The sequence below is a fragment of the Eublepharis macularius genome, chromosome 1 (assembly GCF_028583425.1).
Source record: "Eublepharis macularius isolate TG4126 chromosome 1, MPM_Emac_v1.0, whole genome shotgun sequence".
Lineage (NCBI taxonomy): Eukaryota > Metazoa > Chordata > Lepidosauria > Squamata > Eublepharidae > Eublepharis > Eublepharis macularius.
The window spans coordinates 131,666,677-131,738,765 of NC_072790.1; the positions used below are offsets into that span (position 1 = coordinate 131,666,677).

The 72,089-nt window shown below is 42.0% G+C and overlaps 1 protein-coding gene across 1 annotated transcript; it reads right to left on the minus strand.

Annotated features, from left to right (window-relative positions):
- Positions 1-1,565: 1,565 nt before the first annotated feature.
- IPCEF1 (interaction protein for cytohesin exchange factors 1) lies at positions 1,566-42,441 on the minus strand. The gene is made up of 11 exons (XM_054975255.1): positions 42,375-42,441; positions 42,230-42,279; positions 37,422-37,458; positions 36,658-36,827; positions 29,866-29,939; positions 29,052-29,123; positions 26,358-26,416; positions 20,305-20,396; positions 10,493-10,868; positions 2,559-2,749; positions 1,566-2,317 (listed from the first exon to the last, which is right to left on the minus strand). The coding sequence occupies exons 2-11, from the start codon at positions 42,251-42,253 to the stop codon at positions 2,114-2,116; spliced, it is 1,299 nt and encodes a 432-aa protein (XP_054831230.1). The 5' UTR covers positions 42,254-42,279; positions 42,375-42,441; the 3' UTR covers positions 1,566-2,113.
- Between the last annotated feature and the right edge of the window lie 29,648 nt (positions 42,442-72,089).

Sequence of the window (72,089 nt, forward strand, 5' to 3'; positions counted from 1 at the left end):
AAGACGCTATTTTAAATTGTCCAAAATCAAAAGGTAAAATAAAGCTATGTTCTGTATTCAGCCTTGCATTAGTACTTCACAATACACTAAAATACTATTGTTATACTATATTTCTGATCTCTTTATAAGAATGCCCTCCTGAAGCAGGGAGGTACATATACAATATAACACTCACTAGAGTAGTGGTCTCCCTTACTCATGGGCACAGTTGGCCAAATGGTTGGCCATCATTGTTCTATGGTAGCAGGAAATCCCAAGGGCAAAGTCCTGCAGTCAACTTTTCTCCACTGGAAACAATGACCCTATCCAGCTACCTTTCGAGGACAAAATGGAGTTTGCTACAAAATGTAACAAACATAATGTTCCAACGATGTAAGGCCAAACTTACTGTCAGTCTGTTTTTCATTAGTAAGATCAAGAATAACTAAAGAATGACATGGGGAGTTTTGTTTTGAAGAAGAACTTGCAAACTTCCAAGAAACGGCTTAGAACTAAACAAATAAAAGAGAAATGTATGCTACATACAAATGCTCCCCACAGTCCAGAAAATCTACTTCCTTTCTATTCTTAGAAAAATCACCTGTAAGTTAAAAGAACATGTATTATAATGGTAATGGCCCCTTGTATTGAAATCTTTCAAACAAATGCAGAGATCTTGCAGGATACTTTCTGGGACTAGGAGCTAAAACATAGGAACATTATTATTGTTATTACTACAACTACCACTTCTACCACCACCACCACCATGACTGCTACTATTGGTGGTGGAGAGTGCCCTCAAGTCATAGTTGACTTATGGCAACCCCAGTAGCATTTTTCATGGCAGAAGACTAACAACGGTGGTTTGCCATTGCCTACCTCTGTAGCTCTGGTATTCATTAGAAGTCTCCCATCCAATTACTAACTAAGGTTGACCCTACTTAGCTTCTGAGATCTCATGAGATCACGCTCACCTGGGCTATCCAGGTCAGGGGACTACTACTATTACTACTATTTTATTAGAAAATTTTTGGCAGCACCAAAAGTCTTCACTTTGAAAAATGTTCATTTTAATGTTTATTTAAAATATTTATTTAAAATATCATTGATATTTCCATGAGGCCAAATATTGGTTGTGCTGATCCACATTGTTTTACTTACTGACTTTTTATGATGTTATTATCTGTGAGGGATTATGCAAATTAGAGTAGGCTTGATTTTTAATGTTTTAATAGTTTAATAATTTCATTCATTGGGACAAAACTAACCCTTCATAAAAACAGGCAAAACAGCTGTTGAACAAAAGCATGGACTTTCTAGATTAGAACACATCACACAGATACCCCCTGCTCACAAATGTAAGATCAATTTATATGTTTTGCAGAGACATTTCTGCAGGATATATTTTCGAAGAGATTGTTTGAGTCACTGAGTACCTTGGTCCATAAAACAAAAAATGTATAAAGTGTGAGCAAAGGCAAGGAATTTATTTTGTTTTGTCATGAAAAAAAACTCAGATATAATCTTTTCCATGGGACACAAAGGCATATCTTTGCTTTAGCCATTCATAAATAAGGATAGTTTATTATCTCACAATATGTTCACCAAACAGCATATAAAAGATACAGGCACTGCCATTAATATTATTATCCTTTCTGTACTTCAGACAGTTGATCATAGTGAAGAGTAGCATTTTTTATTGGAAGAAATCTTTAAAAGTCAAGCTTTTAAAGCATTTCAAAAACATTTTGCTTCAGTATTTATTTACAATATATACATAATCTTTAAAATATAAATGTCCATGTGCTGAACGTACTTAATTATTTCTTGCTATGAAGTTTGGTCATTTTTAAAAATGGAAATGCAGTTTCCCTTCATTGGATAAATGTTCTCCTCAGAACTTCACCATGACTAGTTATCACAATGCAACCATTTGGATGACAGCGCTCTGAATACTGAGTAAATAAAGAATACTGAGAGAGGAAAGGATGTTCTGGATTAGGGGCTGAATTTTCCATAGTAGGGAACCAATCAACTCTTAGAAAAACAACAAAACTTGAAACTGTAGCAGCTCAAAATTTATCACAGGTGAAGAGAAATAGTAGCAGAAGGAGTAACACACTGTCCGCTCTTCTCAGATAGTACTTTCCATGAAAGAAGGTTGCAGCATCTCCTCTGGCTCCTTGATATTTTCCTCAGACACATTTAGGATATCCTGCTGCTGATAGATATCTTGGACCAGCATAGAGTTTGTGTCCTTCCACTCCCTGTACTTCCTCGCTGTCAACTTTCTGTCCTCTAGCAACTGGTTAATCATAGCCAAGTCATGTTCTTTGCACTAGCAGATAAAAAACAAACATTAATGGAACGGGAAACATTAACCAATAAAGGAGTCTCATTTCTGAAATTGTCCTAATTACTTTTTTAGCTTGGAAAATTCAAGTATTAGGAAAATACCCATGTGTTAGTTAGGAACAAACAATTTTCAGGGATGGCTTTACATCCCATGCGTCTCAGCAAGTTAAATAGGATAATTCCTCCTTTCTCTGGTTGAGTTTAACACTTCCATTCAATCTTACCTTTAATGTACTATTCAGAGCTCGAATTCTGTGCAGTTTCTCATTAACTGATGGGTTTTTGCTCCTTTTGATAAAGGATTTTCTCAGCTCTCTTTTAGTTGAAGGTCGGCGGTCCCCAATAGGAGACAAACTGGCTTGCTCTAAAGATTTGTAAAGTTTCTCCATTTCATCTATGGGGCATTTTCCTTGTTCTATAAGAAAAATATAAACAAAAGTGCATATAAACAAAACAAGGTGCAGAAGGTTCTGGAATAAAATGATGTTGATTAAAATGCCATTCATCTCAGTAGTCAGATGGAGATTACAATAGCATGAGAAGAAAAATGAAAAAAAATCCTTAGCCACACTTATTTTCTGTCCCAAGAGTTGCTGTATATGTTACATGGAGATTGCTGAGACAGTTCCAAATGGAACACAGCACTGAGTGGTCAAAACTTTCGAGTTGCAGCCTCCCCATATTGACTCCTCTGGCCCCTGGCCAGATACCATGCAAAGGCTTTTTTCGATACCATGCAAAGGCTTTTTGTCAGGCATGTGTCTGTAGTAGTAGGTGTTTCCTCAGTTGTATAGCTGTACTCCTATCCCTTGATTTATTTACTGCTTATTTCCTTTGCCCATATTACACTGATTTTTCCATCACTATATTTTCCTTTGCTCTTGGTTGGTTGGTTGGTTTGGATTGCGCGGCTTATGACAAGTTTAAGTGCTGGCTACAATGCTTTTTATGTATAACTTATACTGATATTGTTTCATCTTCTATGGAAGCCACCTCCAGAGTATTTTGATAAGTGGCAGGGTATATGCATTTTAAATAAGTAAATACGGATTGGTGTTATCAAGGTGGAAGAGCCCATACCAACACTATGCATTCCTGGGGGCTGCTGGTATGCAGATTCTCTGTACAAAAAGACTGAGCTATATGCCAAGCAATTTTTTTGTGTCAATGCTATTGTGCCATACCATCACCATGAGGAAATGTTTCTTGAGGATACCACAATTCACATCCTGTACTTAACTACACTGCAGCTAAGTAGCTGCCACCTTTAAAGAAAAAGGGAACACAGAGCAATAACTAAAGAACAAATATTAGACTCTAGACATAATGTACTGTAAACAAAAACATGTAGGCAGCCAGTCTGTTAGAATAAAAATAGCCTTCTAATATCTTCAATTAGGACTAACTAAAAGGTTATATTCACTGCTTTGTGAGCATTTACTTAGTCTTAATAGTGGCATAATGTTACCATAATCAGAACATATGGTGGATTCTTTCAGTTCTTGAAACTGCCTCCTAGGGAACGTCAGAATAACTTTACTGCACCAGACCATGGGTGCATCTAGTCTAACATCCTCTTTGCCACAGTGGCCAATGAGATGCCCCAGAAAGCGTGGCTCACATCAGGACACAGAGGCCCAAAGTTCCCCCCGTTGCTTCCCCAGTAGCAGGCATGCAGAGATACACAGCCCCTGCACGTGGCGGTCCCCTTAAAGCCACTGACTGATCTTTCTTCCATGAATTTTCCTTTTGAAACCAGGGAATCCTCAGACATCTATCACAGAAATGACCACAACTGCCAACGTGAACAGGCATTGCTAATCTTTCTCCATGTAGCAGTATACCCTAGTACCTGTTAGCATAACATCCCTTTTGTTAGTATATACACAGTGGTTTTGAAATTCCTATTTTTTAAACTCTTCCTAGTTTTAAGTAATTATCCTTATATTCTTTCCCCTATATATTGTTTTTTGCCATTTCAGTACCAAAGCTTTTACTCTGTGGAGTGCTGCAAATATTTGTATTTGAATACTTCCCAACATGTGTGTGCTATTCAGTTTGACAATGTTCTGCAAACATAAACACCCCATCGATTGTATTTGGATGGGAGCTAAATATAGTTGTATCTTTCTTTGACACAACTGAGAAGAAAATGCCTTATTCTGTAGCAAGAGGGCTACAGCAATGAGCAGCCCTCCTGAGACCAGTAACGGCAAATCCTGTTGCTCTAGCATTTCCATGCCAATCACTGCATCATAACAGAAGTTTCCATTATACCAAAGTTCTTCGTATTTACTACAGTCTTTTCATACATTACATTTTTGAATTGTACACCTACCTATGTAAAGTATGAATATGACAAACAGATGTGTCAGCATATACTGTGGCCTTGGATATCAGAATTAAACCTATATTTGAAAGCTCTATAGCTCCTTTGAGCATCTGTAAATATTCAAAAATTAGAGGAAGTGACTCCTCAGGTACCTAGACCATGCTGTTCAGCGTTTTCCAGAGTGCACCCAAAAGCCTTGCTCTACCATGTAGCCACTCTGACTTTCCTGGGGAGTCGCCCTGTGTGCCCTGAAGAAGGATCAGCAAGGACTGGCATCTGACTGCAACCAATTCAATTATTCTCTCAGATCCAGGTTTCTCGCGTGTTTATGTGCTTCTTTAGACCTTCCACAAATGAACAAGGAATGAAGAATTTATGGCCTTGAGTTCAAAGAAAGTGCGACAGAATGTAGACATCATTTCCTGGTCTGACAGGAGAGCTGTGGGTCGCTCTGAACTGACCCACAGCTCTCAATTAATCAAAAATAGCCCATTTCAAGGCAATTTTTAATTAATTGGGCTTCAGAGCAATCTGCAGCTCCTCCACAACACCAGAAAATGATGTCATTTTCCAGTGAGATGGGGAGATCAGGAGCACACACATGCTGCTCCCCTCCTCATGCCTCCCCCCCACCAGGTATGTGGTGCTGGAGGTGTGGCAGGTGGGGGAGGGAGACCGGCAAGCCTAATATATATAATTAGCAGGCTCTCCATCCTACTCAGGAAAAGGCCTGTTTAAATGGGATTAATTTACTGGATGTTCCCCTGGACGCCTGAAATAAATTCACATTTAAAATAGGGTTAATTCCCAAATAACAAGGCTTCTAGGCTTTATCATGTTTCTAGTGAGACAATCTGGAGTGCAATGGGACCTTGAGTCACATCTAGGGTTGCCAGCCTCCAGGTAGTGGCTGGAGATCTCCCAGAATTACAACTGGTCTCCAGGCCATAGAGATCAGTTCACCTGGAGAAAATGGCTACTTTGGGGGGTAGACTCTGAAATTATGCCATGCCAAGGTCTTTTCCCTCCCCAAACCGCACTTCACTCCCCAGATCTCCAGGAATTTCCCAACTTGGAGCTGGCAACCCTAGTCGCATCCTTTCTCAAACTTTTTGAAAGTGAGGGGCCATCAGGAAAAGCTTGCAATAAATATAGTAGCTCTTCTTGAGACCTGGTTACTGCTATGAACATGCACAATCCAAATGAACCAAGGAGCATGGGAATTATATTTCCCAAATGGCCACTGGTTATTTATTTATTTATTTATTTATTTATTTATTTATTTATTTATTTATTTATTTATTTATTTATTTATTTTATCGTATTTATATTCCGCCCTCCCCGCAAGCAGGCTCAGGGTGGATAACAGCATTAAAACGTTTAAAACATTTCATATAAAACATTTAAAAGCATTGTACAAAAATATTTTTAAAATAGCAGCACTCTTTTTCTTGATGGCGGCAATACCGTTAATTACAAATAGTGCAACAGTGCAGTTGATCAAAGCAGCAGCTTAAGAACAGTGGTGGCCAGCTCTCATAGGAAGGGGAGTAGATGTTGTATCCTCCAGCCAGTGGAGGCCCAGCCTCAGCCATAAGCCTGGCGGAACAACTCTGTCTTACAGGCCCGGCAGAAAGATAGTAGATCCTGCCAGGCCCTGGTCTCGGTAGGCAGAGCATTCCACCAAGTAGGAGCCAGGACTGAGAAAGCTCTGGCTCTAGTCGAGGCCAGGCAGGCCTCCTTGGAGCCAGGGACTGATAACAATTTCTTTTCTCCTGATTGGAGGGTCCTCTGGGAAATATACAGGGAGAGACGGTCCCTCAGGTACGCTGGCCCCACTCCGTGCAGGGCCTTATAGGTCAATACCAAAACCTTGAACCTTACAGCCTAGATACCCTAGAAGCACACACAAAAGCATTCAGAAATGCTGGGGAGCATGGGAAATGGAATTCCCTAGATGCTGTTATATGTGTTTGCAGTATCTAGGCCAGGAGCCACAAAGATAAACATTTGGTGGGCTGGCCAGGGTGAGGCAGGATCTGTCACATTTCTGTGCTTCATATTCCATCTACATTAGCACCTGAAAAGGAGAACAGACACTCCTCTTTATAGATAAGCATCTGGGGAATGCATAATTAGGGTTGCCTGCACTGCCTTAGCAATTACCAGGAGATTTTGAAGGCAGTGCCTGGCAAGAGTGGTGTTTGAGGAGGATATAACATTACTTCTGGATGATGTGACATCATCCCAAAGTGAGTGACATCATCTCACTGCCCCGAGACTGCTCCTGCACTTCGCAGCGGGCCAATTTGGCTCCCAAACAGGAATAATTGAGCCATTTGGGGACCAAATTGGCCTGCTGTGAAGTGCAGGAGCACTCCCATGCCTATGCTATGATATCACTTCATCTAGTCCAACCCCCTGCACAAGGCAGGAAATTCACAACTATCCCCCCTCCCCACACCCCCAGTGACCCCTGCTCCACCATGCCCAGAATATGGCAAAACACCATCCCTAGTCAAACTGCCCTGGGGAAAATTGCTACCTGACTCCCCCAAATAAACTAAATTGGAAAAGAAGGGTCATAAATTAACAGAAATAGAAGGAAAGATACCTATGGCACCATGTAAAATAACTTTGTGGCTCATGTTTGTTTTGGCCACAGCCTACTTTAAAGGAGTCAGAGGCATGGGTTGGAATATCAACAGGCTCTGCTTCTTTCATCACAAAATAATGATTAAAAAGCTCTGAAATTATCTCCCCTATGCAGCTCTTCAAGGTACAGGAGTCCTGAACTTATTTGCATGCAATCATTTTATTTCATCAGATTCCAGAGCTTTGTCACACCCCCAAATGCTCATCATTCTAATTTACTCTTGCCTCCTTTCAGTGACCTTCTTTCATTCAATGCCCTTGCCACTCCCATGACAAAGAGAAAGGATTATGGATAAACACATTAGCTAGATGTGTAGATTTGCCAAGGACAGTTAAGGTTACTATCATATATTACACAATGGAAATGTCTAGCCAAAAGGCTTCTGTCAAGCAAACATGAAAAATTCTGATTAAGAATTCCTCCAGTCATTCCCCACTCAGTACATATTTCTCTACTGACTGAGTTAATGAAAAATACAGAAAAAATAATTACAGGATCAGATAAATTGCCTTTCCTTTGGCCAATAAACTCCAACAGGTCCATAAATGCCACAGGAAGGAGGATGTTATTGCTGTTGTCAGGGGGAGGGGGACACACAATCATAATATAAATAAAGTCCCATTCATGTTTCATTTTCTACAACTTCCCTTTTTTTGCCTTCTGTTATAATCAGGCGTGTAGCTCCAACATCTGCCAAAGGAAATAAAAATGACAGTGGTGGGCTGTTGTTTATCTCTAACCACCCTAGAACTTGCATGAGAAGCCCCTGGGCTGAGAGCACGTACTCAAGCCCTTGTTTATAGTCTGAGGCTCAAACAACACATTACATGGAATTCTGTCCCTCTGGACATGACATCATCATGCTGGGGCCGGGAACCATAAAAAAAAGGTAAGTGCCAGGGCCCCCATCCTATTTTTTGGGGGGGGGGAAGCCATCTGGCAACGCAATATGATGGGGAGGGGTTATTTCTTTTATGCATAATGCTAGGGAAAGTGGAAGACAGTATGAAAAGAGGAAGACTTATAACGAGATGGCTTGACTCAATAAAAGAAGCCACGTCCTCCAGTTTGCAGAATCTGAGCAAGTCTGTTAATGATAGGATGTTTTGGAGGTCTTTCTTTTATAAGGTTGCCATAGGTCAGAGGTGACTTGACAGCACATAACACACACACAACATTTATGCATTCTATTTTAATGCTATTTTGGTGCCATTTAAGTTATATGCAACTGGCACAAAAAAAATGGGAAATGTGTTAATTTGGCACAAGGAAACAGAAATTAGTGCAATAAATTAAAAAAGGGCTTGTCTCTCACAAGGAAGAACAAAATAAAAATGGAGATATTCCATTCAAACTATCAAGGGAGCGACAGTGTGGTGCAGAAGTTAATATGTTGGACTAGAATCTGGGCAACCCAGGTTTGAATCCCCACTCTGCCACAGAAGCTTGCTGGGTGAACTTGGGCCTGTTCCATTCTTAGCCTAATCTACATCACATAGCTGCTGTGATAATAAAATGGAGGAGAAGAGAATAATATAAGGTACTTTGGGTCCCCGCTGAAAAGAAAAAGGGGGAGTATAAATAAACTAAATAAATAAAGCTTGCAAAATTAATCCTTAATCAAGTAACTTTGAAAGAGATCGCTTCAATAAAGGGTTACACAAAATTTCTAAAAATATCAATCATTCTAATTTAGCTATTTTTAGGCAACCAGTATAAAATTCTTATCACAACTGTAGTACTTCCCCAAATAGTTTCAGCAAAATGTCTAATTTTCTACTTCCACAAAATTAAGAGAACCGAATCTACTTATCATTCATTATAACATAAAAATATCATATAGAGGTTAAGCATATGAACTGATGCAATCATGTTGACAAAGACTATTTACTAGTATTAATTTGTATGGATGTGCCATGTGAAAACATCATTCAAATGCTCTTAAAACATCATTGCAGAATGTTCATATGCAGAAGAAATAATATCTGACCTGGCACAACCATACTGATAATTCCCATTTCCCAGTAGAGAACACATCAAGTGTGTTGTATGGCATTGGACCACTCATCTATCTAGCACAATTTTGTCTACTGTGGCTGGCAATAGGGATCCGATTCTCCCGGTGGGGGATTCCCCTGCTCCCACCTTTCACCCCCCACCATTGCTTAATCTGGCTGGCTGGTGGGGGGGAGGTGGAGAACAGGCTTCCCAGGCGCACTCCCAGAGCTAACATGATGACATCATTGATGTCATTGTGCGACCAGTGCTTCGCAGCAGGATGATTTGGGTCTCAAATGGGCCAAATCGGACCACTGTGAAGCATGCATGCCTCCCCTGCCTTGAGCAATGAAGTCCCAGTGTGTGGCTGCACACGCAAGAAGAATCCCAGCAAGAAGAAAACTGTAAGCACTGTGTTCCCCCCTCCCACTGGGAGGGGAGGGGGACCTGGCAACCCTAGCTAGCAACCAGTAGTCCAGGCTCTTCTCATCATTGGTTTTTCCCAACTCTGCCACCTGAGACCTCCTCTGCCACCTGAGACCTGCTAGTGACTGAGTTGCTGTAGCACAGTGGTTAAGTGATTGGGTTGTAAATCAGCACTCTGCTGGTTCAATTCCCACTACTGCCATGAGCTTAGCATGTGGTCTTGAGTAAGCCACTCCTCTCAGCCTCAGCTCTTCAGCTGTATTGTGGGGATTCTGCTAATACACTGACTTTGTTCACTGCTCTGAGTGGGGCACTAATCTGTCTAGAACAGCAGTATATAAGCACAGCTGTTTGTTGTTGTTATTGTTATCTACATATAAAACATGGGCTCTATTACAATGCTATAGCCCTGACTGTGATTCACATAAGAGAAGTGTGAGTAAAAAAGATGGCCATTCATGTTTAAATATTCTTGACGGCAACTTAAACTTTGTTTGTAAATAATGTTATTTCAAAATATAACATGAGGGTTCCATCCTTATCTACACTCACAGGATTACAGGCATTGGGTAATTTCTCAGATAACATACAGGTGGATATGCTTGATGCAAGGAGAGCCACTATGTAATCTTTCTGCATACCAATATATATTGAAATCAGAACACTTTCTAATAAGGTCACATCTCATAGATCAATCAGGATAAATAGTGTTGTATAACCAACAGATCACCTGTTGCTTGGCTTACCTTTAGGCTGAGCATTCAGTATTGTTTTTCCAAGCTCTGCTATGTTATCCTTCTCTCTGTCTAATACATGTGCACCTTTGTTTAAAGAGTTCTGAAAGCTTTCCTCTGGTTCAACAAGCCCCCTTTCCACTGTTTTGTTACAGTCTGTCATTACCAGGCAATCTTTATCTTGAGAATCTTCACTGACAGCTGAACATGGATTGTCCACTTCTTCCCCTGTTGCAGAGCTGTTAACCAAGTCAAGCCATGACTGTCGCTCTTGACGCAATACTTTCAACAATGAGGAGGAAGAAGAAGAGCCTTGTGACTTTCTACTGCTTTGGGGAGAGGATAAAGAACTGGATACATGGGGTGTTGAGGAAGGCTCTTGCTGGTCCTGTTTTCCAGAATAAATAAAGCAAATAAAGAGAAATGGGTCAAGTCATAAGGTGGCACAGCAGAGAGATAAGCAAATGACACTCAGAACACTATCTTATTCACTCTTCTCTTGCCTGGCCACATAAGGAGGCAGGTGTCCATAGCCAAATACAATTCCCAGTCAGACTGCTCGTACTGGCTGCTTACAGGAACGTTAACAGAATGTACTAAATGGCCTAAATCAAGCAATTCACCTCCATTGTTGATGAACTTGGAACATTCTTGCCTCAATTCCATAATGCCCCCTTTCAGTGAGACTACAAATATGTTCTTTTTAAAACAATTCCCAGGATTTTAGAAAAATATATATAAATAAAACCATATAGGCTTTCAAGGTAGCAGTGTTTCAGGTCACACAATTCTATATCACAAAAATAAAACAAAAGAAGATTGAAAGTGAAGGTCATTGTCTTGGATTGTCTTATTTCTTAAAAGGATATCATCTTAACTAATTAACAGATAGAGCATTTCCATGCACCAATACATTTCCAAGAATGAATAACACAACATTAAGATGTTTGCTTCAGTAAACTAAAAGCTTTCCTTGGGAGATTAATTAGTCTTTAGGGATTATTTCAAACAGCAGTCACAAACATGAGATACCTTGACAGCTCCTCAAGGAACCCTTATCTCAACAGGCTTTTAAAAAATCATATAGGAAGGAGTTTGCAAGGAAGCTTGTTTAGGAAAAAGATGTTATTTTTCCCTAAAACACTAATTTCCATTTGTTTTCTCAAACCATCTGGTTGGTGGTTAGACAAAGTAAATCACATGATCTACCCTCAGAAATTATTATCCAGCAAAACAGACAATCTTCCCCCCGCCCTCTCTCCCTGAACATTTGAAAGAAAAAGGAACATTTAAAAAATGCAACAGGCCGGTGAAAGCAAAAGGCATAACTAACCGGACAGATAGTTTTGAATAGAGATGGGCTCAAACCGCATTATGAACTTCAAAAACCCACAAAATTGGTGATCGCGCAATCATGATCCACCGGTTCGTGATTGTCCACGGCCAATGAACCAGCATTCGGGAGATGCCTGATTTGGTGCGTTCGGCTGCGGTTCGGGAAGCCAGACAGTCAGGCACCAACAATCAATTCCCCTGGCAACGGAGCCGGGGGAATGCCTGAACTCTGTCTGTGCTCCTTCTGTCGCCCTGGAAACCCGAATGGAAGCCCAGCTTACCTTGATCGGCAGGTCTTCCTTCCAACCACGGAGCTGCAAAGCGGTTACAAGTTGGGAGAACACTCAGGGGAGGGAGGGGGAAGGGGGTTTTCTGTAGCCATGGGCACTCCAATCTCATCCCTGCAAACCCTGATAGGCAGCTCTGACGGCCAAACACAGACCTCCTGCATTTCTCAATGGGACCTGTGCATATAAATAGCCGTGGGCTCCCAGGCTGGGTTTCACTTTCAGCGAGCAGTGGAGTGGGACAGAGCTCTTGCTTGCCACTTGCTAGCCTTTGGGGAGAGAGACTGAGAGTATAATTCAGCTTGGATTTGGGGGATAGGGATCTATCTCCTCTGGTTCCAGGTCTGCTGCCTGGCTCTGGGGCCAAGCTCAGTGGGCACCTCGGCTGAGGGCGCACATTGATTATTGATCAGTGCCTGATCGGGTCAGGTCTGTGGGAGTGGTGGGCTAGGGCTCCAGTCCCACCTTCCCTATGGTGCCAGGGCTGCTGCCAGGCCCTGGGGCCAAGCTCAGTGGGCACCTCGGCTGAGGGCTCACATAAGTGCCTGATCTGTTCAGGTTTGTGGGAGTGGTGGGCTAGGCCCCTAGTCCCTCCCTCTGGTGCCAGGGCTGCTGCCAGGCCCTGGGGCCAAGCTCAGTGGGTACCTCGGCTGAAGGCTCACATTAGTGCCTGATCTGTTCAGGTCTGTGGAAGTGGTGGGCTAGGGCACTAGTCCCTCCCTCCCTCTGGTTCCAGGGCTGCTGCCAGGCCCTGGGGCCAAGCTCGGTGGGCACCTCAGCTGAGGGTTCACACTTTCTTCTCCTCAATTGTTGTTTGCTGGCACTATGAGGCTTTGGGTGGGGGACAAGAGTGGTCGTGGGGGGAAGTGCAGAGATTGTCCGGGTTGCAGCACGGGAAGCAGTGCTGTGCAGGACTCTGGAGCAGCAGAGACTCCCGCTCCCCAAAAATCACCAGTTACGGCTGTAGAGGAGGCCGAAGAGCTCTTGTTGGTGGCGGAAGAGGAACTCCTGAAAATTTTGGTGGAGGAGGCGGCCAAGAGATCCTTGGAGGAATGGTTTGGGTTCAAGGAAACCAGCCTGTCCCCATCCCAAACTACCGGTGGTGCTGTCCCTGCCTGCAGTCCACCCATCACTCCGTCTTCCATTGCCAGCTCCGTGGCACATCCAGCAGCAACCCTTAATCTTCCCTCCCCTGGAACCGTTAGTGGGCCACGGTTCAAACTCAATGTTTGGAGGCACTTTTGGTCCCTTCCTACTGACCCCCACGTGGTGCAGTGCTGTGTGTGTGAGGGCCTGGTGCACAAGGGGAATGACCCAAAGCACCTGTCATCGATGGCCCTGACTCGGCACCTGAAGAGGCACCACCCGAGCCTGTGGTCTTCATCCTCGGGCCTCCAGCTCATCTGATCTGGGATCGATGGGAGGGTCTCCAGAATGCACCCCGAGCAAGAAGCCTTGCCCCAAGGGTGCAGCTGATGGGAGCAGAAGTGTCAGGCAGGCTGCCCTGGGGGAAGTTGTTCCATCGAGGTTGGGGGTGGCTCTGCTGAAAAGGGTGAGGTCAAAGGCTCAGGAGGCAGGGGTTCATGTGGTGGCGGAGACGATTGCCCTGCAAGCCTTCCCCCTATCGGTCGTGGAGGGCATGGGCTTCCAACTGCTGCTCCAGCACTTTGCCCCATGGTTCTCCATGCCACCACGGTGCACCGTTGGGCATCGAGTTGTGCCCGCCCTGTACGAGGCAGTGCGAGACATGGTGCACAGAGACCTGTCAGCCGCCCAAGGCAGAACAGTGCACTTCATGGCCGATCTGTGGAGCGGCTGCCATCATGGGTACCTTGCCATCACCGCCCACTGGTGGCAACCAGAGGACCTCCGTCTCCCCAGGCCAAGATCTGGCAACCGTAAAAAGGTGCCCAGCTTAACCCCAGGCTACAGGACAGTTCTTCTTCAGGCCCGGGGGATGGACGAGGTCCACACTGGGAAGAACATCGCCACTATCATAAAGGCGGTTCTGAGGGAGTGGGCGTCTGGGGTGGAAGGGTTTGTCCGTGGTTTCATGGTCATGGACGCAGGAGACAACATGTTGGCAGCCCTGAAAGAGGCATCCCTCTCGGGCCCGGTGTGCATGGCGCACAAGCTGCACCTCGTGATGCAGGACATGCTCAGGCTGGGGAGCAAGCCGAGGGACAGCTGGGACGAGGGAACCTTGTGGACGCGCAATCTGCTGGACAGCTGCTGTCACATCGCTTCCCACTTCTCCTGCAGCATAAACTCTTCCTGCGAGCTGTTCAAGAGGCAGGAGGATGGAGGGGACCCCAAGCACCAACTCTTCCAGGACCTGCTCACCTGCTGGAACTCCACCTACAACATGATATATCGTCTTATAGAGGAGAAGGGAACGTTGCAAGACATCCTGTCCTCTTCGGATGTGCTGAGGAGGGGAGAGGAGTTGAGCCTCAGCTCCATGGACTGGAGAGTCCTTGCCCAGATGTCCCAGATCCTGAAACCCTTCAAGGATGCCACTGAGCTCTTGTGCTCCTACCAGGCCAGCCTGGGTCAGGTCCTCCCTCTGATCCATGGCATCAACCAGTTTCTGGCCCAGGAGCTCCAGCAAGGGCAAGAGCTGCTCCCCAGGATCTGGGACTTTGTCTGGAGGATGCAGGCCTGCGTTGCTGAATGCCTGCATCCTCTACGCCGCAAGGCGCCATACTAACTGGCCTCCCTCTGTGACCCCTGCATCAAGGGCGGCATCGCCACGCAGGTGGGTCAGATGCAGCACTGGAAAAAGGAGCTCCGCAGAGTGGTGCTCCATTTCCAGAGAAAGAGGGCAGGAGAGAAGGAACCGGGCAGCAGCAAGGGGCTGGCATTGGAGGACAAGGGGGGAGGGGGGAAGAGAGCCACGCCAGGGAAGAGCCACCCCAATGGCCACATTCGATCACTGGGCCTCATTGGTGGGCTGCGTAGTTGGCCGCTGCACGGCAGGCACATCCCTCTCAGTGGAGGACTCAGTGGGGGCCATGGTGCACGAGTACCTTTCTGAGCCCCCCGAGCCCCCCTCCATGCCAACCCGTTGCAGTATTGGGTGAGGAAATATGACCGATGGCCGGACCTGTCCATCATCACCACCAACATCCTGTCCTGCCCTCCCACCAGCATGCAGAGCGAGCAAGTGTTCTTCCACCTGGGAGACCTCCTCCGTCCCTGCCGCGCACATCTGCACCCGGACCTGGTGGACATGTTGATGTTCATCAAGGTCAACCTCAACCTACTGGGGCACCATCCTGTGGACCTGGACCTACTCGGGCTCTGAGCCACCCTGGGGTGGTAGCTGGCCCAGCTTGTCCACAGCGGGCTCAAGCCTCCCTCAGTTCTCGGGGCTGTTTCCATGGCTGGTGACCCTTTGCCCTCCTCTCCCAGACAAGTTCTCGTTCCCTCTTCACACCTCTCCCTCTCTGGATCTGCTCAGATGCCTCCCAATCTTTCCTGTCTTTCCCATTCCATCCTCTCCATGAAGGCAGGAAGGTGTGGTGCTGCCAGCTGATGCTGCTTTGGGGCACGAGGAACAGCTCTGCTGCGGTTGCCAATGTGAGAGTGGCACCGTACAGTACTTCCCCTTCCATGGCACTGGTGTCCCCTCTGAGCAGGAGGCAATGGGTCCCTCCCACCCTTTCTACAAAGGCAGGAAGTTGGGTGCTGTCTGCTGCTGCCGCTTTGGACCCCGAGGGCCAGCTCAGAAGCTTTTGCTGAGCTTGACAGATTTGAGCTACACGGTGCACCCCTATCCATGTGCACCTGCTGTCCTCTCTGTGCATGGTGGGAATGGGTCCACATGACCAGTCATGTGTCCTTTCCACGAAGGCAGGAAGATTGTTAAGGTCTGCCGCTGCTGCTTTTGGGCACAAGGGGCAGCTCAGGAACTGTTCCTGGTGTTAGTGTGGTGCCGCATGGTACCCCCCCTTTTCATGGGCACCTGCTGCCTCCTCTGAGCGGGGGGGGAATGGGTCCCTTGCCCTCACACCCTTTCCATGAAGGCCGGACGGTGGGTGCTGTTTGATGCTTTGGCTTTGGGCCACGAGGGACAGATCAACTACAGTTGCACATAAGATTGTACATCATGGTGGCCCCTGCCAACAGCAGTGGCTGTCCCCTCTGGGCAGGGGTGAATGGGTAATGCCACTACAACTAGTCATGTCCTTTCCGCGAAGGCAGGAAGGTGTGGTGCTGTGAGCTGATGCCGCTTTCTGCCATAAGGAGCAGCTCTTCTGCTGTTGCTGGTGTTAGTGTGGCACCGCACAGTACCCCCCCTTTCCATGGACACTTGCTGCCCCCTCTGAGCAGGGGGTAATGAGTCCCTCACCTTCACACCCTTTCTATGAAGGCTGGACAGTGGGTGCTGTATGATGCTTTGGCTTTTGGCCACGAGGGGCAGATCAACTGCTGTTGCGCATAAAATTGCACGTCACGGTGGCCCCTGCCAACAGCAGCGGCGGTTCCCTCTGGGCAGGGGGGGATGGGTAATGCCACCATGACCAGTCACGTCCTTTCCATGAAGGCAGGAAGGTGAGTGATGCTGGCAACAGCCTCCGCTGTGACACAGGGGGAGTGGACAAGCCTCTGCCATAACAGTCTGCACACTCCTTCAGGGTGGATGTGGGGTCCCTCCGTCCCGGTCCTGCTGCGCAATGCGGCCAGGAAGCCTCGGGCTTGGCCCTCCTCTCCCACACAAGTACACAGTCCCTCTTCTCACCTCGCCCTCTCTGGAACACTCAGTCCCCTCCCAACAACCTCTTCAGTCCTGTCCTATTCCCTCCTTTCAGCAAAGGCAAGGAGGAGGTTGATGCTGGCTGCTGCTGCAGAGTTCCTCAGTGGGATTCGTGGAGGAGGCCTCGCGGCTGTTGGGATCTTCCGACTTCACAGACCATCTTTCGACCTGACCCTCTCTGGAGCACTCCAACCCCTCCAAACGACATCTCTCCCTCCTGTCCTTTCTGGCAAGGCAGGAAGGTGGGTACTGTCGGATGCTGCCACAGAGTAGCTCAGTGGGAGCTTCGGAGGAGGCCTTGCGGCTGTTGGTGGATCTTCCCACTTCCCCTCCAAATGACATCTCCTCTCCCTCCCGTCCTTTCCTGCAAAGCAGGAAGGTGGGTGCTGTCAGCTGCTGCCACACTGTTCCTCAGTGGGACCCTTGGGTGAGGATTCTCGCTTGCTGGGGGTCAGGCCCCTGTCCGAATGACATGTCCTCTCCCACCCACGCCAGGAATACCAGCATGCTCCTCTTTGGCCTGGTGGGCGGGCACATGGGGGGTGATGCCAGCAAGTGGACAGACCCCCCGCCCCCTAAAGGGGAGGTGGCTTGTCGCTGCCTCCCTGTGCCCACCAGGCCTGGTGGCCGCCATCAACACCCACCTTTTGTACACTGGGTGGCTCTAATTGTGTCGAATGGGAGTTTCCTGGGGACCTTGGATTGGAGAGGGTATAACTCGAAGATCCCTTTTGCAATCTTGTCCAAACTTGGGTGATGGGTGTAGGAGAGCCTGCAAAAGACTCCCCGGGAATATGGGCTCTCTAAGTGCTACAGGGGCCATTCCGCGCCCCACGAACTGCGAACCAGTTCGGCAACAGAAAATGTTTGTTGCGGTTCGCAACTTCGGGATCGTCGGCACCAAACCATGAACCGCTGGATTGTTAATTTTTTTTGGTTCGTGCCCATGTCTAGTCTTGAATCAAAACAAATGATCAGCAGCAAGTTTTGACTTATGCCAGCATACCAGAGCAGCAAGCCACTCACTGAAACCTCAAAAACTGGGACATTTTATTTAATTCTTACTAATGGCCCAGCATAAATTCCTGTACTCTGATGCTTACAACTTTTAAGCCATGTCTGACTTCATTTTTTTATAGAACATAAAGAATCATTTATTTAATGTTACTGTAAAAAATACTTATGAGTGCCATCTATTTTTTCCTGTCACTCTTCCCAGACTTTAAGAAGGATAGAATAAGTAGTGATTACCTTATCTTGCTGAAACAGAAAGGGAAATTTAGGAGACGATATTGGTGGCAGCATGACCCACTATCCAAACAATATAAAGCCAAAATTAGCACTAGCAAAATCTGTCAAAACAGACAGCTACGTCTCCCACACTACACTACACCACAACCTGTCTACCCAAGTTCTTTCATTATTTAGAATACAGCTCTTAAGTATGTGTCCTAGGAAAATCTGCTGTAAACTGTCTTGGGCCTACTAGAAACAATGAGGTATATTACAACACACATCCCTTTCTCAAATTTCAAATCAAATTTTCCGTTGAGTGGAATTATGCTGCTATGTAGCCCAAAATCTATGGGCCACATACTGAAAGAATCTGAGTTTTTTCTACAAACAGAATAACAGAGTAGCCTACCTGAAAATGTCTTAGTAACTTATTTGGGCTGATATCTAAGTATTTCTTTGCCTTCAAGTTCTAAACTATGACAGGTCATGGCTCAGTGGTAGTTGAACATGTGTTTTGCATGTAGAAAGTCCCAGTTTCAAAAATGAGAAATGGGCTGTCTCTGAGAAGCTTCTGAGAAATTGTTATTATGTCATATGAAGAAGCATTTCTCTCAGTTGTATAATCTGTTTTACAGCAAATATGTAGAAATCCTAAAAGTAAGGTAAACATCTGGAATAAGGCCTTGAGTTGAAGGAGAGGTGTAGAAATACTTGTTCACCCAGGGAACTGCATTTACAGTGTCTAGCACCACTTTGAGTCCCCATAGGGGAGAATGGTGGGGTATAAATAATAATAATTTTTAAAAGAGAATGCCAGGATGATGGCTGTTCAAAAGCCACTTAGATTTATAATAGAAATTCTAGCAACTGTGATCAAGATTATACCTCCTCTTTGCATATATTATGGTATTATGTTGTTGAGATGAAATATGTTACTGAGTTATGTCGATTTAAAAAAGAAATAATGAAGAACAGTTTAAGACAATATTTACTAGATAATCATATATTTACATATATGTAAACGCACATACATACACACACACGAACAAGCAGAGACCCATGAGAAACTCACAGGGAAATTTTTTCACTGGCCCCTGCTTTGATCTCAGGCTTCTTCTGACACCTGCCCAGGCAACTTTCTCTACCTTTTCTTCTCATTGTCACTCCTATCTTTTTCTTTCTATATTCTGCTTCTCCCCCCCTTACCCATAGCACTGGTTCATTCCCCTCCCACTGGCCCCTTTCCTCAGTTGGACCGCCTCACTACCTCCTCCCCCTCTTCACTACCTCCATTCCCATCCAACCCCCCTCCTCACTGCTTGCCAGCCAACCAACCTACCCAGCTGAAGCACTGTCACTACCTGTCTGCCATAGTGGGACCCCCTCCCTCCTCAAGCAGGAAGGAGTTGGCACCTCTCCTGCCCATCTGGCTCATGTGATGGGAGCCAATGGCAGATCTTCCTCCTGCCCCTCACTGTCATTGTGTCCTCCCATCCAACTGCTTGCCCCCACTACTCTGCTCTCACACCCCCTTCTCCAGCCCACCTGCTGTGCCACTACCTCTGAAATCAGGCATTGGCTCTGGCTCTGATGGAAGTGCATTGTCTGTGCACATGCAGACAGAACTCCTCCGTTTGAAGGGACTTAACCCCCCTCCAGATTTTTCTGCAAACCTGAGGGGTCTTGAATTGATCCACAGATTTTTGTATCTGCAGACTGGATCATGTTGAGAATTAGATACATTGATTTCTGTTTGCTTTAAGCAATACTATTTTTTCAAAAAAAGGAAAAAATAAAGCCCCAGGATCAGTCCTCCCCAGCATCTCTTGTTAAAGGTTCAGGCAGTAGGTGAAATGAAAGAGCTCTGCCTGAGACCCTGGAAGGATGCTGCAACTTAAGTCATAGTAGACCATACTAACGAAGACAGGTCAATACTCTCCCATAGTCTAAGGCAGCCCCATGTCTTCAGTTACAACAGTATGTTCATGAGGATACATTTTATCTTTCTCTTATTATTTATATTACCCATCTTATTATGACTGGCTTTCATATGCATGCAAGAAATTTCCAAGAAAACATAGCAGAGCTACAATTCACAACCCTTTAATGCCGATCATTTGTCAGAGAGATAACTTGTGAATTAGATAGGATGACATTTGTACAAGCCATTTAGCAAGTGGAAACAAGCTAATTACTATAATACATACCAAATGAGGCTGCACTGGCTGGTCTGAATATGGAGGGGGTGGAGTCTCCATGTTTATTTCTGGTTCTTCGTGATCACTCTCACTATAGCACTCTGAAGCAAAACCACAACATTTTTAAAAAATTCATTGTATACTCTTTCCAATTCTTTGCTAACAAAAGCCATGCATATAGGATGATCTCTATGCAAAACAGGATATTTTCTAACTGTCTTAACTAGCAGGTTCTTTATCTTCTCTTCATTACCACTATATTCACCTCCCAGTTTATCAAGCTTTTGCAAAGAGATGGGGTGGTTGTGGTTAAGGGAATTTCAATCAATTACCTCTATTGGCATTAGAAATAATAATAGTCTATAGTCGGGAGATAAAAAACAAAGTCTAATAAATAATAAGGCAGAAGCATAGTAACAGTCAATAATAAAATTAATAAACATTCAGCAATTAGGTGCGGCAATATGCTTAGATTTAACTATAAACTTCTGCTAGAAATGTTACTTAAAGTAACACAAGGGTTATGATTCCTCCTTTGATAGAAGTATTATACTGGAGGTATTCGATTAAGAGTTGTTTGCATAATAGACCAAAGAGAGGGCATTCTAGAATAATGTGGGACAGTGAATTGAGGACTCCTAATTCACAAGGATATATCCTATTTTGAAGGGGTACTTGCCTGAGCCTGCCAAAGAGCACCATCGATGGGAAGGCATTTAGTTGCGCTAAAGTAAATATTAGGCACTGAGATGGGGTGTCCAGAGCAGAGAAATAATGTGGCAACATTCTCTGCCTTTGGTATATGCCTAAGTTGGCTGCAGAACAAACAGGAGGATGCAGGGGGAACATCTCTTGGAATTCATGGTCCATAAGTCTTAATTAAATTGTTCTTAAGATATGTAATTCATCACATAGAAGTAGGGAGTCCACTACAATGCCAAGCTTTTGCAGTTTGAGAGTAAACATAGAGAACCATATGGTACTATGTCAATCTCTCATCAAATGAAATAGCAAACTATCGGATTCAGATCTAAAAGGAATTTTTAACCAGTACTTAAAAGCCATGATCCAGGTATTAGTTTCCAAGAGGTGGAGACCCAACTCTGCACATATAGATAAATAAGGGACACATTTAGGGACACCCAAAATCTGTTGAAAGAAAGTTGATTTTACACCCTCTAGACAGGTCTTAAAGGCTTTGATCCACAGTGGATTTTAAGGGAATTTTTAAAAAACTATCCCTAAATTAGTTCATGCATGTGTAGAACAGGGCTCCCCAGATCAGATTATTATATTTAGATCTCCTACAGTTAAATAAAGATAATTTATATTTATATTTCATAAAATGAGATATACATTTACTTCAAATCCTAGCAAGGGATTTTCTGCTTCATATTTTGAAGAAACTTGTCAAGTAATTGCAAAATATACCCAGTGCTAGCAAAGAAGATGGTTCGCTTATAGTGTCATAGAGCTTTCTGCCAAAGGATGACCCTCCACTGAAGTATATTCATTACAGTATCCAAATGGCTCTATCCTGGGTAATATATCCCAAACAAATCATAAACATCAAGCCATTTCTCCCACTTTATCACTGGCAGAATTGAGTTAGCACTGGGCTGAGCCTACCTAGATCTATGGGGGTGCATCCAGCCACTCTTCTCAGAAAAGTTTGACGTTTTCTAGATCCTTCTGCATTTGGTGTCCCTGTACAGCTAAGGACTGTCTCCTATCTAGCATACTTCCTTCTTACTATTTAGTTTTGCAGGGACTCATGTGGCCTTCATGGCCATAGAGGAAATATGCAACTTAGGTAATTTTTTTTCTGTTCCTTTCTATATTTAGCTGTTTCCCCTGCTTTTGTTTTGCTACAGTAGACCCTGTACAGTACACTACAGTGGTGGCAAATACAAAAGTATGAAGATATCAGAAGGCTGGGTATAAAATCAGAAAGCCATAAAGAGTTAAAAAGACACTTTGAAAGGAGAGAGGACTAACACCATTCTTACAAAATGTCACAATTTACAGCTAGTGGTCATTTCAATAGGTGAATTTCATATTTTGACCAAATTCCTACCTAGGCCAAGATTTTTCTTCTGTAAAACAGGGATGAATATCCTTCACTTCCTTTACTGATTGCATTACAGTGTTCTCTTCAAAAATAAATATTTTTTTCTGGTATAAAGGGCTGTGGCTGTGGACCCTACATCACTCTGGGAAGATGCTTACTGCTGCTACTATGGCAGGGGACTATTTTTGCACTCCACTGAGGAAGCAATGTAACCTTAGGCAAGACACTCTCACACGTGTACCTTACAGACTGTGAGGATACAATAGGTGAAGAAAGAACCATCTACATTACCCTGAGCTTCTTCGAAAGCTAGCATGGTGCAGTGGTTAGAGTGCTAGAGTAGAACCTGGGAGACCCAAGTTTGAATCCTCACTCTTCCATGAAAGCTCCCTCAGGGCCAGAATAGGTGCATAATCCCTTGGAATGCCACTGCCATTTTACCATTGGAATTCAACATGAGGGGCTGATTCTGTCAAAACTACAGCATGAGGAAGGGCTCGTGCTCCCATTTGCAAGAGCCCACACACCCCACAGGCTGGAGACTGGTTGAGCTTCTCATCCCTCTGTGCCATGGTGCTGAACAGGATCAAGACCCCATGGCATTTGTAAAGCAAGGAAATCCCAGCTATGAAATGGCGGCAGCATCCTGGGGCTGTCCTCAGGGAAGCTGTATTGTCTAGGTTGGTCCTCAGTGACCTTGGGCTGGCCAGTCTCTCTCAGCCTAACCTACCTCATATGGTTGCTGTTGTGAGGATAAAATGGGAGATGGGAGAACAATGTTGTAAGCTGCTATGGGCAGGGAACCCATGTGGGGGACAGAAAGGTACACTTTACTGGGGCCCAGAGGTACAGAAAGGCCCAGCCCAGGCGGCAATCCCCATTACCATGAGGGAAAAATTGAGATGACCTGGCCTTCCCATTCTCCTGCTGCCCTGGACCCCATTCACCTGGTCAGTGGGTGGAAGGCACAGGGGGAGAAGTGGGTGGATATGCTCACATGCCCCCTCATGTTGCTAGAAAAGGAGGGGTCACTGGACACACTGAGGCCAAGCTCAATAGAAATGCCTCATTTAGACTTTTAGCAAGGGCTCCTCCATTGCACTCATTTTCTAACATGAGGAAGGTAAATACCCTCCTCTCCCACCCCCTGTTCCCTAGCCCCTTGTACCCCCACTTTGACCCTGGGGCTGTTGGCAACCCTAAGATCAATCCTTAGGATTCTTAGAGAAACTAATTTACTTGTATCTATGAATATGTTGTCTAGATCAAGTGAGATTTGCTGGAGCCATTCAAAAGCAGTGTTAAAGCAGCAGTCTCAAGCAACCTGAACTGCTGGGCCTCCTGGGTCTATCATATCAAGAAGAACTACCTGCCCCAGAGTTCCTTTTGCATACACACGAAGGAGAGACATCTGGTGGGAAAGGCAAAACAAAACACTGTAAGATAGTGGAGCAAGTGCTACTGCTTCTTATAATAGGATTTGCAGGCACAAAATATGTGTGTCTAATTCACACACAGTCACAAACACACATGCTCCATGCTACCACGTCTGGTGGTGGCTATAAATACAAATCAGGCAGCCAGAAATGTAAGTAGGTAAAAAGGGGAACAAAAAGAAGCTAAATGAAATCAATCTTTGCCCAGTTTTTCAAATCAGACAAGGCCCTTCTGAAGTCAGGCAACAGTATAGTAACAAGGGAAAGAGATGAACAAAAGTCCAGATGAAACTAATTTTCGTTTGTGAGCAACTAATTTTCATTTGTGTGCACAGTCCTACAGATTCTTTGCATGCTACCAGTGACTATGGAAGAAGCTGAAAGAAAATTCAGGAAGTTGACCTTCATCAAAAACTGCATTTCTAAAATATATAAACTTTTGTTGAGGTTTGAGATGGAAGAGCAAGTAAAAGAATGTATGATTAAATGGGCGAAAAATTGTGGACATGATATATTAATGGAGCAATGGGAAAATATGTGGACAAGAGGGATGAAACTTACATTAAGCACCAGTATTAAAGAAAATTTTTACAAAACAATGTATCATTGGTATATGACTCCTGAAAAATTGGCTAGAATGTATAAGGGGGCATCAAATGTATGTTGGAAATGTGCTAAACAAGAAGGGACATTTTTTCATATGTGGTGGACATGTAAGACAGCAAAGAGTTTTTGGTTGCAGATACAATCATTAATGCAGAAGATTTTGAAGATTAAACTTCAGCTGAAACCAGAGACTTTTCTGTTAGGAATAATGGACAGCCAGTTGGAAAAAACTTTTAGAACACTGTTTTTATACTTTATTACAGCAGCAAGAGTACTTTATGCACAAAAGTGGAAACTACAATATTGCCTACAGTGGAGGAATGGTTGACAAAAGTTTTGGAGTTTGTGTTAATGGCAAAACTTACTGCATTAATTAGAGAGAGGACATTAGTTAACTTCTTGACTGAATGGAAACCGTTAATAGACTTTTTGCATGAAATGGATAACAAGGATTTGATGACATCTGGATTTATGGATTAAGAAACAAACAATAGAAAAAAGAGTTTTGTGACTAACTTAGAATAAGTGGGACTCTAGAAATGATATATACTTGCTGCAGAGAAAATTGGAACTCAACTTGTAGTGTAATTTAGGGGTTTTTTTGTTTTCTTTTTTCTTTTCCTCTTAATTTTATAGATGTATGTATTGTTAGTGTGTCATGTTTAGAATTGTGTGTTTTTTCTTATTCTCTATGTTTATTGTTTATTATGTTATGGTGTATAGTTTATAGTTTAAATAAAGAAAATTTTAATATTAAAACCCCCCTGCAAGCTAACATTGTTCTCCCTCTCCCATTTTATCCTCACAACTGGACAAGAATGGTTAAGCCACCTAGCCATCTTGTCTACTGTGAACTTGCAAGAGAAATTGACTTGAGGTAGGCAAGCTATTTCATGATATTGAAAAGAAAAAGATCAGAAAAATAAAGTTTTAAGTTAATGGACCTAATCCTTGCTCTCATGTTGGTCCATTAGAATTTTGTTGGCAGCTGCAAGGTTATTAATAGCTAAACATTGGAAATCGGATACACCACCTACAAAGATGCAATGGTATAATAAAATATGGGAGATGTATGTAATGAGTAGAATAACTAACAATTCCTTTTTTGAGGAAAATGTCATAAATATGTGGAAAGCTAGTCATGAAGAGGGGTGGAATATGGTATTAAAATACCTAAAGTATAATAATATTATCCCAAATAGGAAAGATTATGATGTGTTTTTGAATTAATTGAACTTAAACATTTATTTTCCCTTTGATTTTATTTTTTTTAATTTAAGTTTTTAATTTTTATTTTTTAAGTTATTATGAGTATTGGAGTATTGTACATTTTTTGTGTTTTGTTTTGGTTAATCAATACAAGTTTTTTTAAAGAATTTTTTTAAGACATTGACAGAATAATCCTTTTTTAGAGACCAAAAAGTCACAAAATAGCAAACTTGTAAGAATTGTTTTTGAAATATTTATTGAGGCATATTAACTTATATTTATAAATTCACATGTCACTTTGAGCACTTTGCACTTTAAATTTAAAATTAAAAAAACATAAAAATATTGTAAACAATTTTATGATATTTATTGGGATTGTTTATTATTCTATAGTCAAAAAATTGCCCTGTTGTGTTCTTTTACCTCTTTGTCTTGGATTTGGGTGTTATTAAAAGCAGGCATTTTCCGAAAATGTAAAAAATATAATAGTAATTTCTTAACTAAAACTTTGTTATGGTTCACGAGATTATGTATGAGATGAGGAATTGTGTGGTTGGTGGGGGAGTGTTTTACAAGTTTGTGCAGGGCTTAGAAAATTAATGCCTGGGTACTGCCTGTGGGTCCCCACTGGGTAGAAAAAGCAGGGTAGAAATATCTAAATAAACAAACAGAAAGAGGGTGAGATAAAAACATATAGCTTGCGCTGGAATTTCATCCCCCAAATAATCATTTAAGCATACCTTCTTCATTCTTTTTGTTGACTTGCTTGACAACAGCCACACCTAGCTTATTTAGCCATCTGTGATTTAAAAGGAAATATATCTATTTGTATCAAAGCTATGTAGCACATTTGCAGAATAGTAGCTATTTTGAACTATTCCTCTATCCACATTATCTTAAACTGAGAATTCAGCTAACAGGTTTACAAACTAAATTAAAGAAACCCATGTACAATAACTTATTAACATAATTTTAATAAACATATAATACTTTTTATAACCAACCAGTATCATAAACACATTTGACTTAAGCATGTATTGAATGCAATAGGACTTACATTTATTAAATGTTATATTTGAAAAGAGTTGTGTTAATTATGGTCAGAATATAATTTGTATACACTTTTTTGAGTTTGAGTATGCAACCAGTTCACTATTTCTTTAGTTGCTCTTAAAGCTTTTCCTCCTTCAGTTCCTTCCTTTGTTTTAGATTGGTTGAGGCCACTTTCCCAACCCTCTTTTTTGCCTGCTTTCCCACTGACGCTGTATCTAGTGCATCATATAAAAACATACAGGGACCATGAATAGAGCCTAGGAGACTCAGGTTTGAATCCCTGTTCTGCCATGGAACCTTCCTACGGGAACTTGGATCAGTCATTTTCAGTCTAATCTACCCCATAGCAGGGAGGGGCTGTGGCTCAGTGGTAGAGCATCTACTTGACATGCAGAAGATCACAGGTTCAAGCCCCAGCACATCCAGATAAATATTAAGTAGTAGGTGATGGGGATAACTTCTGCCTGAGACCATGGACAGCCACTGTGAGTCTGAGAAGACAACACTGACTTTGATGGACCAAGTGTCTGAATCAGTGTAAGACAGCTTCATATGTTTATGTGTTGGGCATCACATCATTCTAAAAGAACTTCAGTAGTTTGGTGGAAGGGGCTGTGGCTCAGAGGCCCATAGGTAGTACACCTGCTTGGCTTGCAGAAGGTCCAAGGTTCAATCCCCGGCATTGCCAGTTAAAAGGACCAGGCGGTGGGTGATATGAAAGACCTCTGCCTGAGACTCTGGAATGCTGCTGCCAGTCTGAGTAGACCATGTGTCTGATTCGGTATAAGGCAGCTTCATGTGTTCACAGGGTTATTTTGAGGATAAAAAGAGGAATAGAGAATCTTAAGAGCCTTTCTGATCTCCTTGGACATATGGTGGGATAGAAACATGATAGGTAGCAATCAGTCTCCAGTGTTAGAGGATTAAGGTTGTATCCTGAAGTGTCTTTTTCTTCTCCTCTGCCCTTTCTATTTGTGTTTTAACATCCAGCCTAGATAACTCAAATATCTGCAGACTAATTCCTGTGATGTTGTTGGTCCTAATAAAACACATTAGATGCTTTACTTTTTGGATTTTGAATTGGAAAATGCATCTAATCACAAGGTCATTAATAAGTGTCAGAATGGGCCCTTCTTGTTACCTGTGCAAACCATCAGGGTGTGTTCTATGCTGCCATCCTATGAATGCTACCTGGGAGCGAGTCCCATTGAATTCAATGTAATTCACTAAGCAGATATAAGATTGTGCTGAGAGTCAGCTTATTATTTCCCATCATGCCTCTTTGGCATTGCCATCCACTCTTTTTTCAGTCTATGGCACATTATAAATAGAACTGTCACAGGCTGTATTCTTCTATCATATACAGCAGCCTATTTATGCAGCATCACTGAGCTTTCATAATTGATTACCCAGACAATAAAGTGTGAACAATGTACGATCTGGGAAATCTATTATGACAGCTCAGCAATGGAGGATAATACTGTATAAAATAGCCCTCTGTACCTGGCAACAGCCAAAGACTGAAATCACAACTGAAGGTTGGCATGCTGGTCAATTGACCAGTTAACTATTGTCAATTGACCATCTGTTATCAGACTGACGACAAATACTGTCAAGTATTCCATGAAGCTGAAAATGCCACACTGTAGGCAGAGGCAGGAATGAGGGTTATTTGCAGCAATGCTGTTCAATAAATGCCTTACTTTTATCCTTCAGCTTAGAACATTATAATTAATTATAATTGTTTTGAAAGTTAAGTCATTGTTTCACAATAATAACAAAATAACTTCTTTGTAATTGACAGAAGTATCAAACCTGTAGCCTTTTTGTTGTCCCAATATTGTTAATGTTTTAGAAATACTTGAACTTTATTTAACAATATTGGACTAGCCAAATGTTTTTTTGACTAGCTGAATGTCCAATCCTAACCAAAAAGACAGGACTGGAACCTATTAACTGCCACCAACAGAGCAAATATACAGAAGGGATTTTTGCTGCCTCTGTTTCCCAAGTGCAACCTCTTATCCCCTGTGGGTGACTCCTGAGTATCACCCACAGGAACAATGTGGGATGTTGCTGTAGGATGTAGTACAGGAGTGGGAGGTTACAGCTAGAAAGGAGAATTTGCAAAATTTCCCCCCTTCTTGAGTAAGTCATTAAAAAGATGATGGTGGACTGATTTTTGCCGGTTATTTCTTCTGGCTTTTTACAAGGGTCCCTGGATTTTCAGGAGCAGTTAAGCAGGTTATGGGAATAAAATGAGAATGGAGAGGGGAAACAAATCCCTTCAGTGAACTTGCTCTGTTCATATCAGCACAGGATCTAATCCATGTTTTTTCTTAAAGTAATAGAAAGAAAGGTAGATATTTGCTGTTACTTACATATTCATTTCCTCGACATTCTCTGCTGCAAAATAAAATGTCTTGATCTGTGGATGGATAATTTTCATAGCACTTCCAAAAAAAGAAAAGAAATTTAACATGTATTCATATAGTTGGAACAGTCAGACTTTTTAAAAAGTTAGTGTTTAGGCAATTTTTAAAGATAAATTCTAATAATTCAGTCAAGATTATATTATCTCACAATTAAAATTATATATTTAAAATACAAAGAGACAAACTGAGAATTATGATGACTCAATCTGCATCTCTTCTGTTCTCCTCACTAGAAGAAGAATCCCAAGTTTGCCAATGACAGGCCTAGTCTTTTGAGGGGTAAGGGATTGTGAAGTAGGAGTTGGTGCAAACTTTGCAGGAAATGAATTTCTTTTCCACAAAAAAATAGTGGAAACCTGTGATTAAAAGTGAACAGCATATGAAGATTTAGGAATTGATAGCCCTGGCTCTTCCCCCCAACTTTGGAAGGCAGAATGCAATAGGCTTTGTAGTGAAAAATGTTCTACACTATTATCATTCCTTTATTTTGAGCTACAAAAATCCAGCTGTCCTTCACATATGAGTTCAGACAATCAGGACTGACAGAAATTTTCAAAACCGTGATATTGCAGGGCAGATTACAGTTAAATCCTTTCCCTTGGAAGTCAAAGAAGCACAATTATTATTTATACTTCAATAGATTTGCAATCATTGTTTAAACTGCTATAAATCTCTCTCCAAATGTCCTCTATCATTTTAACACGAAGGCTTTGGCTTGCAAAAATTTAGCTCAAAGCTTTGGGTGGAATGATGGACTTACTACTTTCTTTTGCACTCCATGGCTTGATCCACTGTGAAGTTTGGAAGGCTGAGGAATCCTTCAGCTTTTTCTGCCTGTAACAAAATAAGCCATCAGCATCCATTATAAAGTATACTATATTATTTAGCAAAGTCATCCCTTAGAAACTGATTGAAATTTATATATTTCTAACTACTTCAGAATTAGATTAGAACGCCATTACAATGGGAAGATCCAGTTCTATCACTCTTGAGCATAGGCATAGGAAATATTCAAGGAGTAGGGAGAAAGGTGCAGGGCCTGTGTGTTGCATTCATCTAATGTTTATCAGTAGCGTAAACTGAACATTGCAGAGCATAGTAGTGTACTTAATCTCACCAGCAGCCACTCAATGCTGGTGATTTTGAAAAAGCCAAATGTACAGTGGGGTTAAGGGAATGTGGAATGGTATGGTCTAGCCTGATCTTATCAGATCTCAGAAGCTAAGTAGGGTTGGTGCTTGGATGGGAGACACCAAGGAGAACTCTGCAAAGGAAGGCACTGGCAAACCACTTCTGCTTCTCATTTGCCTTGAAATCCCCTTGCTTAGATTGCCATAAGTCAGTTCTGACTTGACAGTACATACATGCATATCGTTTCTAACTGAACAAAACAAACCTGAAGTTAGGATATATCTGGATGGGCACTTGCCTCTCTCACAACTGTGGTAGAGACGTGCTTGTGTATAACAATTTCTATCACAGATCATGCAGAGGTATACATCTAGTTGTGTATCATGGTTCGAGGTGGTGTGTTATTGGCAATGTTATGCAATTGGACATGCACGTCACAGCATGGAAGCAGTGGGAATCATTTTCGCAAGGTGGATGTAGGATATGTGCTCCATGGATATGTGCAGATCCAATCTTTTAGAAGTGTTTCCCAAGGTTTACACCAAAATAAGACAAAAAAACCTGCAACATGTAATACAACAGAGCTTCAAATCTCAGTGCAGGTTTTCTTTTATAACTCTTTCCCAATGAGTGCAGTAGGATAATGTCACTGTGCACAGCAGCCATCAAAAATCAAACACTAACACTTTGGATTCTTGATGCCATTCTTTCTAGGGTCAACACAACAGTGTCAAACTACTGACAATAGTTTTGATCTCTCACATCTGGAAAGATCTGCTTAGCCCATCTGTTTGTCCCAGTCACAAAAATTAAGAGAAACGCCCCTCATTGCCATTACAGTGATAAATACTGATGATGATTCTATTCACCGTGAATGAACTACCCAGGAACTACCAGCCCTGCTTATAGAAAATAATGAATAATTACAGCCTGATCACATGCTGATTTACTTAATTCAGTGAGTTTTTCTCCCAAAGAACTGTACACAGGAGCATTTAAAGAAGTGGTATCTTTGGTATCCTTGCATGTATACAGAAAATACAAAACAGATATCTGTTTCTTCAGTTGAGTCATTAAAAGCATCAATTTTTGTCATGATCTTGGATTGAATAATAGTTCTATCTAACTGGAAACTAATAGGTGGGATCCTATGAATGGCAAAAGAAAGAAATTAGTGAAATGGATCTCTCCCTTTCACCCCTCCCCCCCCCAAGTAGGATACAGCATGGGGGAGGGGCTGCAGCAAGAAGGAGAAATAGGCAAGAAGCACCCAGCATATCACCACCACCACCACGACCTCTTGCAGGAGCTGTTGCTCCATTTGTGGGGAAGCTTATGCAAGAGAGGAGGGACTGATTTCTGCCCATTTCCCCCTCAAGCTACAGACCGCAGCACTGCATCCCACCCTGTCTCCAGCGTCTCTTCCCAACTCTCAGGATCAGCTTTTAAGGTGTGCAAGAGGCTACGGGGTGGGGGGGGGGGGAGATTCATTCTGCAAACTCCATCTTGTTGTGTTTTCTTATATGCACACTTGTTACGAAATACAAGAGAATCTTAAACCAGTGTAGATTGAATTAGCAGTTCTTCATTTTCTCTTAAAGCTAACTGAAGAACTGGTTTTCACACCAACCTGCTGTTGCTATGCTACTGGCCCCTGCATCAGGGAAACTGCAGATTTTCCTTGAAGATGAAGCAAACTCTTGCTTTACAAAAATATGACCCATCACATAGAAGCATCAGTAATCAGGAGGATGAACACAGTTGCTTTGAGCAGAGCCTCTGCCCCCACAGTCACATCGCTGCATTGTCTCCATAAAGTAACATCCCTACTTTTGTACTCAGAGAGGGCTGTGCAGTTAATTAAGCAGGAAGGGACTTTCCTCAGTCCCCTTACAAAACAGTAAATGTCAGTCAACCCCCTCTGTTCTGAAACCACAGAAAATTGCAAATGATGCAGGTGATGGACTTTCTTCTGCTTTAAAGCAGTGGAACCTTTCGAACTTTTAAACTTGGGCTGAAGCCGGCTGCTTAGTTGTCGTGCAAGTCTGTCTAGCCCAGTTCCAGCATCCGGCTTCTCAGCATATGCTTTGGTTCCCACTTTGAGCACGAGTGATGCAAGAGATTTCCACCAGGATCTCTCGTTTGGTTTTTGTTTGCTTGTTTTTACTTTAGAACAGGCATGAAGGCTACACATTTGACTGGAGCAGAGGGGAGAAGAGTTTAGCCCTTCGCCCACACACTGTCACCTCAATCTAAATTACCATACAAAGCTGCACCTGTACCTGAAACAAGTAGCAGCTTCAGGTGGGAAAATAATAGGGCCTTCTGAGCCTTTTTGGAATGAAAACAAATTTTGGGCAATCTGATCACATGATCTTCCACATCACTTTAACAAGCAGAGCACCAAGATGACCTGCTTGTCGCCAGCATTTGGCACTCATAATTATATTTTCTTTAAATATGTCTCCGGACATTCAGCCACCATGGCTACTGCTACTGAGCAATATGCTAGAACCAGCACTTTCTAGTCCTATCATTTATTCAACTATTTTCTCTCGTAAAACAGGTTTTAGAGGTTTTTGGAAATTCCCTTAACATCTATTTGACCAGATGTCGAGGATAGGATACAATATATAAATATTTACACAAGGAGCAACAATTTATCTTGTATCTCTTTCAAGTTTTTTAAAATTATCACCAGGCCAAGCAAGAGATATTTCAAACAGGCCAAGCAACAGCTATTTTGTCTTTGACAACTCTCAGTTCTGGTTCCGAATGTGGTAAAGAAACCAACTTTATCTCCTTTCATTCTTACACACATTCATTCCAAAGCATAGAAAATGCCTTCCTATAATATATGCACATGGAATCATAAGCTGAGCCAATTTCTAGGCTGCTCCATTCACCCACAGATCATACTATTTCTTGTACATAGTATCAGGCATAGTGAACTATTTGCTTTATCAAGAACATTGTATTTCTTGTACCTGTTTCATTTATTTCATTTCAAGCCCTTATTTTGTGCTGGATTTGGGGAGCTTGAAGCTCAGCTAAAGAAAGAAAATAACTTTTCAAAATGTAAATATGAAATGAGAAAGAAGGGGCTTCTGCATCTGTGGCTTACTCCTTAAGCCACAATTACGGTATGTATTTTAGCCCATTTTCTTGATGATGATTTATTTGTGAATCTACCAACCATTTGTAGACCTGCCAACCAGGGACTGCTATGGAAGGCAGCATTCATTGAGAAACCCAGGACTCAGACTGTTTAGGGCTTTAAGCAGTTGAGAAGGAGCAGCCTAAGTTGTGAGAAGGAGCAGCCTAAGTATGGCAAACAGTGCAGCTCATCCAGTGCTAGAGAAATACAGTCTCTATAATGGGGAGATAGTGGGGCTGCAGCAATAAAGGAAGGGAAACATCTCCACCAGCTACATTAAGCTGGGCTTCTATTTCTGTTGCAAGTGTGGGCATGATCAAAAGTGCTTGGCATGAAAATTGTGGCAGTATCCTGAGTGAGCCAGCCCTAGGGTTGTTATGGGGTGGAGAATTTCTTTTTCCCAAATTCACTTTTTTAAGCATAGCCTGGTTTCCACTTATTTGCTTTTTTGTCTTTTAAGAGCAGGATTTCATTTTCATTCTCTTTGCAGAGAAATCAAGGCACCCTTTCTGAAACTCAGTCCTTGCAGTTGTTTTATGTTAGACACCCCAGGGTGGTGCTCTCGCAGGAAGACAGGAAGGCTTGGGAAGACATTTATTTATTTACGTTACTCATAGTCCACCTTTCTCACTGAGACTCAAGGTGGATTATACAGTGTGAGTGATCCCAGTCAATTTCCAAGGTATTTCAATAAACAATGTAATAGGGTATATAAATGCAAATTTGCAAAAATTTAAAACCAGCAGAAATCCAATAGAGTCAAAGAAATGATGAAACAGAGCATAAACAATTCTAAGCCTGATATATTAAACAACAGAAAAACTACCCAGTAGCATCACACTGCAGCAGACAGTACTCAGTAATATAGTTTTCAGTCCGTATCTACATAAATTACCCAGTAGATTCATACCTACAGCAACAGACAGTACTCAGCAGTAAAGTCTACAGTCCTCATCCCCTTACCAATGCAATCCTCTTGATATGCAATCCACTTCCCTACCATACAGGCCTCCCATCTGAGTAAAAAGCTCTCTTGAATAATTGCCATTCTCTAAACATCTACACAGTAAAATTCTGAAATTTTGCAGAACCTCCTTTCCTGCCCCTCTTCTCTTCAAATTTCATTTTGATCAAAAAGGAATTGACAGAGTCCAAACTCCTAAAAAGAGGGAAAGGAAAGGATTGTTGGATTACAGGGAAAAACTGGGTAAAGAGGAATAAACAACTTGGTGCATTCTGGACCAGCCTCGGATGTCAATAGCGTATTTTCGCTGGTCCTGTTTAAACTGTGAATTTGTTTAAACTGCATTTGGGTATTTTTGTAAACTGCTTTGGGCCCAATAGGGGAGAAAAGCAGAGTAAACATGCTTAAATAGATAAATGATTCTGACCCAGCTGAAGTTTCTAGTCTTCCAAGGCACTTCCAAAGACAGTGCCTTATAATGGTCCCTTCAGGCAGGTATTAGAGCATATATGATAAGAACTGGGTTCCACAGAACTGTGTGTAGCTGGAGAACCAGGCAGTGCTAGTAAGAAGACACTTTTAACCACAAAAATCACCAGGGTATCCAAGAGCAATGCTGAGATCATGAACATATCCAAATGTAAACTTGCTGTACCACCCACAACAGACAAGCCACATTTTACAAGATGAACTGGATCACTTATTATAAACATCCTTAATCTTTTCTGGACTCATTTTGAGATTTTTTAAGCTCTTCTCTCATCACTGTATTCAGACATTCAGGCACTGTATCATAGCAAATGGGGAGGGAGCTGGTTATCATCCTATGCTTCTGAAATCTTCTAAAGATCACTGTCCACAGTTCCAGATAGTTATTAAATCGCATGGGAGACAAGATCAACACACAAGATAATTTCCATAGGGCAGAGGTGCATTATCTCAGTACCTTCTTCTGGTACATCAAGAAGTGGATTCAATACTATGGTATGCCCTTAATTCCCAGTTCTGACAGATTATCCAGAAAAATACTGTGTTTAATATTATCAAAAGCTGCTAAAAGGCCCAAGAGGAGGATCGTAGTCACACTCCCCCTATCTCATAGCAAAGATCATCCACCAAGGCAGCCAATGCCATTTCAGTCCCCAAAACAAGTCAGAATGCAGAATGAAGTGGTTCCAGACAACCATTTTCATCAAAGGATGCCATGAGCAGGTTCACTGCTACATGTTCAATCACTTTGTCCCTGATATTGGACAGGTAGCCTGAAAACTCCCAAAATGGACTGGTTCACAGAAGGTATCATTAAGAAAAACTTTAATAGAGCAGAAGCCAGCCCCTCTCTCAATGAGGAGCCACTTTCTAGACTTTTCTAATTAGTCTTCTTCAGCTATATATCATTTACTAAGCTTCTGATAAGGAGGTAATAACCAATGTGCAGTTCATGTCAGGAGAGATACAAGTGATTATCTAGAAAGATCAAAAAGGACAGCCAATTGAGTCATCTTGCTTATCTGGGGTACTTGGGTGTCAGAAAAGCTCCACAATACTGCTCAGATGCAATAGTGGTGACGAATAAGGGTTTTTGTTACCCCCAGTCCCAACATGGGTTCCCTGCAGCTACACAACAGCTATTAAATGGTGAATGGCTGTTAAAAAATAAAGGAGAGCCCAAATGACCTCAGATCACCACCACAGGGAGAGAAGGACTCGTCCCTCAAGTCATAGCAAGCAGGGGTGTATGTGTTTGTCTCTGTTTTTGCAGCTCCATGTGGAGTATTCTGTGCATGTAGAGCAGTCAAAACAAGGAAATCCTGCCCCCCACATGTGCTCTTTTAACACAGGGAAGTGGCTTCAGGGGGAGGCAGGAGCTCCCCCCCCATCCCGCAGTGGTGTTCTGAGGCTGTTTGGGATCTCCTTTATTTTTAACAGCTGTTCCCCACAGCTGCTATGTGGCTGCAGGGAACATGAATTTAAAACTCTTTAAAAATGTGCAGACCCTAAGTGTGAGGGGGCAGAAGAAATCCTTGTCTGGGAGCTCATTGGGTTTTGGCAGACATGGAAAATTCAAGAAGAAATGGAGAGAAATCCACAGCGGATCCATGGGCACAAAACTTTTCCTAAGCAATCTGGATGAAATGAACACAGGTTATGTATGCTGTCTCACTTTATCATGAAAACTCAGCGTGGGTATAATACTTTTCAAAGCAAGAATAAAAGCATATAAACAGGGCAAACGTCTAAATTAAGGCTTAGAGAAGGAAGGTCTGCTCTTCACTTTTTTAACCTAACCAATTGCTTACCAGTTGACTGCTGTACCAGTATAACGATGAACCCTTCAGCACACACCAGAACTTTTTCCATTTGTTGCCAATAAAACCTCCTTTTTCCTTTTTCTTGTAAAGCCATCCCTGGCAATCAGCTAGTCCCAAATCCTTACAGGAGATCCTTCGGCGGCTCATTACACAAACTCCTATACAGGTGAAAACATAGGAAAACATGCTTTTGTTATTTAAAAAAAAGAGAGAGAGTACTAGTAATAATTTTCTTTAAAATATAATCCCTCATCCCTCCTCTATGAACAGCCAGCCAAGTTAAATCAATCAAAACAAAGCTTTTAGGAAATCTGCATGGACAGATTCAGAAACACAGATTACAAGTCAATTAGTGAATAACAGTCTTTTTAAGGCAACCGTATCAAGCATTAAGACTTCAGTGATCACAAATTAACATGCAGCATGTAAAACTGTAAAAACACCCTTCAAAAGCTACATTACTAAATAACTATTTAGTGCTATACACAGAAGAGGTTTCTAATGAATTAAGAAGAAGAAAAAATAGTCTCCACTCTCAAACACCCCAGCACTCTTCAATACTGACATACCAAAACAGCTTAGTCCAAATGAAGAACATGCCGTCATTTCTTTTCCTCGCTGAATCAATGCAAACCTACACCAGGCTTTATGAGGAACCCACTACCAACTAAACAACGCTCCAAAAACCTCTGCCTCCGATGGGCAAGATGTCACACTAAACAAAATGAGGAACAAAAGGAAGACCTCATTACCTTGACTTTTCTTCCTTGTCTTCTGACGCAAGGGAACCTGCAAGAAATGCAGGAAGGAAAGAAAAGAGGAAATTTCAGATTGTGTTGTAACATTTGTAGAAAAGGGAGGGGGCTCTGGAGGAGGAGGAAGAAGAGGAGGTGGCAAGGCTGTCTCAGCCTCAAATGGAACATTTCAAATACACAGACTCACCACTGCTCATGGGAAAGCAAGTAGGTGAAGCAGAAAATGCTTTAATTAAAATCGATGCACGTGGAACTCCACAAGAGCAAGTGGAACAGCATTATGCCTCTAACACTCAAGCTTCCTGTTTCACACCCGCAGAATGTTATGCTTTGTACGGGCAGCTCATTATATGAAAGCAGAACAAAAAGCTGACACTGAAGCTTCACTGCCCTTCTTCAGCTATCAGAAAGGCCCACTGATACTCAAAAGGCAAAAACATGCAAGCTGGGCAATGGTGCAAACTTCCAGCATGCTATGACCCTTACCACAGAATGAGTTTCCAAAGAGCCAGAGGAATGGGGGGAGGGGGGTTTACATCCACAGTCCAACTAATGTGGCCAAAGAGATGAAGGACAAAATCACACACACATGTACTTCATCAGCAAGCATCACATTGCTTGATGACTATAGAAGAATCAGACTTGTTCTCTCCTACAGCAGACAGGACTAGAGCTGATGGGTGGAAGTTACAACTAAATCCTAACAGTAGAAGCTGTTCAACAGTGGGACAGACTGTCCTGGGGGGACGTCTTGAAGCAGAGGCTGAATGGCCGTCTGCTGGGGATGCTGTATGTTTATTCCTGCACTGTGTAAGGCCAACCCCTTACCTCCAAGGTCAATTTCAACACTTAACAGTCTCCGACTTTAACTACTGATGACTAACAGTTACTTATGTGAACTGCCTTCCGTCAAAACTTTCAAGGTACCCTGAAAGTCCTTTCTGTGGTGCTTGACATGTGACACATGCAAGTCAGAGACTGATGTTACACTCAGGGCAATGAATGAGTGCTGCATGTTTAGTCACTTCCCTGACCTCCTATTCCAATGGAGGACATACCACAAAGCTATAACTACTCAGTGCAACCCTTTGAAAGGGATATGAGGAGAGGAAAAATCAAACAAAAAACCCCACCCCGAAAGCAAGAAATGTCCTGTCAAAAGAGCAGGACAAACCATCCCAGCAAAGAGAAGGGTTTCAGGGATGAGGCAAGTATGCAGTAGAACCTGCTTTGATGTCTTTGGTATCTACTATAACAGTGGAGGAGGATTTCTTCCTCCTGGAACCTTTTCATGAATGTCTTTTATCTGTTTTCTCCGTAACCCCAGAACCACATATAAGCTACATCCTTGATTCACACTGAAGTGATGCTTCCACATCACAACATACAGGCTCACCCTAAGGCCCAATCCACACAACCACATGAACATATTGAACCCATCTTGTGATTGTTTAAATACATATCTACATTGCAACTTGCCACCACCAGAGTATCTTTGAAAGTGGGCAACCAAAGACACGGGAAATTACAGTTGTTTAGAAGATGAATTCAACATATTGTGATGGACAGGATTCATGTTTCATTTGCATTCTTGGAATGCTAAAACTACCTTCCTAGGCTTACCAAAGATTGCAGACAAAATGTTTCTTTTAGATTGCAGTCTGTTAGGCTAGCAAGGAAGCAATTCACAAGTTTGTCTGACACAGTAAACAGAACACCAGTAACGCCTGATCTTCAAGTAATCAATGGAGGGAGGATCTGGTTTACCCTGGCACCACCAAATGCAACACAAGACAATAAAGACAAAGACAATTTGGTCTGTGTTCAACTAGTTTTGCTTATTTATTTAAATTCATTTAAACGGGTGATCTACGTCACTGCTTATTTAAATAAGTTGACCAGGCTGCACTAGGCAACAGCTTTGGGTACCCGCCAGCCAGGTCCACCCTGGCTCCAAACGCAGCCAGCAATTATCGCTGGTCTTGTTTGTCCCAGCCTGCACAGCCATTCTTTGCTGAGAGCTTCATCTGCCTCCCCTGATGAGACGGAAGGCACCCACCAGATTCGAGAGATGCCACTCAGCACCAAGGGCACTACTTCACAGCACCACCCAGTCACATGGCATGTGATGGTTCGTTCCAAACACACACTTCATCACCATGATGCCTCAAAGTGTTTGCAGATCAACCCTAGGGGCCAGAACAAACTGAATCCACAGCATTAATGCCATGACTCTCCCATCTTGCTAGTGATTTTCCATGAAGAAGAATGGGAGGGGGGTCTAGCCTTAAAAGGAAGATTTCAGCCCTTTGTTAGGTTGATGTTTGAGAGGTATTTGGGGGGACAGACTTCTAGGAAAATTGGGAAGAGGAGCAGCAAGAGCCATGGCTGGAGTTGTCTAAAGCACTTTAGAGTGCAGGATCTCTCACTCCCTCTTTGAAGATTGATACAGGATAGCAGATCTGTTGCCTAGGACTGCCTGTTTGCTCCACCTGTGCCCTACCTGTATTTTTATTTTAAAAGGCACAAGTCTCTGGTGCTGTCTCCTCCAATGAAACCAAACCACATAAGCAACTAACCCCTAGAGTTCTCACCACTCAAAGATGTGCAAAAATAACAATATAAGATTCATTTAAAAAAATACACATTCATCTGAGCTGACTTCAGCATGTAAAATAGACATCTCCCTTATGCTAAGTGAAGAATCTTACACCAGAGAAAGAAATCATCTCCTTCAATACAAGACTCCTTGCTTAGGGGAAAGGAGTCATGCTCCAGAGCAAGACTCCTTACTTACTAAGGAGTCACAGGATCCAAGCCAATTTCATAAATCTGTTCCAAAAACAGCTTGAATGAGAATCCTTCCTGTTTAACTGAGTCATGATTTCGGGCTCTACATAGAGCAAAAGACAGAAATGAGACGTCATCTCTGTCGCAAAATCTATGTGAAAGTGCAATGCTTCTGCCTCATTAGTATGATGATGAATAAACATTCTACAGTTTTGTCATAAATTCAAGACTCCCACAGGGTTCCTATTTTGCAATATCACTGCAAGAAATGGTTCTTTTAACCTAATTTCAGTATAAACTAATAGCATCATATAAATGCATGGAATTAATATGAAAATTTGATTTAGCTATTCTTTCAATTCCGAAGTAGAATTTGTTCAAAAATATAATGAAATTAAGCACATAACTTGCTTAAAGACAGAACACATTGTAGTGAAATTATAAATGAACAGATGTGTAACCAAGTTCAGGTTTGTAAAAAAAAAAAAAAGTCTAGAGACAGCTCTCTCAAAAATACTTTTGAGGAATAAAATTAATCTACATTAAACCCCCAAAAGTTGTTTTTTAGAAATCATCACACCACATCCTCTTTCAAAACTGCAAATGAACTACCTTTAAGAAATGAAAGCATATTGTGTAGGACTATATCACTTTAGGGGAGTGGTAAAGGATAACATGTTTGGATTCTCATCTACCGACTAAATAGGTGGTGTCTGGGGTCCTCACCCTGTGTCATAACACACGAGTTCTCCCAATTCCTGTACATGAAGTGCCCAGTTCATATCAGGACAATGATGCATCTGGATAAAAAGCTTCCCATTGAAACATTTTCACATCCTGAAACACTCTGGGGAGGCACTATTTGGGGAAACTCAGTTCTTCCCTGGGATACATGTGGCCCAGCAGACCGAAGAGGTCCCTTGGGACCATTTCAGGTTGGGAAAATGACATGTGAGGCAGGCATAATGTTGGGGAAGGCCCTTTCTCCACATGCACTGTGGCCCTGATGTGAATAAGGCACCCTATATGTGAAAACTGAGGAGAAACTGAAACTCATGTGTGACAGGATGGGTACCTCAGACCCAAACTGCAATTTGTGAATCACCCACACCAAAAGCTCACATGGAAATATAACGTTTCAGAGATAAGAGCTGAAGTGCTACATTTTTATGTTAGGTTTTTACATGAGGGATTTTCAGACATCTGAACCTCCACCTACTTTCAGAAAAGTGAGAAGAGCTGCACCACGTAACTTTTTTGAATGTGTAGATTAGTTCTAAGACTGTATCCCAACTCCTGAAAACTACTAGCTGGTTTAGCCAAAACACTTTTGATTTAATTTCACTGACATAATTGTCAGTTTTAATCCAAGTATTCTGAACTAGACTGACTTATGGTCAGACTATGCAGAACTCAACATTATAAGATGTTTTTATCATGGTTTCCCTTGTTAAAGTAGTAACAGTCTCAGACAGATGGTTCATACGAATAGCCTCCTATGGCTTGTTCATTTAGGACTTTTTTGTTTACAGATTACTATCACTCCTATGTACAATGCATTTACTCTGGCCACAAACATGTACATCATGGGTATGTGCAGAAAAGAGGATATACATTGTTCTAGACTGAAGCAATATCAATGTAAGAAAGTCATCACATATGAAGCAGTCCTTGTTCTGGATACATATGATTGTGATACAGACTTACTTGGGTGTCGTTAAATTCCTTAGTCAGGCACTGGAAGGGGACTTTAAAGGGACTGGATGGGACTACTAATCCTGTAGAAACTGCCATCTATCTAGAATACTAAAAATCTTTTTCAGTCCTCAAAAACTAACTCTTATGATTTCAGTACCCATTATTCATTTTTTGAAAAACACATTAACTTCCAAGGAGACAATAAATGTACAGTAATGGTCTTATGCCTTCAATGTAATCTGCAATAATTTCCCCAAATGTACAATATTAATCATTCCCCCATCCCCAAACACACAAAGAAAAACAAAAATACTCACAAGAGCTTTACCACCAGCTGCCATGCACAATATTGAAACTGATGGGAAATCTAGAAAGGGAAATATGTCATAATAATTACATTTTAATGCTATATACCTTAGTAAAATAAGTTTCTAAATGTATGGATTCAAAAACACTGAATACTTTAAAGAAAAATTTGGGAAATATTTTCTGTCAAGACTTCTTCCTTCCTTCTGTGAGCAGTCAACCCATCCTCCGCCATCTTTAATAGCTGCTTATGATATAAAAATCATAAGCCCCTTGAATCTGATGCACTTTAGTTCACATTAGAGAGTCAGCCTCCTGAGCAAAACATTGCCAGATCCCGCCCAGGAGAATGTCATGCACGGAATGTGTATGCAAAGCCAAGTTGTTGGGCATGATTGGCTCCTGCCTCCCCATGCTGTGGAATGTGCTATCTTGACAATAAATGTGCTCATGAGTCACCACCCTGAACATTCCACTCTCCTCCACTCTCCATTGACTAAATCCTATCTTACGATTGAGCGCCATCAATCAACTCTTCCTAGGAACATCTAATCAAAACTCTAAATTCATTAGCCAAGTTCCGGGAACATTTAATTAATGCTGTTTGTTTCTGAAGCACCAGGAGTAACCAATCTGATTTCTTTGTCACACCCCAGAAGCACCAATCAAAGGTACTCAAACCTTTGTCATTCCCAGGAGGTGACCTTTAAGGTCTTTATCCTAATGGCCAAGGCACTTTCCCACCCCAGGGCTTGATTTGCCCTAAAAGAACCTGGGGTTTGCCCCCCTCAAATTGTGCTTGCCCCCCTCAAATTGTGCTTGCTTTCCTGGATCCAAGTGCTGTGCCCTCGGAGTCTCCTTCTCTGAGCCTCTCCTAGGCAAGAACGCTGGCCATTTGACATTCTTCCCTGTGGACTACTGTGCTCTCTGGATAGGTAATTATTGCCCGAGAATCCCTCAAATCTATTCCAATTTCACCACTGCTTTCCTAGGAATCTTGTATGCTTGTGAATTACTTCTTGTATGTGTGAGTTTTCCCCTTTAAATAAAAATCACTCTTTGTTATCAAAGATCCCGTCTCATAAGTTTCCTTGGGGAGGGGACCCCATAAAAATTAGTGGAGTAACCTGTTTTGTTACCCCTCTCATATAGCCTTCTCCTTGCTGCTAATTCCCCCCTACTCACAAGGAGACCCATTCTGGTAACACTTCCTTCCCTCCTGAACAACACAGCAATGGGCTTTAACCAGGAAGCCACCTCTTTTTGGCTCACTCTCTGTTAATCGACAAAGAAAAAATCCTAAATATTCTCTAGTATTATTTACCAGCGCCAATTTTAGGCATATGCATTTCTGTGTCATCCACACTGGGCATCTGGAAACAGGTGAATTTATCAAGTTGCAACATTAACCATTGTTTCTGTTAGACCCAGGAACTGTTTCCCTGAATCATAATGTGAGGACTGAGGTCCAAATCTCATGTGATTGATCTGCATTTCAGCAGCAAAAAGTAGCAATGTGACAAAGTGAGAGCCAAACTACATGAGACACAAGACGTGTTCTTCACGTGTTGGGTACCACAAGGTTCCCTGGATGGTGTGGTCTTACAAAGAACAGCTGCTCAATGCGATTCTTCACCAGGGGAAGAGCGAGGGTTCTCTCTCTGCTCCTTGCAAAAAGCCTCAGCTTGGGTTTTCCTCCAGGAGCTCGAAGGCAGGGGTAGGGGTGGATGTAATAGAAGGCAATAAATTCAGGGCACCTTTTTGCCAGAGAGAGAGAGAGAGAGAGAGAGAGAATCCCCCCACACCGTTCTTCTCCCTGGTGGAGAATCGCATCACAGATTCTCTCTCTTGCAAAAACCTGCCCTGGATTTTCTGGCTCTTGTTACATTCCTGCCCCCAAGCTCCCAGAGGAAAACCCAAGCCAAGGCTTTTTGCAAGAGACAGAGAGATTCCCCAGTGGAGAATCACATAGAGCAGCTGTTCTTTGTAAGACTACACTACCCAGGGAACCTGGGAACCGACATGCACCCGCACGTCTTGTGTAGTTGTGTAGTTTTGAAGTGTCTTCTAGGAGGGTGACAGACACATTTGTGTCAGACAGGACTCGCTCTACCTCCTCCACTCCTGAGACACAGCCAATGGGAGGCGGTGGAATGCTTGGCCAATCAGAGTTAGAGCAGAACCACAAGTGACAAAAGGCACAGATTGGACACTTGTCAGCTTCCCTCAAGTTTTGATGGGAAATGTAGGCATCCTAGTCTTGAAGCTTGGCTCTCTGACTGCTGTCCAATGGACTTTTCAACTGTCACTTGTCCAACATTCCGCCAAGCTGCCTACATTTCCCATCAAAACTTGAGGGAAGCTGACAAGTGTCCAATCTGTGCCTTTTGTCACTTGTGGTTCTGCTCTTAGAGTCTGTTGGAGGGAAAAGGAGCTGCTGAGAGAGAAAGGTTTAAAATGCTGCTAAGAGAGGCAGCAGAAAGATAGCGGGCTGTTAATGTTTTTTTTACATTGAAATCTTCCCTATTTAACTCCAGTATGGTTTTTAGTTTAAAATCCATTCGCTCCTGTGTTCCATCATGTAAATAAAGTTTGTTTTTGTTTGGCTTGAGATTGTTAGCTGAGGTGAAATGCCTGACACACACAAACTCTCTGGTCATGTTAAACGGGCATAGTGTAAATAGCGGCAGCTTATATTGAGGGAAAGTAACTTCTGAGTTCCCTTTTCCCCAGGAGCCCTGGGCTGTAGCGGGGTAAGGGAAGGTACATGCAGGGAACTGGCTGCCTGTCCGATGGAGGAGGAGGCTAGACATATGGAGGAGAGAGGGGACCCTGGGAGGATTTGGGTCAGGGCTATCTGCCTACTGTAGTGAAGGCTAGACAGGTGGTGGTATGTGGCAGTGGACTCCTGGCCTTTATCTGTCAGGGTGAAAAGGAGTGTGAAAGGCTTGTATGTCTGTGAGTTGGGATCTACCCACCTACCTATCCAGAGAGCCCCGTGGCGCAGAGTGGTAAGCTGCAGTACTGCAGTCAAAGCTCTGCTCATGAGTCGACCTGAGTTTGATCCTGGCGGAAGTTCAAGTAGCCAGCTCAAGGTTGACTCAGCCTTCCATCTTTCTGAGGTCGGTAAAATGAGTACCCAGTTTCCTGCACGTGAAGTGTAGATGTCTGGGGAAGGCAATGGCAAACCACCCCGTAAAAAGTCTGCCAAGAAAACGTCGTGATACGACGTCCCCCCATGGGTCAGTAATAACTTGATGCTTGCACAGGCGACTACCTTTACCTTACCTACCTATCCATCCCCATCTCCATAATGTTATATCCCACAATACAAAGGACAGCGCATTAGTGCAGGATAATCTAACTGGTGCCAACAGAAGGAACAAAAACTCTTTGCACTGGATATGCCAAAGCCAAATGCACTGGAAACAAAGCCTTTCTGAAGCATACATAGTTCACAAATCATGTCTGCTGCACAAATAAACTGGACAGATCTAAACAAAAATATATACCAGTTTCAGACCTGTTTAGTTATGTTAGCTTCCAATCTAGTTCTGGGAACCAGAGTACTGTCAATGGACTATCTGCTCAATCCTGTGCATGTTTATTCAGCAGACAAGCATGCCATTCTAAATTTATTATTTTGCTAGTATTAGAAACAGTTAAGAGTTCTTGCACAAGAGAAGCAACAGGTGGGAGCGGTTGCTTAGGTCTTTTACCCACATGTTGATTCTTGCCTCCAAATGCTCCCCCAGTCTATTTTTAACATCTTTTCCAGCTAGTCTCTGAATTTCATGAAAGTGAGCTAATGACTGCAAAAAGTTTTTCATCAATGTATCTGTTTCGTCTAATCAGTGCACTGCAGGTTGCATGAGTGCCTAAGTGTGAAAGTTGGAAGAGGTAGTTTACTACAATGTGAAAGCAAGTGTTGGCTGTAAGTAACAGTTACTGTCTAATAATATGATACCCACTGTAGGAGTTTATTTGCTTTTATTATGCTTTTCTGAGAAAGACAAAGATAATTTAAATCATCAGGGCCCTCTCTCATCCAAAGGAAATGAAACTCCCTTACACTGCCTCTAAACTTCTCACTGGTCAGGGAAGTGAGGAGCATGCAACAGCAGAAAATACTGGCAAACTGCCTCTGTTTGTCTCTTGCCTTGGAAACCCTATGAGGTTGCCGTAATTCAACTGTGACTTAATGGCACTTCACACACGCACGCACAGAGTGAAATACTAAGCAACTGCAAAATAAAAGTCACAACAAACTACAGTGTGGTATAGTAGTTTAGAGAGTCAGACTAAGATCTGGGAGACCCAGGTCAGAATCTCCACTCTGCCATGAAAGCTCACTGGGTATCATTATGCTAGTCACTTGCTCTCAGTCTAACCTACCTCACAGGGTTGTAAGGATGAAATGGAGGAAGGGAGACTGATGTGGTAAGCTGCATTGGGTCTCCATTGGGAAGAAAAGTGAGTTATAAATGTCTAAATAAATAGACTCCAGTTATCACCCTTTTCAATATAGTGTCCTCCCACAATGAACACTGTTGCTTGCCACACATCTTTTTAAATAAAATGTGGTATGCATCCAACCTAATAGTTCCACAAAGATCACGACAGTCCCTCACATTGAGTTTAATAATGCAGCTGCCCGTAAGCTGTTCTGACTTGACACACAGCAGGAAAGCAGTCAAGATTTTAAGAAGCAGGAGATTAAAATACATTTCAATTTGTATGTAGGTAATTATGGAAAGGATTTGATTGTCAGATCCTCCAGAAGACTTTCTTGGGTCAACATGACCTGCTGGGTACTTTGACAATACATTCCTCTGGTACTTGCTTATATCTGGGGCTATTTTAAAATGCCTGGCCTGTTTTATTTCACAGAATAATCAAGCTATTGTAGAGAAATAGGCAGGCAACACAAATATACCACAAAAACAATGGCACAGTCCTTTCTTAGCTGATTTTAAAGAAAACTATGGGTTGGAGTGGCTGGACACAGCTGACCTGGCTACCTGGATCCGTGCTATGGTGTGACATCAAAACTTGACTATTGTAATGCACTGTACATTGGTCTCCCATCTAAGTTAACTAGGAGGCTCCAATTGGTGCAAAATGCTGCAGCTTGACTGTTAGCAGGAGAGAGCAGGAGCACGAACATCACTCCCATCCTGCAGTCACTCCACTGGTTACCTATCAGTTATTGTGCTCAATTCAAGGTATTGGTTACATACAAAGCTCTTCACGGCCTTGTCCCAACATACCTACGGGACCTCTTCCCTCCCTATGTTCCTCCACGGCAGCTTCGCTCATTCAAGCAGGGTCTCTTGCAGGTGCCAGCCTGCACATGGGTGAAATCAACAGCAGCCCATACACAGGCTTTCTCTGTGGTGGCCCCTACCCTGTGGAATGGCCTCCCTGGTCAGGAGCCCCCACGTTCCTGGCTTTCCACAAACAATGCAAAACCGAATTATTCAAAAAGGCTTTTTACTCAGATAGGAAGGTGGTATTGTAGGGAGGGGGTCTCAGATATTTTGCTAATGAGTTAGGGACCATAGACTTTACCATTATCTTGCCTTGCATATTATCTGTTGCTTTAAATATGTACTCTTATATACTACCTGTGCTTCATGTTGTCTAATGTCAGTCCTAGAATTGTTTATGTTCTGTTTCAGCAATTCTTCAACCCCATATTGGATCCTTACTAATGCTATGTCTTTGTAAAATCCTGTGACATTGTTTATGGAAATGTCCTTGACACTGTATGGAAATGTCCTTGATACTAATTGTACTAATTTCACACTACGCCTTGAGTCTCAGTGAGAAAGGCGGACTATAAATGACGTAAATAAATAAATAAATAAATAAATAAATAAATAAATAAGGTGCTGTGGGAAGAGACAGCAGGAAGCAGATTTCCCCCACCTATCCTTTCCCCTAGCAGCCATCTTTGAGTACTGGAAAGCAATTCTGGAGAATGTGTGCATAAAAAGCCATGCAACACAGATGGCTGCAGTGATGATGAGGTTACTGACCAGAGGCTCTACTAGTGTACAAGGCAAAGAGCAGTCTGTTCCTATCTGTTCCTTTTTACTGGGTTGCATGACTTTTAGTCAACACAAGTCCGTTTTTCATGTTTCAGGCCTCACAGGAGGCTGATAGGGGAAAGGAAGGGTGTGAAAGGTCCATCTCTGCCAGGGCCTTCCCTTAGCAGTGCCTTGGATCAAACCCTTTATACACTTTAGAAACTATGAACTGCATTGTCAGCCACCTAACAACAAACATGGTTTGCTTTTTGAAACCTATAATCACAGATATAATTGATAGAGCACACTATGTGATTAAATGTCCCATGATCATGACAAAATGGTTGATCAAGCTGTAAAGTGCTTCCCAACACACTTGCAAATGTGGACAGTTCCTATAAAAAACTCCAAGAAGTTGTATTTTCAGAGGCATGCTACCAAAAATTATTATAAACATGTGCTTTGAATATGTTTTTCAATGCACAGCAAAGGGTATAATGTTATTATCTGATGTGATGTATATGTGCATAATTCATTTAAGATATCTGTATTCTACTTTTCCACTTCTGGATGACTGTTGTATTTTAAAACAACCAATTCATTTAATATATTTTAAAACAGAAGACAGAAGAGTAGCAAAATCTTATCATCAGCCAAATATTTGGGCTTTGCGAGCAAACACCAATGAGGAGTTGCCTCTGGATCACAACTGCTGATGACTTGGGCTTCAGTCCAAAGTCCCAAATATTTGAGCTTTGGCAAATATTTGGGACAATAGTGTAATTGCTCTACAATAGTCTCTAGGGAGTTCTGTTTCTCATGTGAGATACCACCACTGAAAAGATGTATCTCTTCTAGTTGTCATCCACTTAACCTCTTGTGTCAGACTCCCCATTCCTAGGATCAGAGTCCAGGGCTGTGCCCCCCCCCTTTGGCTTGGTCCAAGTTAGTCAGGTTGCAAGTGGCCTCAGAATGGGAACAGAAGGGGGTTCTGCTTGCACCCTGCTTTCTCTCTCTCTCCTGACCATCCACCTCTCCCACACAGCCCTTGAAAGTAGATGGGCCTTTTCTCCCCAGCCTTGCTCTCCCCACCTGCTTATAAAACTCCCTGAGAGAGGGTCAACCCAGCCTCCACCAATCACCCATCCTTGAGGGTGACGTCTTGTGGACAGGCAAGTCTCTGGCCCTCTTGGGTCGGGTGCCCCATTGCCTGTCCTCCCAACCCTTGAGCCCAATGGTCTTCAGCCCATGATAGGTATCCCAGGGCAGCTCTGACTACATGGGGTTTTGCCTACTCTGGCTTCCACCCCCTTCTGTCTCCTCCACTTGCCCCCCCCAACCTGGTCATGCCTGCATCCTTGGAACCACCCTCTGCCCACTGCAAGCCTGGACAGCTTTCCATTCACTTGCTTGCTCCTGCCACTGAGGCCTCTTGCCCAGGACTTCCCTGGGCATCATGGAGGCCTGTGTCGAGAAGGAGCCCCCTGTGACCACCCTGTCGGCCCACTGGGCTCTGTTGGCATCTCTGGCTGCATGGCAACCCCAGTTCAGGCTGGCTTGCCCTTTGCCGGGCTGGATAGTCTCATCTTGCTCCAATTCTAGGCTGCCATCAGCCGAAGTGAATGGAGGGAGGCTTCAGTCCCATACACTTCTGAAACAAGCAGAACAGGGCTTCTGAACAAGGACAGGCAACTTTTCAGAAAACCCAGGCAAGTTGTTTAGCTCATAGGTTAAAAACACCATCAGGAATTGAATCTGGAAACACATAAGGAGCCAAAACAATTTTTTTTAACACTGGCAAACTTTGTCTGGCAAATCCTTGGCAACAATTAGGCTGCCATATTTTTACCAGCTGAAGGTTCTAAATGTTCTCCAAAAGGCACTCCCAACCTATAATGCATTTCAATAATCTATGGTTGCCAGCTGTGGGTTGGAAAACAAGGCAGCATCACATACTCTCCAGAATAAAGCCACCGTCCCCTGGCATCAGAAAGGTAACACTGACGGGGCCAAGCCAAGTAATAGTGACCAAATGGCACTCTAGTAATATCTAGAAACTGCAGAGCATTCAAAGAAGCATCCAAGTTCGAAAGATGCAGTTAATTACTTAAATACTTAGCAAATAACTCAGAGTCCTTCTGGAGACCTACATAAGGCAAGGTCCCTATCACTTGGAATTTTTCTGCTGGAACTGCCTAGATACAAAAATGATGGGAGAGTAACTCTTTTTTGCTGCCATCACCACACAGAGTAGGCTGTAAACACTATTTGTGTCGGTAGGTAGGTAAGTAGACAGGCAGTGCAATCCTAAACAAAATTTCACCTGTCTAAGTCCATTGTCATCAATGGATTTATAAGGGTCTAACTCTGATTAGGATTGCACTGAGACAGACCCCTACAAAACACAAACTTAGTCATTGTAAAAGTACATGCCTATAAGACCATGAGAATCTTTAGATCAAACTATGCTATTCTTAATTTCATTAAACCAACAAACTTAACAATAGAAACTAAAAATAAAAAGATGTTTCTAAAAGTAGTCACAAGTACAATAATAAAAGCTGAGACGGAATCCTATAAAAGAAAATTTCAATGCTGTTTGGAAGTTATAGCCCAAACGTAAACAGTAAGATAGGAAACACCTTTTTCATCATGCAAATTATAAGAAACATCAAAAGTTAACCAGAAAGCAAGGAAATGGTACAGCAAAACATCACTAAATGAACTATAGGCAGAACCTGGGGTGTTATAGTGGGAAAATATATTTTCAATCATATGTGGAATTGTCAGTTTCCAGTGGGAGGAAAGTGGATGGCACTCATTATTGAACATAATGTTTTATCATGCTTATTGTTATTCATTAAATGTATTCATCATCACATCTCCATAGACAAGAGCTAGTCTCAAGGAAACCCAAAGTTCAACTGCAGATCTTTCAGTGCAAAGTTTGTGTTTTTTCCCTTTGGAGAACTGTTCACAGGCATCCCTCCCCCCACACACACACATAAGACTGTTAAAGTAGCACCATTACCCTAATTATTTTCTTCTTGTGATCCCAGCCCACAGATATCCCATGGTTAACTTGATGACATCAGTGAAATTAGAATAAGGGCAGTGCTTTTTGGATCACTCACTTTGGTGAATGTAGGAATACCTTTTCTCCCAAGCAAGGCTTCCAAGAATTGGAGTCCTGGCCTGGGTACAAACTCTAGATACCTTGGTCCTTCAGGGGCCTGAAGGCCCAGCCAAATTGCTATTAATGTGCCATGTGACCTGAGTCTCTTGACATAATTTACCTCACAGGATTGTTGTAAAGATAAAATGAGGGGACCGTGCATACTGCGCTGAACACCTTGGGTAAAGGGTGGGATATAAGTGTTCACAATGAGGGGGAAAGTATGGTGTACATAAAGATGACCAGTTACTAGGCTCTTCGTGCTAACATGAAACCATTTGATATTTTTTGGGATTGGGGCATGGGGGGCAGGTAAGAAGGCAAAGGTAGACACAGCCATCAGGGATGGACTGTGATTATACTAACTTCTGCTAGACATAGGGAGAGACAAAAGAGCACTAAAACCCTGTCCATTAACCAGTGAAAATCCCCACTTCCTCATGCACATGAATTCTCGCATCAAGTTCCAACAGTTTCTCACAAATCTTCAAGTCTCTCTCTGCATCTATAACAGCTAGAACTCATCCACTTTTAAAATAGAAAGTTGAGATTCTCAGCGTATTTTACTTTAGAAACAGGTTGACTTTAGAAACAGGTTTCTAGAAATGAATGACAGTGTCGGTTGGAATTAAATGATCACAGACTTCTCAAACTTACATGACCAGCTTTGAAGAGGTCTTTTGATCATAGGTGTTTTCTCAAGGCTTGTCAGCAAGGTTTGAACAGTCACGTACAGAGAAACATGCACGGGCACACACACACACTACCAACAACTGAACTCCTAAAAATAATTAATTAATTCCGACTCTTCTTAAATAAGTTCTGAAATCTAAGTTTGAACTTTTTAAAAGTATATTTTGAAATGTGGGCTTTCCTACAGAAATTCAAAATCTAAGTATGCACAAAAGTTTCCTCCAAAGTAGTTTCAATTCTTATCCAGGTCATATTTGTAAGAAGGATTTTATTCTCTAAAATTCTCCTGGATCAAGTGCAACCTTTTCACTTTAACAGCATATATTATAATTGCATATACTCTATTTTTATAATAAACAAGTTTACACTCATCAGAAGATACCAATATCTCATAAATAACATAAATAAATAATTAAAAATAATGTTCATTTCACTTTTTAATATAGTAAAATGGTAGGTATAATTCTGATACATCTCTTGAATATTTCAGCTGGCTGTGCCCTCATGTGGTAAGAGGTGGTACTTACTGCTCTAGGAACCCTTGTCTTCAGTGTGGACAAGGGTGAATTAAAAGACCAGTTAATTTACTGTGATATACAGAGGGGTTAAAGTAAGCCAATACAGGCCTGTACAAAGTAATGGTTAAAATGTGGCTGAAGTCATACCTCCCATCTTCTGCTTTAAGCCACCACCACCACCACCACCCGAGACAGAACTAGTAAAGAATTTAAATTACTCTTATCCCTGGGCATCAGTTATTGAAAGAAGCTTAATCAAATACATCAAATGGCATGCTTTAAATGACCCATCCCAGGTATCACCACACAAGCACATACAATTGAGAGAGTCCATTCTGCATGGAAATGATGTGATATTATCTTTTGCTGGCTACACCATGTAAAAATATATATAATGAAAATGTGGCTTATATTTCCTAAAATTCATTGGTACAGGTGAAATATATGACAACTGCATTACAAAGAGATCTTATTCAGTAGCTGGTAGAAACTCATAATAATTTTTCAGCATTTCTTCTTGTAATTTTGTGTCTTGCTATGGTCTCAATCAGTCTTATTTTCCATAGCATATTTTCATAGCACTGGCACTCTAAGCTAAAAAAAGCCACAATTAGGAATCTTGGCTTTTGTGTAGCATATTCCAAAGTTGTACTCACAGAAATATCTGTACATAGCTCTCTTCACTCAAAGTGGTAACTGCATATGTCAGAAGCATCCCAAGTGGTGCGTACTCCCATCAGGGGACATTGTAGCATTTTCTGATAAGAGCTGTTGTGTGTTGTGTGACTGAGGAGACTTGTTGGATAGTTCTCATGCCAAGTAATACACTTCTCTCCCCTGCTGTGCCTGAAGCCGTTAAAGAGCAATGTAACTATCAAGGGGGTTCTCCAAACTGTACCCCAAAGCAGTCATTCCTGGATATAGCCTCTCTTTACCAGAAAAGCACAAGTCTCAGAGAAATATCATCAATGATGTCACAAGCACTATTCAGTTGGTGCTGGAACTGTCATGCAACCACTTTCCTCACAGTTCTTCAAATGACAGTGGCCCAGATAACCGAGGAAAAGATTGCATACTGCTGTTTGAGAAAGCTGGGGTAACAATAACATAATCTTTGTGCAACAGAATGAAGTCCCTTGAATGACGATGACTGCCAGCCATGCACTAAATGAACAACACTTGCTGCAATATAAACCTGTTATTTGGAATGGCCCTTAAAGATGTCCAAAATACAAAAAGAGAACTAGAACTATGAATTACAATAGAAATTATCAGGGGGTGGTGGGAGTGAGAGCATTCTACAATAAGCAATCAAAGAAAACTTATTGCTTCCAGAAATACCCAGAAAAAAATTCCTGTGTTGTTTCCACACAGGTTTTTTGCCCCACATCCAATGCTGTTGGGAAGTGACTTTTTCCCTACCCCCCACAGCATCAGTGTGCATTTGGCTTTCCTCCAATCTTTCCAAAATTTGGTTTGCTGTAAAGTTTTGGTTAAGATTGCAGCAAAGGTTGGCTGATGCATGGATGGGAAACTTTGGATTTTGGAGAGTCAGTTTGGTGTATTGGTTAAGAGCATGGGACTCTAATCTGGAGAACCGGGTTTGATTCCTCACTCCTCCACTCGAAGCCAGCTGGGTGACCTTGAGTCAGCCACAGCTTCTAGCTCTCTCAGCCCCACCCACCTCACAGGGTGTTTTGTTGTGGATAATGGCATACTTTGTAAACCGCTCTGAGTGGGTGTTAAGTCATCCTGAAGGGCGGTATATAAATAGAATGTTGTTGTTTTCCCCATACAGCAGCCATTTTCCTTGCCCTAGTCCCCACAGCAGCCATTTCCTCCCCATGCCACCAGAGTTTTTTTCTAAATCAACAACAGAATACCATTATCAGGTTCTCTGAACTTCCAGATCCTCTTTTTTTAGTAAAGTGTCTCTAGTACCTTTTATCACAGAAATATAAGGGGGAAAGCAAATCTCTGCAATGGAAGAACTAGAAACTTATTTTTTTCTGCAATTGAAAACTGGGAATTCAGAGAACATGATGCACAAGTTGTTATACTGTTATAAAGATATAATGATTTAAATTGCCAATTTAAAAAAATGGGGAAAGGACAGTAGTGTGGGCCCAGAGGAAATATGGAGAAACCTGTCAGGTGGAGGCTCCGTTGCTGCTGTGCTGAATCGGCAGCTGTAACAGTAATGGGGAAACTACATAAGTTTGCCTCCATGAAGAAAACACCTATATGTTCACCATGGCTCACTAAATACAATACTTAGTTCCTTTGATCAGAAACTGGCACAGATCATCTATCCCAATAACCATTCAAAAATGAATTTAAAAAAAAATAATTGTACAGGTTATGTCACACTACTTGGAAAGAGGAGCAATTTTTTCCAAATAATAAAGAAGTGTTTTGAAACAGACACTCAGCTCCAGTCTTTCATTATAACCAACATAACTAGACAAATTAGTATAGTTTCTAGGGAGGAAAATGCATTTTTTCATATTTGGAAAGGGCATTAATACTGGGATTTTGAGTTATTTGGGTCCACAATACCATTTTGGTATGGAAATTCAGGGGGGTTTAGTATTCTGAAATTATTCTGGTCCATTGTTCCCTATGGGAAATATTTTGGGGGGCTGGAGTGGCTGTTTTTCAAGCAAATGACATCCCAGAAAAATGGAAGACATCTACTCCTGTCTGTCCACTAAAGACCCTCCAAGTTTCAAGTAGATTGGATCAATTCTAAACAAGGTGCCCCCACCAATCCTGCTTGTTTTCATTGTTTCCTATGGTCGAAAAAATCCCATGATTCCTTCACAGTAAAGAAGCCAAAAGCCAAATAAACAACAGCAAGCAACCACTGGCCGAAAGCCTCCCAATCCAAACAAAACCAACATCAAACCAGAGAATCCTAGCAGACCCAGGGGCCCATGTGGCAAGCCCAACACAACCAGTGCGATACCAGAGAATCCAAGCCAAACCAACTGAAGCAAAGGACAATGTTACGAGCCCCACAGAACCAATGTCAAACCAAAGAATCTCAGAAGAACCACAGTGCAACATGGCAAGTTCATTAGCCCATTAAAACCAATGTCAACCCAGACAATCCAAGGTGAACCAACTTATGCAAGGAACACTGCTTTAACAACTGTAGAACCAATTTTAAATCACAGAATCCAAATCAAACCAAGCCATTTACACTGTAAATTGAAAAAAAACCACTCCCAGGAACCTTAAAATGCTGGCATTGAATATTTCTGTATAATTCAAAATATTTCCAGAATTTTTAGAACCTATTTACCAGTATCCTGAAAAGTACCAAATACACTCCAGACATTGATAAGTTATTTTTCAGATATATATATGGACTGGAAATATCTGAACGCACATCCTTAATAATCTCCCCTGTATTCCCACTTTTTTGTGTTCTGTCCTGTCTACCTTGTGTAATTGGCCCATGCATAACACAATAACAACTTTATTTTTAAAAGTCTGTAGTGGTGGGAAGCCAGAATAACTGCTGGTAGACCATTCCTTTGCTAAACAGATTGCTGATTAATAATCCAGCATAACTAATGTTTAGCAGATAGTTTCCTGGTTTCTGGGGAACTTTCCTCAGTGTTTTGAATGAGATATCAATCAGAGATTGCAGAGGTGTCACTCTTTAGGTAGAGGTGGGGGAGCAGAGAGACAGGAGAAACATTTGCTTGCAGTTCAAAAGGCCGGGGGAGTACACCAGGCGCTTTGAATTCCAGAGCTAACTTGATGTAAACCTTAGAGGTGTGTGAGTGTGTACATGTATAGGTGTGTCTCAAGTTTTTCTTTGGAGATATGTCTATTTGCTTCTGCTATACTTTGCTTATACATTTGCAAAAATAAGTAAATATTACAAAGATGTCATACTTCCATTTAAAAAAATAAGCATGGCTCTGCCTCTAGAACCAGATATAGCTGGAGAAAACCTTACAGATAAATGCAGGTAGTCAAGCACTGGGGTGCACAATAACGCATTTGTGGAAATACTGGGTTCACATACAATTCAGCTACAATTTCAAAGTAGATGTTTAGATGCAAAAGCATTGAGCTGTCTTCAGGCTAAGACTACACCCATTTGCACTGCAATAGACTGCAGTGTTAAAAGCCATTATTCTGAATGTATTGTTAGCCATTCCCGTCTTTAAGTTCATCACTGTCAAACACACACCATAACATGCACAGAGTTTCAGCTAAACTGGCTGGAGCTTCAAACTTTGTTTTCTAATTTAGAAGTAAATAATGAATAGTTTTTAAAAATAGAAACATAACAGACATAATCCCGCCAAAATTAAGTACTTTTGAAATGTGTTCTATTGACTTCAACATGATTAAATCTTTCCCCTTGAAATCAGTGGAACTTTGAAGTGCTTAATGTTTTGTTCAGATCATTCATCTGTGCTGGCTAACCAAAGAAAAATGGGAAGGAGGAAGTAGCACAGATCATTGCAAAACAGAAGCCAAACTGTATTATTAAATACTTCATGTGAATATGCCACACTGTAGCTTCTAGACAGCTATATTTGAAAAAGAGGTAAAGACTAAGAGTTAAATGTAAAAAAAAATAATGCTCAAATTACACATACCTAGGAGCCAGGAGTTCAAATGCTGCCACCTCCTCTACCCTCTCAAAAGGCGACAGGAAATTCTTCTTACTCAAATTGGTTGCACTGACAGATTACCCAAGAGGAAACTGGTAGAAAAATCATGAGTAGGCAATGAAAAAAAGTAAGCTGGTTGGCACAACAACAACCCAGAACCAGACTGATCAACAGCCTTCACATGAAGACTGAGTGCCTGGTGTCAAGAGTTCAGTGGAGATTTCATGGAAGCCGCTAGGTGACATAACCTACCCATAACCTAAGTGTATTTAACTGATCTTCATTCATGGCATTAGTTAATACAATTGCAGGTGTACAATCTGTAAACAAGAAACATAATTGGGTTTAATTTATAAAACAGTTTATTGCTCTTGTTAGGAATTGGTATTAAGGCACATTACTATTAGGAAATTTTGAAAGAAATAAAACATAATAATAAAAAGTATTTAATTTCTTAATATTTGAGTCCAGTAATACCATAAAGACCAAAACTCAATTTCTAAAGGGATTCCAAGCATGTGTAATATAAAATACTATACTCTCATTTATTCTTCTCTATATTTTCTTTACCTTTTTGTTTGTGGTTCAGAATATAACTTTAAATGCAGAGAGACACAAATAAAACTAGTACCAGAAGTGGCAATAAAATTATTTGAGATCCCTTCACTATATATCAGGCAAGAGCTTGGGCAGGGGGGGGCGGTGTTTTGCGTGTGGCTGTCTGGAATGAGACACTCATGACATGCAGTGACTGCCTTGTGTAGGCTAGCCAATGAGCAGTAGTCCTGAGGGAGAACTGATGAAAATTAGTATAACCATACAGATGAGTGCTGCCACTTTTTTTTTTTTTAAAGCACGTTTAACAATTCAGATATCAGGAATCAGAATGCAGCAGCTATGAAAGTATTTCTTGGCATTAATAATAGTTAGGTGATTAGATGAACCTGAAGCTCTTCTGATTTCAAGGGGAGAGATTTACAGTATAATCCTAAACCAAGTTACGCCAGTGTAAGTCCATTGAAATCAATGGGCTTAGACTGGAGTAACTCTGTTTAGGATTGCACTGTAGATCACTTAGATTAAATCTTTAATTACTTAGCACAAAAAAGTACTTAATTTTGACTGGATTATGTCTGTTGTGTTTCTAAATTAAGTATCCAGATGTCAAGATGCCAGATGTCAAGTAACTTGACATCTTTATTAATCTGACAAAATTATCACTGGCCTATGAACACCTATGCTTCTGCCCCCAAAACAATAGCTTAATAGCTTGTCCAGAGATGAAACAATAAACTAGGAAAGGCTTGATTGTGCATATCTGGGAGGAACTATAGGTGAGATGGGTGCTTGATGTCCAGCGACTGCCGGATGGGAAGGGCTTATCAGGTCTCTGAATACCCCTGATTGGGAAGGGAAGTTGTTGGAAGGGTGAAGATGAGATAAAGCAGGAACTCCTGGAAGACCGCTTCGTTTTACTTCAGTGCTTCTCTGGGGCACGGAGGGGCAGTTAATCAATCTGACACACCTGGTAATTTTCCAGCTCCAGCCAGGGTTGGCATATGTTCTGCCTGGCCAGACAATGTTTTGTTCATGAGGAAAGGGGGGGTATTCCATATTCATAAACCTCCCTTTAGATGAGGAGAATGGGTATGACTGCTAAAGAGAGCCAGGAAAACATTTTACACAGAACCATAGATCAAAGGACAGAGTGTCTTAGACTGATGACAGCTTTTATTTTGATCCCTCTTAACTGCAGTGTTTATATTTCCATCTCACTTACTTGAAATGTGTGATAGATCCAGAGGAGTTAGCCGTGTTAGTCTGCAGTAGCAAAATAGCAAAGAGTCCTGTAGCACAATGGTTGTTGTGGATTTTCTGGGCTGTATCACTGTGGTCTTGGCACTGTAGTTCCTGACGTTTCGCCAGCAGCTGTGACTGGCATCTTCAAAGGCCAGTCACATACCTCTGAAGATGCCAGTCACAGCTGCTGGTGAAACGTCAGGAACTACAATGCCAAGACCACGGAGATACAGCCCGGAAAATCCACAACAACCATCATTCTCCAGCCATTAAAGCCTTCAACAATAAGTCCTGTAGCACCTTTAAGACTAACCAACTGCATCTGACGAAGAAAGCTGTGGCTCTTGAAAGTTCATGCTACAATAAAGTTGGTTAGTCTTAAAGGAGCTACTGGAGTCTGCTATTTTGAAATGTGTGAGGACTCATCTCTTTAAGATTATTCACCATAGCCAGTTTCATCCAGTCTGGCTGAGGGGTGATCTGCCAGGTTATCTTGCCCAAGTCTCAATTCCTCTTATTGCATTAGAGTTGTATTAGGGTTCCCTATATTACATTGAACAAGAATATCACAGAAGACTGCAGTGTTTTGCATACATCTGATGGATAGTTGAGGTTAAAACCCTTACTGGGTGACTGACTAACTGGGTGGTTAAAACAGAGTTGACTGAAGTTGAACCCTGTGAAGACGGAGGTCCTGCATCTGGACCATGGGTTATCAGATTTGGAGATCCAGCTTCCAGCCCTTGGCGGGGCACCTCTTGAGCCGGTGCCAATAGTAAGGAGCCTGGGCAAAATCCTGGATACCTTCTTGTTAATTGAGGCAGTTATGGAGGCAGGTTATGGCAGTTGCCAGGTCTGCGTTCTTTTATCTTAGGCAGGCCAGGCAACTTGCCACCTACCTGTTGACCTGTGATATTGCGACAGTAATCCATGCAATGGTCACCTCTAGGCTGGATTACTGTATCTTGTTCTACGCTGAGCTGCTCTTGTGTCTGCTCCGGAAGTTACAACTGGTCCAGAATGCGGCGGAACATGTCTTGACCGGAACTCCATTTCAGTCACATATTACACCTGTCCTGCGCCAGCTGCACTGGCTCCCATTGGAGTTCCAGGTCAGGTTCAAGGTTTTAATCTTAACCTTTAAGGCCCTTAGTGGACAGGGACTGACATATATTTTAATTGATTTTATGTATTTATGGAGTTTAATTTTTATTTTATTAATAAGATTAAAAGCCCAGTAAAAGGGTAGAGAAATAGAAGAAAAAAGTAAAGAAAAAAGAATACAAAGAGAGAAAAAGAACAAAAATTGAAAATAACAAAGAAAAATAATGTTTCATTTTCCATTTTTCTCTACAACACCTATCATATTTTAACAAACATATTTTTAGTTTTAATATATCCAAAATTTACCTTTTCAATACTGCTGCACTTCTATTTCTTTTTCCCAAATTTATCTTCTTAAAAATCAAAACCAGAGATCATCAGTTCATTTTTCCTCGTCTCATGCAGAAAGTCAATAAGAGGTTTCCAGTAACCATAAAAGTAGACAATGTTTTATCTCTGATCAGAGCTGTAAGTTTAGCCATCTCCACTAACTCCGTCATTTTCACAATCCAGTCCTCAATTGAAGGCAATATTGTACTTTTCCATTTTTGCACATATAAAAGCCTAGCCAATTTTGTCATATATAGAAATAAAGATACCATATTTATTATCCTACTGTTTTATCCATTAGTCTCAACAAAAAGGCTTCTGGTTTAAATTGTATATTGATCTTCAACATTTTTTGTATTATCATATGAATTAGTGACCAAAAATTTTTTGCTTTAGGGCAAATCCACCAAAGATGATAAAATGTTCCTTCATGTTGTTCACATTTCCAACATTTGTTTGACATACCTTTACACATTTTTGCTAATTTATCAGGAGACATATACCACCAATACATCATTTCATAGAAATGTTCTTTAAGTGTGGAACTCAAAATGAATTTGAGCCCCTTTACCCACATATTTTCCCACCAGTCCATTGGTATATTATACCCAAAATTTTTAGCGCATTTTACTATACAATCTTTCACAGATTCTTCTTCCATTTCAAATTTCAACAAAAGTTTATACATTTTGGAAATAACATGGTCATCATTTGTGAGAATTCTAAAGTCTCTGTTGGTCAACCATCCCTGTTTAGTAGTCATCTCACTTCTATAAAATGCTTCCTGTGTTGAAATTCAAAGCGATGTCTTCTGTGATAATCTCAGTTTGTATTTATTCCATATGCTCAAGATGGCTCTCCTAATGTAATGATTTTTGAAGTCTACATTGACCTTTACTTTATCATACCACAAATAAGCATACCATCCAAATCTCAGGTCATAACCTTCTCAAGTCAGGAGCCTCTCATTTCTCAGTTTTTATGTATTTATGCTGTTAATCCACTCTGAGACCACTTGCAGGGAGAGCGGACTATAAATTAAATTAATAAATAATAAATTAGTAAGTATCTTACTGTTAATACTGCCAATTTCCCCCATCAGTGAGCTATTCAAAGGCAAAGAGGATGCCTAAAGGGCAGCAGACATGGATTGAGGTCAAAATGGCCCTGGAGCAAGCTCTGGTTGTTCCTGGCTGCCAGCAAAGATGAAAAAAGAGGAGGGGGGATTTTCAACCCAGAAGAAAAAAGAAAAACAGATAACCAAAGAAGATGAAAGAAAAAGAAAAACCTTGAGTGGGAGAATATGATGGATGTTGCGCATTTGGGGATGCTGCACATTTACAGGGATCTCTCATTTCTTATTTCTTCTTTTTTCTTTCTCTTTTTAAAGGAAGTTTAATGCTTTGTTTAGGCATGCTATAATAAAAATAATATAGTATATGATGCATATTGTACAAATTTAAACCACTAAGGAAGGCCTCACAGCTGAAACGTGTTTGGTTTACATGCTTTTTATGATATGAATAACTGTACCTCGTCATTTGAAAGATATCTGTAAATGTGTGATATTCCCATGTGTATAGGTGTGATTGTTCTTTAAAATGTTTATACCAGGGGAAGGTGCTCACATATATCTAACCAAAGTTAATAGATCTTTAATATTTGAAACGAGAGTAAAGATTTTGTAATTTAATACATTTTAGCTTTTTTATATTGACCTTGATCTTCTCAAACCCCAGGTTTTTCTTTTTCTTTCAATCTGATTGGTTACCTGCTCCCACTTTCCCTGCAAGCAAACAGCCAGCCTGCCCCTGGAGAGCAGCAGATTTCCTATACCACATCAGCTCTCTAGAAAGAGATCTTGTAGTTTGGGGTGTGTCACCGAACTCACAGTTGTCAGTCTGCCTCTCCTTAGCACTCTCCTGAAAGTCCTGTTTACTCACTCACTCATCTGCCCACTAGGCTTGCCAGGCCTCCCACCAGCAAGCGCCATTGCCCACTGTCACTCAGAGCAACCATAGAATTCCCAGCAATTCCCAGAGCTATCCTTTGTCATTTCTAGGTAGTACTCAGAAGTGACATAGCTATGTTGGTGGTGACATCATCAATGTCACACACTTGCTTCCTTGTCCCCCACTCCCAGCCTTCCTACTGGTTGCCAGACTGATCCTGGCAATGCTAAAACTCACACACACCTCTGCAACTTCCTGAGTCAGGTCAAACAGCAGCATAAAAATGTTTTAAATAAATACTCACCTTCCCCAAGCTCTGATTGGCACTTGAGCTAGAGCTACCAACCTCAGGATGGCGCCTGGAGTTCTCCCTGAATTACATCTGCTCTCCAGACTACAGGGAACAATTTCCCTGGCAGAATTGGCAACTTCAGAGGGCAGGATCTATGGTATCACATCCTCACTGAGCTCCATCCTCTCCCCAAACTCCACCCTGCCCAGGCACTGCTATCAAATCTCTAGGAACTTCCTAAACCAGAGCTGGCAATCCTAACTTGGGCAAGGTCACCGATGAGCCACTTCCTAATAATTTTCCCCATTTGTTAAGGAAGATTAACACTATCTGTTTACAGGCCCTGCCTCCAGTTCTTTAGACCAAATTCATTTGAGCTGATTAAACAGCAATTTTATTGGCTCCTGAATCCTGCCATCCCTCAACACTACTAGTGCTGAAGCATGGGAAAGAACATTATACCATGAAACACGATTCCCCATCCTTGTTATATATGAAAACTTGTGCCAGAAGCTCCCAGATCCTCAGCAGAGGCACTTAGGGGACCTCAGGAAACTTCTGGGGGGAAGAAAAGATGGAAATAGATTTCATGAACTCATTATATTGATGTAAATATAAGACTCAACCCATAGTGTACTTCAAGTAATACATCCATCTACCTTCTAGCATCTCCAATCCATTTTGACTGTGTCATGCGTTTTATGTACTGGGGGACCTACCATTCCACAGGCAATGGGAGAGGACAAGTGCAACTATATCCATAGACAAGTTCAGCCTGAAGTTCCACAATTCAAAAAAAATTAATAGATCAAGGTCTCAGAATGTTGCCTTATAATTGTTGGGATTAGGAAGGCCAACCTAACAAAAGTGGTTTACATAAATATCTGAAAATTCTATATTCAGAGCCAGTATGTATGTATTGGCAAGGGTGTCAGACAAGAATGTATATTATCTTCCTACCTGTTCAATCTCTATGCATAATATATCATAAGGAAAGCTGGATTAGATCTAGAAGAAGGTAGAGTGAAAACTGGTGGAAGGAACATTAACAATTTGAGATATGCAGATGACACCACATTACTGACAGAAAATAGTGAAGACTTGAAATGACTACTGATGAAGGTTAAAGGGGAAAGCGCCAAAGCAGGATTACAGCTGAACATCAAGAAAACAAAAGTAATGACCACTGAGGAATTACAGAATTTTAAAGCTGAAAATGAGGAAATTGAAATTGTTCAAAATTTTCTATTCCTTGGCTCAATCATCAACCAAAAGGGAGACTGCAATGAAGATATCAGAAGATAATTGAGTCTTGGAAAAACAGCTGTGAGAGAGCTAGAGAAGATCCTTAAAGATAAAGATGTCTCTCTGGGAACCAAGATCAAGATAACTCAAACTATGGTATTCCATTACTATGTATGGATATGGAAGTTGGACAGTGAAGAAAGCTGACAGGAAGAAAATTGATTCCTTTGAAATGTGGTGCTGGAGAAGAGTTTTGTGGATACTATGGACAGCCAGAAAGACAAATAAGTGGGTAATAGATCAAATCAAGCATGAATTCTTCCTAGAAGCTAAAATGACAAAACTAAGGCTATTGTACTTTGGTCACAGATTCTCTGGAAAAGTCAGTAATGCTAGGAAAAGTAGAAGGTAGTAGGAAAAGAGGAAGACCTAAAACGAGATGGCTTGACTCAATAAAGGAAGCCATGTCCTCCAGTTTGCAGAATCAGAGCAAGTCTGTTGATGATAGAACGTTTTGGAGTTCTTTTTCTCGTAGGGTCACCATAGGTCGAAGGCAACTTGATGGCACATAACACGCAGGCTTTGTAATATATTTACAGTTCAGACCATCAGAAGATTCAGAACATACTCCTCAGTGGGCAGAGAAATGAAGCAATGTGATCAGGATGAACAATTTCAGAACCATTTTAGAATGTGAATTTTTGGATTCTAACATTTTTCAAATGTTGTTTTTAAATTTTACTTTTATAGATACTTTTCGTGTTCATAAATATTGAGATGATAGTGTTGAAGACAGACTTGGCACATTCAATTCCCCCTTCCCCCAAGAACCATCCCTGAATCCAAAAGAATTTGTGGCTGGAACTGGGGGGGAGGGGATTTAGAAGCACATTCAAATTAGCAGAACTTGAGAATTCCTTTCCAAATTCATATAAGCTCTGATATGAATCCAGTTATTTGATGGCAAACCTCATTGGCATTTTTCTTGCCAATGAGTTACAAATTCCATGACAGGTGACGATGGAGATCCAAAGTTTTCGCTGTTTGAATTATGGTACAAAAAGGTCAAACCCTAACATAGTTTTTTTAAACAGGTGCACCTAGTTTGAAGAACCATTCCTTATTCTAAATAGTTGTACATCTTTGGAAAAACCAATCATTTATTTTCAGAGCACAGCAATTTTGTCCAACTTGCTATGGAACATAGAATATTTATTCCAGCAGACTTCCGGTTTGGGATCCATGGAGGTCTAACGCAGCTCTAAGTGCAGAGCTGACCGGGCTGCCGTTTCAGCGGCCGGAGGGGCACAAATAGCCCCCGGCCACCTGCTCTCAGGCGGAGAACAGGCAAAGAACGCTCAAAGACCTCAGGGCGCGTCGATCTCGGGCGAGGGGGGGGGTTCTGCGCTAAGGACTCTCTCTCGACCCTTGAGGTCCCACCCTTCGACAGGTCGGCATAGATCTCTGCGGCAGACCCGGGGCCAGTGCGGCTGGCATAAGACCTTTGTGCCCAAGCTTCAACAGGGGGAAAACAAACGGAAAGAGAACTTAAGATTGAAGCAGTGATTACAACCCAAAAAGACGATTGAAAAGGTAAAGATCACTATCTCCTGAATTGGGATGGACTGTTAAGAGTAACAAAGTTTTAAAAGGACTTTTTAAACTGCAACAGACTTATTATAAGGAGGGGGAAACCCGGCAAGAAATAGATTGGAAAAAGGACTAAGTAAAAAGAAGTAATTTAAGAAAAGGGACATTTGTTTATCATACCTGTGGTTGAGAATCGATAGCAGGCTGTGGGAAAATTTCTACCATCGCGAGAGCTGCAGCGGAGAGTCGAGAAACAGGAAGTACGCAATAGTGATAGAGTCGTCAGAAGGAGACGGCCCGTACTGGAAGACAGGAAGAAGGGCATCGCCATTTTTGAACAGGGAAGGGCTTTGACTTCAGCAAGGGCGGAAGTAGGACATCTTGGATTGCAAAAGGGTACAGAGAAACCATAGAGAAAAGACGCCCGACATTTTGGATTTTCGGAGCGATTTTTGTTTATTTAAAGGACCGGGACTTTTAAATTAGTTAAAAGGATTATCAATTTGGACGCCACGGAGCTAAGAAAACGTGCAGACTCGTGGGAGCGAGGTAAATCAAGCCCCACGATGTCGAAGAAAGAGTGGCAAGCAGCCATAGAGAACTTGGACAAAAAATTCTGTGAAATGTTAAAGGAGCTTAAAGAAACAAAATTGGAGTTGGTGAAAGAAGTCAAAGATGTCAAAGAGACAGTTAAAAATGAGCTGGCAGAAGTAAAAAAGGGAATGGAGACGATACAAACCGACTTGCAGGCAGCGCAGCAAAAAGTTAACGATGTGGAGAAGGCGATGGACAATCTTATAGAGATGCAGCGAACGGATATGAGAGTAATGAGGGGAAGAATGGCAGTTGCGGAGAGTAAATACATGGAGAAGCAGCTGAGGTTTCGAGGTTTGCCGGAAGTAGAAGGAAAGACAGCACAAGAACAGGTGACTGAAGTGTTAGCTGAATACCTGGAAAAGGAGGAGGAGGAGGTTGTGGCTTTCCTGGATGTGGTGTACCGAATAAATTCCAGATTTGCGACCCAGAGAAAGGTACCAAGGGATGTGATAGTGCAATTTACGACAAGGAATGTAAGGGAAATGATAGTGACTAAGCAATTTCAAGATCCACTGATAGTTGATGGCAAGACAATTATCATTATGAAGGAGTTACCCAGATCGGTGCTCTTGGACCGGAAAAAATACAAAGTGTTAGTCCAGACTTTGAAAGACATGAAAGTAAGATATAGATGGGAATTACCGGAAGGGATATCTTTTGAATTTGGAGGAGTAAGAAAGCGCATCAGATCTGAATTGGAAATGGAAAGGTTCATGACGGACAATGAAAAAGACTTACCAACAACAAGGCTTTGAATATGGAGTGCAAAGTTTTATCGTGGAATGTAAATGGACTCAACTCACCTAATAAGTGAAAAAGTATTTTCCACTGGCTATTAAAACAGAAATGTGATATAGTTTGCTTACAAGAGACTCATATTAGAAATCAGGACGTAAAATACCTTAAAGTAAGTAAATTGGGCATTGAATTTGTAGCGGCCTCAAAAAAGAAAAAAAGGGGAGTGGCATTATATATAAAAGAAGAGCTGCAGCCAAAGGTGATAATTAGAGATGGGGAAGCCAGATTTATAGCAGTGGAATGTATTTGGAATTTAAAGAAAGTGTTGGTGATTGGAATATATGCACCTAATGGAGCTAAAGAGTGCTTTTTTGAGGATTTAAAGAAGCAACTAGATGAACTTTCATATGATCAGATAATACTTGCAGGAGACTTCAATGGAGTTACGAATTTGGAACAGGATAAGAAATCAGCCACTACACAAAAGAAAAGAGGACTATTACCAAAGACCTTTTTTGGATTAATGCAACAGGAAGCGTTGGAAGATGTGTGGAGAACGCAGAATCCCATAAGCAGACAATATACCTTTTTCTCTGCAAAACATTCTACCTTATCGCGTATTGATATGATCTGGGCCTCAAAGGACTTAGTACTTTGGACTAAGGAAGCAGAAATAATGCCCATGGTAGGCTCAGATCATAACCCAATTATGTGGAAGTTTGGAAAAAGAATTAAGAGAAAAGGATGGAGAATAAATGAGGATTTGTTGCAAGAGGGAGAAAATATGGAAATGTTGAGAAGGGAGACTAAATTCTTCATACAGTACAACATGAATCAAGAAGTACCAACCAACAAGGTATGGGACACGTATAAAGCAGTAATCAGAGGTGTATTAATGGACTTAAATGGAAGACTTCGAAGGAAAAAAGAGGAGAAGAGACAGGAGATTATGGAAAAAATAAAAGCCAAAGAAATACAGCTGAAGAAAAGACCAGGGAAAAAGAAAATATATCAGGATATTAAAATCCTTCAGGAGCAGTTGACGGCTATGAACAATAAAGAACTGGAATGGAATCTTAAAAGACTGAATCAAAAGTCGTTTGAAGGGGCAAATAAACCTGGGAAATTTTTGGCATGGCAATTGAAGAAAAGAAAGGAGAAAAAGATAATAAATAAAATATGTGATGACAATAAAGTACACTTGGAACAGGTCGCTATTAGCAGAGCCTTTTATAAATTCTACGCTAAATTGTATGATAAGAAAGAAGTGAATAAAGATGCGATAGCCGCATATTTGGAGAAAATGAAGTTTCCAGTAATTACGAGAAGTGGAGAGTTAAACTAAACAGCGAAGTAACAGAAGAAGAGATAAGGAAGGCAATACAGTCAACAAACTTAGGAAAAGCGCCAGGGCCTGATGGACTTACAGCTAAATTTTACAAGGCAATGGCCAATGAACTGGTACCGTTTTTAAAAGAGGTGATCAATGGTGTTTTGAGGGACCAAAGGACCCCAGATACCTGGAGTGAAGCAAATATATCATTGATCCCCAAAGAAGGACAGGACTTGACCAATGTCAAAAACTACAGACCTATCTCTTTACTCAATAATGACTATAAGATTTTTGCAAAGATCTTGGCGGAGAGAATAAAGGGATGGCTAGCCGAAGTTATTGGAGAAGAACAAGCAGGCTTTTTACCAAATAGACAAATTAGAGACAACCTAAGGACAGTTATAAACGCTATAGAATATTATGACAGGCGATGTGATAAGGAGGTTGGTTTCTTCTTTGTAGACGCTGAAAAAGCATTTGACAATTTGAACTGGGACTTTATGTTTGCCACCATGGAACAGCTACAAATGGGGGAAAGGTTCATAAGAGCAGTGAGAGAAATTTATAGAGACCAGAGTGCAGCAATTGTGGTGAATGACGAGCTGACTAAAAAACTGATTATTGGAAAGGGTACAAGACAAGGTTGCCCGCTATCCCCATTGTTGTTTATTTTGGTTCTTGAAATTTTGATGATGCAGATTCGAGAAGACAACGCAATCCGTGGTATAAAGATAAAAGACTTTTCCTATAAGGTCAGAGTGTTTGCAGATGATATGTTAATTGTGGAAGATCCAATTGAAAACATGCCTAAGGTAATAGAAAAAATTAAAGAGTTTGGAGACTTGGCAGGTTTCTATGTAAACAAAAAGAAATCAAAGATTTTATGTAAGAATATGACCAAACAAAAACAACAGTTATTAACGGAAATAACAGATTGTGAGGTAACAAGTAAGGTGAAGTACTTGGGAATTGAATTGACTGCAAAAAATATAGATCTATTCAAGAATAATTATGAGAAATTATGGACTCAAATAGAGCATGATTTGATTAAATGGAATAGACTGAACTTGTCATGGCTGGGAAGAATTGCAGTAATTAAGATGAACGTGTTACCAAGAGTTATGTTTCTGTTACAGACGATACCAATCATTAGGGACTCCAAGCAATTTGATAAATGGCAGAGGAAAATATCAGAGTTTGTGTGGGCAGGCAGGAAGCCTCGAGTGAAAATGAAAGTGTTACAGGATGCAAAAGAAAGAGGGGGAATGCAACTGCCCAACTTGAGACTTTATTATGATGCAATCTGTTTGGTATGGTTGAAGGACTGGATCATGTTGAAAAATCGCAAACTGCTGGCCTTAGAGGGATACAAAAAATTATTTGGATGGCATGCATACCTATGGTATGACAAAGTAAAAGCAGATTCTATGTTTCTGCATCACTACATTCGGAGAAGCCTCTTTACAATTTGGAAGAAGTATAAAGAATACCTACAAGAAGGAATTCCCTCCTGGGTGGTTCCATATGAAGTAATAGATCCAAGAACGGTCGACAATGCACAACAGTGTTTAACGTACAAGGAGATAACTCAAATAGAATCTTCTAAAATAAGAATAAGAACGCAACAAGAGTTGTCTCCAAATTACGACTGGTTTCAATATAGACAAGTTAGAGATCTTTATTACTCAGACTGTGCGAAGGGAGGGATAAGGATGGAGGACTCAGAATTAGAGAAAGTAATTTTACAAGAAGACCAAAAGGAAATTTCCAAGGTTTACAAAGTGTTGCTAAAATGGTATACTGAAGATGAGATAGTTAAAGTGCAAATGGTGAAGTGGGCTATAAACTTTAACAAAGAAATAACAATGGAGGCGTGGGAATACTTGTGGAAACATACATTGAAAATCACGACATGTACCAATATTAAAGAGAATATTTACAAAATGATCTACCGTTGGTATCTGACGCCAAAGAAGATTGCGCTAGGGAACTCGAATATGTCTAATAAATGCTGGAAATGTAAAAAACATGAGGGATCAATGTATCACATGTGGTGGACTTGCGAGGTAGCTAGGCAGTACTGGGGGGAAATAATAAGAGTAATGAGTGAGATTTTACAATTTCAAGTTAATAAGAACCCAGAACTCCTGCTACTGAACTTGGGAATGGAAGACATTCCAGCACAACATAGGACATTGATATTTTATATGACGGCAGCAGCCAGACTTTTGTATGCGCAGAAGTGGAAAGTACAAGAAGTGCCAACTATTGAGGACTGGATTTACAAATTGCTGTACATGGCGGAGATGGACAAAATGACAAGAAAACTGAGAGACCTTGATCCAGGGCAGTTTAACACGGACTGGGGAAAGCTGAAACAATATCTGGTGAAAAAATGGGAGGTGGGAGGAGAACTGTGGCAGTTTGAAAACTATTGAAGTACACAGGAGGAGAGAAGTGACTATACCGAGGGGGTGGAGAGTTAATGGAAAAATTCTAAGCAACTTTATATGATTTTTAAGTATTATATTAAGTAGTGTTGATACTATGAGAATTATTGGGATAGAAATTAACTAATCTATATTTTTTGGAAAGATAACCGTATAACATAGAGTGAATATATACATACATACGTAAATTTAAAGATAGGTCTAATTGTTAGACTTATGGTATATGTATAGATAAAGAACAATATATAGAATAGAAGCCTAAGCAAATGACAATAAGTGTGTATAATAAGTATGTGTATAGCAGTATTGGAATTGATGTATAAAGGGGGGCAAATTGTTTGTCCCATATCGAAGAGAATAGAAGGAGTAAGATAAAACACAGGTTATCAAAATGAATATTATTAGTAGTTTTAATGAAGAAGATAGATTAACAGCGCAATCCTATGGCCGGCCCCAACGCTGACGCGGCTGCACTGGTGGTGTGGCGGCGCCGCCGGGCCGGATCCTGTGCCAGCAAAGTGTGGCCGCAGCGGCGCCCGCAGCGGCGCAGAGATGCAATTTTGGAGAACCAGAAAGTGTTGTGGGCGGGTCTGATGCACGGCCGCCGCCAGGCGCAGCCAAAGGGCGCTGTTCCTGACAAGCGTCAGGGGGAGGGGCCAGGAAAGGCGCAGCCTATGGGCAGCACGCGATCCCGGCCAGGCCCCAGAGCAGCAGGCAAACCGCGCCCATGCCGGCAGACTGCCTCGGCTCGTGTGTCGGGCGGGGCTCGCAGTCGGGAAGGAGAGGGGTGGGCGTAGTCTGAGAAGCCTTTCCCCCGTTTGCCCAATGTAGCACCAAGTCCGTGGCGGCCGCGTCCAGAGAGGTTGGCATGGGACTGGCAGGCGCCCTGCCATGAGGAATCCAGGGCAGCAGCCAGTCTCTGGCAGCAGGGGACAGCCCCCAAGTGGCGCCGAAGGGGAGGGCTGGCCTGAGGCCGCCACCAAGAGGCAGACACAGCGGGCCTGCCCCCTCGTCCCCATCCCAAGGCAAAGAACACAGACACCCATTGCACAGAAATCAGCCTTTATTATTATATCATCCCACCTCCCCCAGCAGACGTGAGGAAGGGGAGGCGTGTAGGAGAGCCGCCTGTGCAGCAAAACACCCCACCCCACCCCCAAGGTGGCAGCGGCGGTCACCGGGGAGGCCGGCGGCCGGACCCCCTTGGCCGTCCACGGGCCCGGCCTCTCGCACGCAACTGGGCCCGAGGGAGGGGTGCCTCTGGGGCGGGTGGAGCTGCTGCAGCGGGTGGGGCCGGAGGGTCGAGGATGGCGACGAGCCGCCCGAGCAGGGCTTCGGCACGGACTTGAGAGGCACACCCCACCCCTCTCAACAACCATGGC

Excerpts from the sequence above, each read along its gene's own strand:
- IPCEF1 (XM_054975255.1), bottom strand. The coding sequence starts at position 42,253 with ATGGCAGCTGGTGGTAAAGCTCTT. Across the intron at positions 37,459-42,229 it reads CAGCTGGTGGTAAAGCTCTT|GTTCCCTTGCGTCAGAAGAC; the intron begins GTGAGTATTTTT and ends CATTTCTTGCAG. Across the intron at positions 29,940-36,657 it reads ACTGGTACAGCAGTCAACTG|GCAGAAAAAGCTGAAGGATT; the intron begins GTAAGCAATTGG and ends ATTTTGTTACAG.